At 49.1% G+C, this 71053-nt stretch overlaps 1 protein-coding gene across 7 annotated transcripts; it reads left to right on the top strand.

The window, feature by feature from the left end:
• Positions 1-18864: 18864 nt before the first annotated feature.
• CD46 (CD46 molecule) lies at positions 18865-60717 on the top strand. 7 transcript variants are annotated; one of them, XM_056125004.1, is made up of 13 exons: positions 18865-19031; positions 20292-20477; positions 21262-21364; positions 25821-25906; positions 32808-33005; positions 34311-34493; positions 37096-37143; positions 45806-45853; positions 49064-49111; positions 52811-52858; positions 54757-54792; positions 56959-57019; positions 60490-60717. In XM_056125004.1, exons 1-13 carry the CDS (start codon positions 18941-18943, stop codon positions 60563-60565), a joined length of 1212 nt encoding a protein of 403 aa, XP_055980979.1. In that variant the 5' UTR covers positions 18865-18940; the 3' UTR covers positions 60566-60717. The 7 variants fall into 7 exon arrangements, with proteins under 7 accessions (XP_055980979.1, XP_055980988.1, XP_055980996.1 ...); XM_056125013.1 differs by lacking the exon at positions 60490-60717 and adding an exon at positions 59240-59457; XM_056125021.1 differs by lacking the exon at positions 37096-37143.
• Positions 60718-71053: the final 10336 nt, after the last annotated feature.

Below are 71053 nucleotides of genomic sequence, written 5' to 3'. Positions count from 1 at the left end.
TACTTTCAATGCACGTACGCTAGCATCAGATGCATCCATCGAGGACCTGATGGTACAAGCGTGAATGATCAAGTACGACATCATTGGTCTGACCGAGACAAGAAGGCACAAATCTCACCATGCCGTTTTCGACACTGGAGAAGAATTGTTCCTTGGAACATGCGATAAAAGAGGTGTCGGAGGCATCAGTGTCCTTGTCAACACAAACTTGGCCAAGAGCATTGATTCATTTGAATGCCTAACAACCTGAATCGGACGTTTACATTTGAATAGATGTGGCTCACTGCCTGCAGTTTCTATCTTCGTTGTCTACGCACCAACATCTCATTATGATGAAAGAGAAATCGAGAAGTTCTACATGGAGCTGGCCGAAAAATCGAACATGTAAAACATCCAGTTTCTACGATATTTTTATTGTCAATTTGCACAGTTAATTACGAATCAAAGCCCTGTTAGTTCGAAGTGCACATTATTTTCTTGATTTTTTTGGTTTACTTTTACCTAGTAAGTTTTCTTTTCAGATTTTTTAGTATACTATTGGGCATAAATGCTTCTGATAATTTTCATTTGCCTAAAGGACTACAATGATAACTATGTGAATTTTCAAACATTGATTAGTCTGCAGTCAAGGGTGAATTCCCCTGCTGTCTGTGCTCCATTGCCTGAGCATTGGCTGTTCCATTGAGCACAGTGCCATTGTCTTTTCACCATTCGTGTGATGTGTGTGGTCTGGGCTCACGCCACCCAGAAAGGAAGAGTGGGGCAGCTCTTTTCCTTTCTTCTGGGACTGAATGGCATCATGCTGATTAGGCTTTTCAGAAACTTGCCATTTACCCACCTAAAGTTCTGGATTATGGTGCCAAGTCACTTTGGTCTGATCCTGGAATAACAACTATGTATGTTTTATACTATGTATGTTTATATTATGTATATCTAATACTTGATATAGTTTTAGGGTAATGCAATGTGTTACTCTTTCTCTCTTGGGGAACTTTCTCTTTTCATTGGCGTCCATGGGCCTGAGGACCCGGGAAAGTCCTCACTGATGAGATTGAAGGGATAGTTTTTCTGTAGGAATGACCACCAGCTTCTGTGCGTGGGGCTCTGGAGGTGTTGGGAGGAATCCCCCCCCCCAGCCCCCCATTGCGGGCTGCTCTGGGGTTTTCCTTTGGTGCAGCAGACAAGAGAGACTGGGCCATAGACTGGGTTGTGCCTGTGTTACAGGCCAGAGCCTTGGGGTCCTTCACGGCTCTGCTCACTCCAGGATCCCTTCTCTGTGGGAATTTCTCTGCCTTGTTTAGTAAGCAGCTGAACTCACAGAATTTCTCTGCCTTGTTTAGTAAGCAGCTGAACTCACACACCCAGTGTCTGGCTTTCACTTTAGTTGTGTACTTCCTGTTGTCCTAATGTCTGATGGACTGGAGGTGGTTCCTCCTGTTTCATTGAACGGATGCTTACCGACAGTTGCCTTCGGCCCAGGTACGGCCCTTCTTCCTTAGGTGACTGATGGCTCATTCATCTAAGTGTATTTGCTGAAGTGGTCCAAGTGGGAGACCACATAGTACTCTAAGGTTGCTCTTTTGTGCTGTCCCTCTCTGTTTTGGGGATCAGAGTAACATTTGCTTCATAAAAAACTGGGGAGTATTTCTGGTATTTTTTTTTCGATTTCCTGAAAAAAGAGCCTGAAAAGATTGGCAGTAGTTCTTCTTTAAAGGTTTGAAGAACTCACTTGTGAACCCACATGGGCCTGGGCTTTTGTTTGGGTGGGAGATTTTTGATTACCATTTTGTGGTAATAGTGACAGTCTCAATAGTGACAGTCTGTTCAGCTGTTCCATATCTTCTTGGTTCAGCGTTAGAAGGTTATAAAAGTGCAAATATTTATTTATTCCACCTAGATTGTCTTGTTTCATGGCTATAGACTTCCAAAGTTATCCATGATGATCTTCTGAATTTCTGTGGCATCTATTTTAATATACCCCCTTTAATTATGATTGGGTTAATTAGGGTTCTCATTATTTCTTTTTCAGTCTTCCCAGTGGTTTTTCTGTCTCCTTTATTCCACAAAGAATTGTCTTTTGGTTTCATTAATGTTTTCATTGTTTTCTGGATTTCAGTTTATTGATTTCTGCTTTATATTTAATTGTCCTTCCTCCTACCTGCGTTGGGCTCCTTTTGTTGGTCATTTTTATGTTTCTTACGCTGTGCAGTTATTTTTGTGGCCCCTTTCTTCCTTCTTGAAAAATGCTTGCGGAGCTATGAACTTTCCTCTTGACACCACCTGCTGTGTCCCACAAGTTCTGGTAGCTCGTGTTCTCATGCACATTTGTTTCTAGGAATCTTTTGATTTCTTCTCTGATGTCCATTTTGTCCCACTGGTCACTCAGTAGTGAGTTGTTTGATTTGTGTGTTTAAACTATTTCTCCATTTCTGTTTATCATTATCGTTCACTTCTATTTTCAGAGCATCGTGATCTGAGACGAGAGTGATATGATGACATCATAGTTGATATCACTCCTATCCTCTTGAGTCTTTTGAGCTGTGCTTTGTTACCTAGCAAGTGGTCTATCCTGGACAGTGTCATAAGTGTACTGGAGGAGAATATTAGGGGATGCAAATTCTGTATATATCTTCTAAACCCTCTCATCCATTTCTGCCTTCAAAGTCATTATTTCCCTGCTGAGTTTTAGTCTAGTTTTTTCATTTCATTTCATCATCCTGTTATTCGTCAATTGCCTCGAGCAGGCCCCAGTAACATCTCTTTCATCCTAGCCCTGAGATTATATTCAAGCCTCTTTAGGAGAATGAGACCCATCATTGTTACTGGTATTTGGCATATTTGGTACGCCACGGGGAGTTTGCCAGACTCTGCCCTGTGGGCAGGCTACATTCGATAGCCTGCAAGTTTGTCCAAAGTAGGAATGAGATAATAAGATGTCATAAAAAGATGTCCTGATAAGATGTCGCGCGGCCGCAGCGCGGTTCCGGGAGCTAGATTTTATAGTCTCTGAGTCTTGGCCGTTGATGGGATTTCACGGCGCCAGGGGGCCAGGTGGTGGGTGTGACCCCCGCCTACTGGAATTTGGAGGATCTGGGTGGAGGATGCTCGACTCCAATCCGAGTAGGCTGGGAGATCTCGGCCCCGGAACCTGCGTGGCTTTGTCCCTCTGCCAGTACCTTCATGTGTGCGGAGAGTGGTCTCAGCATGGTGGTGGCTAGTCTAGATATTGACAGATTAAACAGACTAAAGAGGTGACCCAGCAGTGTGGAAGCCTCCAGCTCTTACTGTGTTGCTCTCAGTGTCTTTCTTCAAGCCTATTGGAAGTTTTAAGTATTTTGCTAGTCCTTCATTTTGGTGCATAGATGCTTAAGAGTTGAGTTCTTTCCAATATGCAGATCCCTTCATCCCCTGATCATTAAAAATGACCTCTGTGTCCTAACTCTTTAAGCCTGAAGTTGATGCTGTCCCATACAAGTATGGCGACTCATACCTTTTCCTGGGGGTTGTTTGCTTGAAATGCTGTCTTCCAACCTTTAATTCCAATCTTTGATTCTGTCTTGGCCCTTACTGTTCAAATGTTTCTTGTGGGCAGCAGATACTTGAATCCAGTATTCTAATCCACCCTGGCCCTCTGTGTCTCTCAGTTGATGCATGTAAGCCATTGACATTGAGTGAGATTATTATTATGGATGTCTGTGTCATCTTTCTGTGAAGCTTGGTTGTTTGAAATTTGTCTTGTCTTAAAGTAGCCCCTTCAGTTCTGTGAGTCTATGAAATTCCTGATCCGTTGTTTACCTGTGAGTTTTTGTATTGTTCCTTCACATCTGAAAGAAGTCTGACTGGGTTTAGTGTTTTGGGGAAGGTATTCATTTCATTGAAAAAATTTAACTACATCCCACCACTCTCCTCATACCCAGAGGGTTGATATATCTGCTGTAAATCTTAAGGCAGCTCCTGTGCATGTGATTTTCTTCATTGATCTTTCTGCTTTCAGTTATCTTTGCTTTCTTCACTGCGGTATTTTTATTTGTATCTCTTCTAGCTGGTACCCTTCATGTCTCTTGAAATTGAGTACAAGCACTCTAAATCTGAAAACTTCCAGAGCTGAACTGATAGTCCAGCAGGTACGGTGCTTGTCTTGGTGCATGCAACCAATCCTGGTTTGATCCCAGGCATCCCAAAATACCCCCCAGGGCCGCCATGAGTAATTCCTGAGCACAGAACAACTTTGAAGACAACTGGATGTGGACCAAACAGCAAAATCTGTAAACTTCTCAGTGATGATTTGACTACTGCTTCTTTTTAGAATTGTCTTCCTGGGCTTCTGGGTCTCCTAATTAGTCTTAAGTTGTTCCTCTTGAATTCATCCCTGGGTTCTCTTGTCTGGTGCTCATTTCTTTTGAGTCCTTGTTTCCATGTCTGCTGTTGTCTGGAGTCTCATCGTGGAGCTCACTGATTTTTTCCTCTGCTGCTGATTTATTTATTCATCTATTTATTTATTTATTTTGCTTTTGGGGTCACACCCAGCAATGCACAGTGGTTACTACTGGCTCTGCACTCAGGAATTACTTCTGGCGCTGCTCAGGGGACCATATGGGATGCTGAGAACCGAACCTCGGTCGGCCGCATGCAAGGCAAATGCCCTCTGTGCTATCGCTCCTGCCCCTCTGCTGCTGATTTAAATATGCTGGTTAAATCCCCTGTACTGTAGAATTGCAAAGTTCAAGTAGTATTGGGTCTTTTTATTTATTTTTTTTTTGAGGGGGAGAGATTTTGTGTTTTTTTGTTTGTTTGTGGGCCACACTCAGCAGTATTCAGGATTAATCCTGGCTCTGCACTCAGGAATTATTCTTGACAGTGCTCAGGGAACCATGCAGATGCCAGGATTGAACCGGGTTCGGCTGCCGATCCTAGTATATGTAAAAGTAAGTAAAGTAAAGGTCCTCCCGTTGATCATCGATTTGCTCGAGCAGGCCCAGTAACGTCTCCATTGGAGACTTTGTTGTTACTGTGTCTGGCATATCGAATACTCTCGGTAGCTTGCCGGGCTCTCCGAGAGGGGAGGAGGAATCGAACTCGGGTCGGCCATGTTGGCTGCGTGCAAGGCAGATGCCCTACCCGCTGTGCTATCACTCCAGATGTATTTTTAATTTTCAGCACTATCTGATATTTTTAAAGTGAAAAATTAAATGTATCATTGCATATTGATAAAATCGATATGACATAGAATCTGTATTTTTCTAGGATCCAAGTCTACACCTGCTAGTCCAACTCCGACTTCAAGAGATTCTGGTACGGTAACTCATTGTCATTCTTACATTGTTAAGAACAATATAAATGATGGTCTGTTCCGTTTTTCTGTGAGGCTGTACATCTTTTGTTTAAATTTGTATGTCTTTGCCCAGGTTTTTTTTTTTTAAATTAGTTTCTGGGCTGGAGCAATGTGGTGGAATTTTAAGAACAGAAAATAATACAAACCTGCACATTTTTTATTTTTTCTCTTACAATTACTGTCTTTGCTCCATTTTTAAAAACCTGAGGTTCTGGGCTCGACCAATAGTACAACGGGTAGGTAGGGTGCTTCCTAGTTCTTGATTGTTGCTCTTTCCTTTCTTCTGAAACCGACTGGCACCATGCCACTCATGCTTTTCAGATACTTGCAGATTTGCCATTTAAGGTCCTGGGCTGTGGTTTCCTTTCATTTGGTCTCACCCTGAAAGGACAGTTCTACTCTTTAGCCCCTCATTTATGTAGGAGTTCTCCCAAGAGTGTCTCTGTACAGAGCTCTCCCTTCCTGAGATGCTGGGATGTGTCCCTCTCTGTTGTGGTGGCTCCATATTTTACGGGCTGGACCTCCGCCCCACCCATGACGAAACCACAGATACATAACCCACGTTCCGTGGCTGCTTTCTGTCCGTCTTGCCTACCTCTCATGCACTCAGAACCCCTTCTTTTCCAGAGCTGAACCTCTTCCATTTCACCCACTTTGTTTCTTGTTACCAGTTAAAGCCTTCATGCAGTGCTTGATTCTCTCTTGTGAATTTGATCATCAGTTGCCCGACTTTCTGGTTGTTTCTCCTTTTCTGAATCATGATTCTCTGTTGTCATTTTAGTCTCTAATCTTCCCCGGGTTGGGGCATTCAGGCTTATGTGGATGTGTGCATAGATGTGTGTGTACATTCACCTGGAACTGGAGTGATTGTGTGTCCTGTGGCTGTCGTGACTCCCTGTGTTGTGGCAGGACAGCCAGTTCCCGCAGCTGGCCCTGGTTACCTTCCCAGCTCAAGGTGCCAAGGTGCTAGTTTCTCAAGTCTTCAGCAGCTTGGCATTTCTTTCTTTTGCTTTGTTTCGTTTTTTTCTTTTTAAATGATTAGCTATCCTGACACATGGGAAATACATCTCCTTGTAGTTTTTCACCACATTTCCCTACTTGTGGAGTTCAGTTCATATTTTTTTATTGTTCTTGCATTTGGGGCAGGGGAGAAGTGCATTAGCAGATTCATCCTGAAACATGCCTTCTGCTTTCTGACATGTTTTGTAGTTTTAACTCTTAGGTCACATTCCTGATCCATTTATTTTGAACTGATTTTTGTGTGATGGATGCTTGTGGGTATCCAAAGTTTTAAGAACCATCAGTTGAAAACATACTCTTCCCTGATAATCTTCTTATGGAATTCATTCTCTCTTTCTCTCACCCTTCTATTCTGTTTCATTGGTCTGTGTGCTGTCTTTTATGTTGTGCTGGTCATTGTTGATTATTGTGGCTTAATAGCAAGTTTAAACAAAAAAGCAACAGCCAATCAGCCAACAGCCCCCTCTGTTTTTCTCTCCATTCCTTATGTATCCAATACCTGTGGAGTCCACGTACATGTTAGTTTGAAATTTTTATATCTGCAAAAAGGACCACTGTGTGCTGGAGAGGCAGTACAGTTATTAAAGCACTTGTCTTGTTCAATACTCTACACTCCATATAATCCCCCTGAGACTTGCCAGGGTGATACCTGCGTGCAGAGCCAGGAGTAAGCCCTGAGCACAGCAGGGTATGGCTCCCACCCACAAAGACAAACAGAAAAGCATCATCAGGATTTTCAGTGGGAGTAACATTTAATCTGTTGATACTGTGTGCATTATGTTCATTGTATCACGGTCATCCTGTTGATCGTTGAATTACTTGAGTGGGTGCCAGTAACATCCGTATTCCTCCCAGCCCTGAGATTTTTAGCAGTCTCTTCCTACTCGTCTTTTCCCAACAATTGGAGGCTCCTTCGGGGTAAGGGGAATGAGACCTGTTGTCTTTACTGTATTTGGCATATCAAATATGCCCCAGGGAGCATGACAGACTGCCCATGAGGGCGGGATACTCTCTGTAGCTTGCTTGTCTCTCAGAGAGGCATATATTTATATATTTTTCTCTATTATTTGTTGCCTACTGTCTGAACATCATCAGATATGGTGTAGTAATAGTGGGAAATGGGTAGGAAGTGTCTGGGGGAAGCAGGCAGAGGATCTGTGTTCCGGGGTCCTGTTGAGTCCAGAGTCCGAGGTCACGAAGTTCCGCATTATCTGGGTTCCATAGCACTTGATTCACGTGTGAGGTTCATCCTGAAAGCGGCCTGGAGCGTGGTGGTGGTTGGGTAGTGGAGGTCGGCTTTATGTTCATCTTAACGTATTTATTCTTCTAATGCATGAACACAAAATGCCTTTCAATATTTATGTCTTAAATTTCTGCTGTGTGTTGTTGTTTTCAATATATTCAGCACTTTACTGGTATAATTTATTATTTGAATTGTTTATGATGTATGGTATACAGAAAGATGCTAATCATTTCACTCGGTTTTGTGCTCTGCGATGTGGCTGAATGCACTCACTGGTTTAACAGGTGCGAGTATATGTATGTGTGTGTTTGTAAAATCCTTCCAGTTGTCTGTGTAACAGATTTGGGTCTCTGTGTGTATGTGTGTGTGTGTATTTCCCTTGAAGTGTCCTTATGAAACATTCTGTCATCTTGAATTTTTCTGTCTGTAGTGTTTCCCCCTCTGTGTCCCCCTCCCCCGCTCACTTGCTGTCCTAGAAATCCTAGTGTTGTGTGCAGTTGGAAATGGTGCACCACCCTTTTCAGACTGTCTTGGGGGGCAATCTGAGGTCTCTGCCGCCAGTCATGTGTCCCCAGGCTTTGCTGTTTCAACATAGGCTTCCATGGAAAATCATCTTTATGTCTTTTCTTGGCCTTATGGGGGTCACGCTCAGTGATGCTCAGGGGCTACTTCTGGCTCTGCACTCAGGAATTACTCCTGGCAGTGCTTGGGGGACCATATGGGACGCCAGGGATTTAACCCAGGTTGGCCGAGTGCAGGGCAAAACACCCTACCTACTGTAGTATCGCTCTGGCCCTATGTCATTTCTTAAAGCTGTTGTTTTCAATGTTTCATGTACTAAGAACAAATTACAAGCTGATTTTGATAAAACACTGGTGATAAAGTGTCTCCTAATTCTTTTAAAGAAATTCTATTTCTCAGCAGGAAATTAGAATGCTCATGACATTTAATATATATATTCATATCCTATGATACTAATTTTTATGAGAAAATTAACAATATATATGAGGAAATGGAGTTCTAAGAGATTTTGTTAAAAAGGTAAAAATAAAAACCTATGAATTTAGAGATTTTGGAATTTCATTTTCCCCCCATTAATTTCTTAAGTTTCTTTGTGGTTTTTCTTAAGCTCTTTTTCAAATTTTTAAATTTTTATTTAGTCACTGTGAAATTACAAAGCTATTCATGAGAGGATTTCAGGCATACAATGTTTCAACACTCATCCTTCACCAGTGTCCACTTTGCTCCAACAATGCCTCCCACCACCACCTCAGACCCTATCCGCCTCCTGCCCACCCGTCTGCTTCTACAGGATGCATTTAAAAAAAAAAGAGTTTCTGCACTGTGGTTTACAGTACTGTTACTGATGAGATGTCTCTGTTTTTTTTCCACAGGAGATGCCAGACCCAGTGACACACCAAGTAAAACCTTTGGTACTATTTAGGTTTTTAATAACCCACATTATAAGACCCTAGAGAACTACATAGAAATATCATATTTTCACTTGCATTGTTAGCACGGACTTCAGCATGTCAGATACCAAAGTCCAACAGTATTTGCAGTAAATTAAGCCGGGTGTATCTTCGGACAGCTGTAGGCAACAATCCGTTCAGACATGTGTGGAGAGTACAGTTACTCATAAGTGTTCGAAGTCGGGGTCAAAAAAAACCCTAAGAACAGAGAGAGAGAGAAAGAGAGAGAGAGAGAGAGAGAGAGAGAGAGAGAGAGAGAGAGAGAGAGAGAGAGAAAGAGACAGAGAGACAGAGAGAGGGAGCGAGAAGGAAAGTGCCCTAGATAGAGACAGGCTGCGGGCTGGGGGAGAGAAGGGGAAGCTAGACAAACTGGGTACCTTGGTGGTGGGAAATGTGCACAGGTGGAGCAAAGGGTATTAGAATATTGTATGAACGAAATCCGACCATGAACAGCTTTGTAACTGTGTCTCACAGTGATTCAGTAAAATAATAATGATTTTTTTTAAAAGAAAAGGCAGCACCCTTTAAAAAGGGGTCTGAGTTGGTATCTCAAAAGCTAGTGCACACGTTTAATGTGGGAGGCCCAGTGTGATGCCCACCTGGTCTGCCAAGCACTGCCAGGTAGGACTCCCCCTCAACATACATAGATGAATATATACTATCCGAGATGAAGCGAGCCTACTTTATGTACTGTCACACTCACTTGCTTCGACTGTGATACTGTTGTTTTCTGTGGCGTTTTTTAAAATTTAGGCAGTGAAATTTACAGTGTTGATGACAGCAGGGTTTCATGCTCAGAGTCCAGTGCGACCCCCCAGCAGAGTTGGCTTCCCCCAGCACTATCCAGGATGACCCCACCCCCACGCCCCCGCCCCCCCAGGGATGCGCTTCCTGCTTGAGGCCAGTTCTAGTTTCTGTGGCCTTTGGGAGTTTGCTCCCGATCGGGTTTCTTTTTAATTGTTATTATTCATCCACTGATTCCGCCATAAGTAGGAGATCATGCCGCTGTGTTCTCTCTAGTGTGGGTTGGGCTTGTTTTTCTGTAGCAGCTCATGCTCCCACTCAGGTCAGCTCTGCAGCCCTCTCTGCACAGGCGAAGGGAGCAGGCGGGAAGGGCGGTGCCCTGACTCTCTGGGCTCTCCCAACAAGCCTGTCCTTTCATTCGGGTGGGTTAGTGCCCACAAGCTTTGCATGCAGGTGGGACCCATCTGCCTTCACTGTGCTTGCTGGGCACAGACCGGGCATCAGGAACTCTGTGACGCCTGGGATACCCACACGCACACTCATGTTAGTGCCAGGAAGAGCAGAGTGAGATGGGGCTTTCTGTTGGCCTTTGACTTGGACTTCTGATGCAGATGACAGTAGCTTAGAAGCAGAAGCCCTGCCACAAACGTTTCTGAGAGTTAAGATTTTTGTAGGTTTTCTTTGTTCTCTGAGTAGTGGTACCTGATTGGGTCTCTGTGCAGAATTTTTACCCATGTGCTCTGATGTTTCATTGACATTTTTATAATCTCCTTGGGAATGATGCTAGGTTTTCTCAGGGAGCAGGTAGATGCACTAGGGTATTTTTGAGGCTGATAGGATATTTTCGTGGCTAACCTATAAATGGAAGCTCTGGAGAAGAGTAATAGAACTGAACCGATGACGTAGGCCACAACTCTGCTCCTGGAGAAAAGGGATGACTAAAATTCCAGGAAAATCACTGAAAATAAAGGAACGAGGAAGCAAACTGACTGAACAGAACAACACAGTTTCAAAACAGTTGCCAAACCTCACCTCAGCGCAGGGTGTTGTAGCTGTGGCACAGGGGTTCTGAGAAGAGTTTGCCAGGGAGTTCTGCACCTGGCCTGTTGAGAAGGTTCTGGCTCCAGGTGGCCCGGGACCCTCACACTCACTCTGCAGCTGTCTGGGGCACTGTGTGTCCTGCTGGACATTTAGATGAGCGCATCACCATGAAAAAGCACCTGCTGTCCCTACATGCTCAGTTTCTTCAGACTGTTTTCATCTCCTCAGGTTCAGGTGTCATTGTGGTGGTGACTTTCAGTACAAGTAAGTATTCTGACTTTGACACCATTTAAACCAAAAATGCCTTTGCGGGCTGGGAGGGGAGTTGTGCAGGTAGACAGGCCTGGCACAGGTGAGACCCCTGGCACTGCAAGCCCCTGAGCAGTATTGGCCTCTGAGCACTGCCGGATATGCCTGTGTACATTTTTCATTTTTGGGTTTGGGGTCCTGACGGATAAGCGCTTCCTCCTGGCTCTGAGCTCAGAAACCATTCTTAGTTGGACTCGGGATCATATAGGGTGCCTGGCTCAGCCGTGTGGAAGGAGAGTGTCCAACCCTCTATAGTGCTTCTCTGACCCAACCCCTGTAGGTTTTATAAATGCTCTGTGGACCTGGAGAAGGTGTGCAGTGTCTTGGGGTGGCAGTTTTGCAAGTGGAGGGTTACGGTCCTGGCGCCCCACATACACTGAGCACAATCCTACAAACCCGCAATCTCTGATCCCGGCACTGAATAATTTTCAAACACTGCACCGTATTCTGTGTAATCCCACAAAATTGGGTGCAACCCTTCGTGAACACCACAGCAGGAAGTATGGCCCCTGGACAGTGAGCAACATACCCATGACCCAGGAGCCTTAACTGAGAGTGTGACCCTGGACGTTCATGACCCGTGAACGGTAACTCAGAGTGTCACCATGGACAATCGCAGACCTGTGCGCTGTAACTCAGCTGTGACTCAGAGTGTGATCATGTGACCACACTGCCTGCAGCAACCCCAAGGAACAGGCTCTCCGGGAGCTTCGTGCCTGAGTGTGCAAGCGTCCATTCCTTGGTGTCACGGCACCAGCAGCAGCCCAGCAGGGGAAGGGGCCAGAGCCACAGCAGAGCAAGTGAGGCGCCCGCTTTCACACAGCCGACCCAGGTTCTATCCCCGGCACTGGGCACGGCACCCTGAGACCCGACGGAGTGATCTCTGAGCACAGAGCCAGGAGTAAGCCCTGAGCACTGCTGGGTGTGGCCCCAAAACGAACAAAGTGAAGGGACGGGACAGATGGGCAACTTAAAAATATCATCGTTCCAGGGAAGTGGGGAAGCAGGTGGGTGAATGAGGAGGAGGACCCGGGATAGCATAAGGACACTGGGCATTCTGGTGATGCGGAGATCTGGGAACCGTGTGCAGAGACCGAACCATTCGAGTCAGCTCTAGTAGAAGCATGTCACCCAGGTGATAGCCCAGCCTGGGGGAGGCCCCGAGTTCGGTCCCTGGCTCAGCACGTCCCTGGAGCAGCGCCATGTCGAGCGGCGCATCATCCTGTAATGTTCTGTCGATCCCGTGGCCCCTCTGGCAGGAACGCCGCTCAGACAGGCAGACACTGGCTTCACGTGGCAGTGCCCCTGCGCTGTATCGTCTAGTCTGGTTTACTCTCTGTCCACTTAGTCACCAGCCCTGAAGAGGGGGTGACTGCCCATGGGACTCCGTCTACCGCATATGCTCTGGCTGTTTGCTGGATTGAGAATAAGGAGGGGTCTCTCTGGTCGAGGGGTCTGGGCTGGAATCTAGGGGGTGAGGAATCCCGATGGAATGCAGAGCTCCTTGAGCTTAAATAACAATTACCTTTTATTTCTTCAGCTCTATTTTGAATCTCTATGACCACTTTCCAGATTTACAAGTCAGATTTAAATTTCCGATTTCTTATAGTCGTTGGTGTTATGCTGGCCAGCCTTGGTGTGTACAAGTATCTTCAGAGCGGGAAGAAGAGGTAAATTCCTGAAGCATGCTTCTTCTAACCTCCTGCTCCGTCTCACTCCTGACTGCTCTGTGGCTGGGCCTGTCGCTATGATGTGTCGTGTCTGTGCAGACTGTGTTCATATGCATTTCTGTTCTCAATAGTATATCATGACAAGGTAATTCGCGGTGTTGCTTCAGCTAATTCTCTCTGCCAGAGAAATTCCTGTGGGACTTGAAGTTTCATTCTATGGGAAATCTCAGGCCGTTCTTGACACCCCTGCCTGTCCTGCCAGGCACACTCAGTTCTCTGCTAGACTAGAGGCCAAGACCAAAGTAAAGTCCAGAGGCTGTGATAGGTGCACCCACTGAAGCTTTCTGGTGAGAGCTTTCATTTGTCCTTACACTTCTCTAGTTTTAGAAGCTGCATTTGTGTCTCACTCACACAGCCCATTTGGTCGCTTTTGTCTTTGGTTCCCTTGGTTCTTGGATCTCCCTCTATGCTTTTTTTTTGGGGGGGGGGTCACACCCGGCAATGCACAGGGGTTACTCCTGGTTCTGCTCTCAGGAATTACTCCTGGCGGTATTACTCCTGCTCGAGGGACCATATGCGATGCTGGGAATCGAACCCAGGGTTGGCTGCGTGCAAGGCAAACGCCCTACCTGCTGTGCTCTCGCTCCAGCCCCTCCCTCTTTGCTCTTTTAATTCACTTGATTGCAGTAAGAGAGATGGAGCTCAGTGGGAGGGATGGGAACAAGTTTACCGACCCCTCCAGTCACCCTGGGTTCATGTCCAGACCGTGAGAGAGACTTGGAAAGGAGGAGAGCACAAGTAGAATGTCTTCTGAGGAGAATGGGATTCCCTTAGTGTAACTTGAGTTTTAGAGAAATGCCTCATGATTCAAAGAAACACGGTTGTCAGTCCTTCCAATCAGACTAGAATCAGTCCAGGGGCCTAGACTAAGATCATGAACTCGGAATTTCTCAGTTTCAGTGATTATCCCCGTTACTTTGGCAGTAACTTTGATAATAAAGCAATCAATTATCAGACATCTGAATATGCTTGATTTTATGACCATGCTGCCCATTGCTCACACAGGGTCCGAATGCCTGCACTCGGTTATGTGCACTGCTCTCCAGCCCCGCCCCCCCCCCCCCCTGTTTCGGGGGCTCTGCCCAACCAGGCACTAGTTTTCCGTCTGTTGCTTGTGCTTTCTTGTCTTACTGCCGAGGCAGTGATCCAGGACAGGGAGGACATGAGGGTCAGTTTTGATGACCAGCATGTCCCCTGCACTGTGCTTCCAGAACCCTCGCCCCACTCCCCAAGTGCGCCCTCCCACCCTGGGTCTCGCACAGACAAGGGAAGCCCCACTGGTCACAGTGTCCACTCTCCTCCTGTGGCTTTTGGGAATGTGGCAGTAGCCTCAGAGACACCCCCCCCACACACACACTCTGGACGTCTGAGTTGGCCCTCCAGGAAGAAGCCCGAGGGTGTGAGACTAACTGCACTGACAGCTGGGAAGGCTCCTGAAAGTACACCCCTTCCTCTGGAGACCGCTTTGAATCTCAAGCATCAAAAAAACAAACACACAAAGAAGCCTAGAAAGATAACAGCTGAGAGAACGTCACCTCTCTGACAGGACAGAGAAAGTCATCACAGGCCACCAGATTTGACCTCCAACACCTGCGCTTTGAAACAGAAGACACAGCTGGTAAACTGGAGGTTGGACATGTTTCCTCAGGAGGCTGAGCTGAAGGTGGCTGCAGCGGTGGTGAGGGTGGGCACCACAAGCCCTGTGCAGTCTCCCGCTCGGCAGGTGACACACGTCCCACCACCAAGAGCAGAGGCTGGGCATGAAGCTTTGAGTCACCTGCCTAGGATGGCGCAGTGTAGAGTGTGCATACACCCGAGGAGACTGAGCGTGAGACCAGGATCTTCTGTCAGGAACTTGAGGTCAGGGGCGCGAGCGCACAACAGGCTGAGGCCGAGCTCTGCGCTGCCTCGTGCATCTGACCCATTCTACCTCCCAGGTGTCTATCCCTCACTCCTGGGAAGTAGGTGAGGGCCCGGCAGAATGAATGACACTTGAGGGACTAGATTCTGACACTGCTGATCTCCTAGGGAGAAAGAGGGCGTCAGGTCCGCTCATGGCAGAGGAGCGGAGAGTCCCCAGAAGGTGCCCAGACTTGCCCCACAGAGCTGTGAGAATTAGTGTGATTGGGGCTTCATGCTTTCCTCTCTGAGCGCAGGCTCCAGGCGAGCTCACCCCTGGCCATGTGTCCGTATCTCTGGGAGATCTTCTCTCAGCCATGTTCAGGTCACCCTGGCCTCCCCTCCCCAGCCATCCTCCATCCTCACCACATGTTCCCAGTGAATCAGTGGGAATTTCACACCCACAAGTTACCTTGTGATTTAGAGGAAGTTGTTCCTCAATTCCCCGTGTTCATTATCCTCAGGCAGAAGTAAGATCAATACCCATTTCATAAGAGGTATTTCTTTAGGAAGGACCTTTTGTCAATTTGAACAAGCTCATACTGTTTACCTTAAAAAACCCCTTTCACCTCCCAGGAGGGGGGATGCATGTTGAAAGCAGACTATGGACTGAACATGTTTGCCACTCACTGCCTCTTTTGCAGACCACAACACCCAAAAGGAGAGAGAGAACAAAAGGAATGCCCTGCCACAGAGGCAGGGTGGGATGGGGGGATGGGGTGATGGGGGTGGGAGGGATATTATCCATGGTGGTGGAAAATGGGCACTGGTGAGGGATGGGTATTTGATCATTGTATAACTGAAACCCAAGCACAAAAAATTGTAAATCTACAACTGTACCTCATGGTGTTTCACTAATAAAAATTTAAAAAAAGGCAACCCTTTTTGGGCTGGAGAGATACCAGAGGGAGATGGGGCGCAGGAGTCATGCTTTGCATGAACAGGAGGTCTGAACATCACTAGAAGCAAGCCTGGAGCATCACCAGGTGGGGCTAATACACCCACAGGGCTAAGCCCAGAATGTCCTCACATTCCGCAGGTGGGTAACATTCATGACTCAACCCTTTGTCTGGCCAGCAAGCAGCACTGGAGCGCGGAGATGAGGGCAGCAGCAGCTCTCTGAAACCACAGGGCTGGGGACTACCACACCCCACCCACTTCCCCTCCACCCGTTAGGAAAATCCGGTTGACTTGTGTAACTAGTGAACGTTCTTTTCTGAACTTCATTCTGGCCTGTTTCTCTTGAGGGAATGCGTGGGTCGCAAACCGAGTTATTTTTGTCAAACAAAGCTTCAGAAAACCTGGCGGCAGAGGCAGCAGACGCCACTGTCCCAGGGCAGAAGGGTGGGTGGCATGTGCCCATGTGTGGACAGCTGCTAAGTCATGCCCTGCAGGCAGGATGGGGGCCTGGGGGCCTGAGTGAGACCAGGCCTCCTTCCTTTAGCCAGGAGACACTGCAGGAGACATGGTCTCATGGGCGTTGTTGGCACACTTTGTTTGTCAGTGTTTCCTGAGCACCTGGTTGCCAGGAGCTAGTCTAGTGTCCATCAGCCGTCAGTATGGACAGGCAGGCCCCTGCCCTGTGGAGTTGGCCCCCCCTCACCTCCTGTCTAGCCAGGTATGGCTGGTGACATCATCTGGGGCAGGGAGGGGTGAGAGGAGCAGAGGGGAGTTCAGAGGCCGGTGAGGGGTCAGCAGGGGCCCACCCAGGGTGCAGCACAGTGAGCTCATGGCTCTGCTGGGGCGTGTCTTGGGTTCTTTTACATTTCTGAGTAGTATTTAACCTGCAGCTGCTTTCTGAATGGGGAGAGAGCTACTGAACCTTCCTTGGAGAAGGGTAGCAGCAAATAGAGTTGTTGGCCTGCAGCCATGGGGTGAGGAATTGTGTCTATGGGAGGTGGCTCTGGCGGTCATCCCAGACCCTCCGGCAGGCGAAAGGCAGCCTCCCCCAGGCCTCTCTTCTGAGCCAGCTCACCTGGGTTCTCCTGGCTCACACGCACTCACTAGGTCATATTCATGCTTGCTTCGTCCACATTCACTAGATCACAGAGTAGATCACATACTCACCGATCACAGTCGCTCACACCAAGATAACAACTGCTGATGCGTGCTGACTCACTGGCTCACACTCACTGGTGCTGAGATAGGGGCACCCACGCACCCGAACCCTCACTGCCGTGGCCTGTAGGGAGAAGGCCAGGGGACTTTCCTGCTCGGCGAGACAGGCGGCCATCGCTGGTAGCAATAGATAAGATGCTTTCTTTCCTTCAGCTCCTCCACTTTCCTGCCACCCCCGCTCCCCTGACAAAGGGAGAGAAAATATAACTTAGAGCTTCCTCCTAGGACAGGGTGAGTCTTGCTCAGACTGCAAGGCTGGATGGGGAAGTGCCAGCGTCCCTAGGAGCTGGCTGCAAATGTTTTTCCTCATCTCACCGTGCAGAGAAGGTAAAGTGGTGGCTGAGCAGGAGATCTCTCGCCAACCCCCAAGTCCGGCGTCAGACTGGGTGGTCCTAAGGTAACGTCCTCCCCTTGGGTGCTACTTACAGCAAGGTGGGATTCGGGGAGGCTTTCCTAGAAGACCCCCAAATGACTCGACATACTGCTAGTCCTCAGTTTTCTGATTCCACATCAAGGAGCAGCTCACATTGTGCACATATATGTAACCACACCTTAGCAACGGGCAGGACGCCCGGACCGAATGGTGCCACAAGTTTCCCTGTTGGGGAGGGTTGGTGACAGCAGAATCTCCCAGAGCAGCCATTCTCGGCGACAGTAATGGTGAGGCCCGTCCCCCAAAGGCCTCTGCGTCGGGCGGGGTGCCAGAGGGGGAGTGCAGCAAAGAGCAGATCCGTGACATGGGCGGGTGGGGCCCGGGGGAGGACAATGGGGAGAGAAGGGTGGAGGTGGGCGTGGGGAGCTGCTGGCCCCACTGGGGTCTGTCTGGTGGGAGGGGAGGACTCCTGAGGAAGGGGAGGCTTCACCTGGATTGCTTGGGCGCTCGAGTTTGTTCCTTGACTCTCTGGGGAGCAAGGTGCGTGTTGACTTTCTTCTCCCTCTAGTGTTCTGCGGAGAGGGTGGGTATTCCCGGAGGGTGCTCAGGCAGTCTCGGGGGCCCTTCCAAGCCACGCACCGTCCAATGCCGGGGGTGGCACTGCTCAGGCACTTCAGGACCCAAAGGTCCCCAGGGTCTCTACCTACCGGGGATGCTCAGTCTGGCGGTGCCAGGGGGAGCCCAGCGAGTGGGGCACAGGTGACTCTCGTACCCTAACCCTGCGGCCCCTGCCTTGCTGCTTGCCGAAGGTGCGAGAAACTCCTGGTGGGGGCCAGGGAAAAGGCTTTAAAACCAAGGCAAGCTCATCGGAAGCCGCTCATTCCAAACGCCTGGGCCTCGCAGCCTTTCTGAGAACAGAGGGGCGGCCGCGAAAAGGCTGCAGACGCGGGCAGCAGGCCTGTGGGCGGTCCCGCAGCGCCTGGACCTGGGCCCGGGGCGCGTTCAAGGAAACGACCTCGTCCCAGGGCCGCGCGGGGCTTCCTGGAAGCGTTCGCAGCCGCTGACGTCACCGGCCCGCAACACCGGCCCCGGCCAGGGAAGCGCGCGGAGGGACCCGACGCTCTGCCCGGAGGCGGCCCCGGTGCTGCCGGGCTGGCCCCGGGGGCTCGGGCCCGAGGGGCGCCCTGGCCTGGGTGGGCACTCCCGGACGGCAGCGAGGGGGGCGCGGCGCCCGGCTCGAGCGGGGCCGGGTCGGCGGGGGACGCGGGCGGAGCCGCCTTCCGCCCCGCCTCGCCCTTCCCCTCCCGGCCGCGCCCGGCGCCGCGGACTTCCGGGCGCGGGCGCGCGCGAGCCATTGGGCGCACAGAGACAGGCCCCGCCCCGCGCGCCAATGGGCGGACAGAGACCAGCCCCGCCCGCCCGCCAATGGGCGGACAGAGAGCAGCCGGGCCGCGCCGCCAGCCAATGGGCGGACAGAGTCCAGCCCCGCCCCGCCGGCCATTGGCCGGCAGGGAGAGACAGGCCCCGCCCCGTCACCGTGGCCCCGCCCCGCCGCGCCCCGCCCCGCCCGGGTCCACCCGGACCCGGCTCTGGGCTCCGGCCGCACCGGACTCTGCGGCGTTGCTGGTGGCCGCGCGGACGCGGCTCTGCGAACCCCGAATGCCGGCGCGTGCCCGGAGCCCCGCGTGGCGTCGGCCGTGGGTCGGGGCCTTGGAGATCGCCCTGGTCCTCGCGCTGCCAGGCCTGTGCGGTACGTGCCGAGGCCCTCGGGGTCGCGGCGTGGGGGGCGGGGCCCCTCGGGGTCGGGGCCGGGGCGTGGGGGCGCCGTGGGTCGCGTGGGGCGCGGGGCTTAGCTCTGGGCCGCCCGCCCCGCCACCTCCCGCTGCCCCCGGGTGGGCAGCTGAGGGTCCCGGGCCCCCCTCCCGACTCCCGAGCCCCGAGAGCAGCTGGTCCCTGCGAACGGGGCGGGGGGGGGGGGGCCTCTGGGGAGGCGGAGCCGGCGCCGCCCCCAGCCCGGGGAGCAAAGGATGTGCGCGGGGTCGGGGGGCGCCGGCAGCCCCGGGACCGCGAGGTGGGTGCACGGAGGCTCCAGGGGACCCGGTTTCCCGGCCCGCCCCGGCCCGGCCCTGTGGGGTCAGGGGGAGGATGCTGCGCGTTGCCAGGACAACCCCAGGATGCCCGGAGTCTGGGTCCCGCACAGCCCCCAGCCTCCCCCTGCATTCACGCTGGAAGGGAGAGCTCGGCGGGCTGCAGTCGTGACCCGTGACCCAGACAGGACAGGACAGTTCCCCGGGGGCAGAGGACGCACGGTCAGTTGACACTGCTGGCGGGCAGTGGACGCGGGGCCCAGTATCCCAGGACATTCTTTCACTAGCCCTTGAGGCTTCTTCAGGTTTGATGAGCTCCACCTCCCTCTGCCCTCCCTCTGGGCCCCTGCGGCCAGAGCGTGTGCTGTGGACAGTGGGTGGAGGAGAGGAGAGAGTCTGGTGTGAGATCTGAGTGCCGGGGACAGGAGGTGCTGGCACCCTGCGGTCAGGTTGCCCGCTGCATTCACCCAGCATCCTCCTGGGAGTGTCCTCTGGGCTGTGCACTGCACTCACCCGCCCCGGTTCGTTCAGAATCGCCTGCAAGACTCATTGCCAACCCTGAGGGATCCAGCAAGTCTGGGACAGGAGTGGAGTAGTTGGCATGGATGGCACTTGATGTCTGCAACCTGTGAAATCCTTAGTAGCATGACAGTTGTGGGAGGCCCTCCCCCTGCATGCTAAGTACCTGCTAGCCTAGGGTGTCCGTGCTGGTTCTCAGGTTCCCAGGGAATGAAACTGCGGCTTGTTCCCCAGAAACCAAGGCTGGCAAATAGGGTGTTATCTCCCTCTCCACAGCAGGGGTACATACATGGAGCATTCTGGAAGATCCCTCTGTGCCTTTTCATTGATTCTCGTTGGTCCCAGCTCCTGTGAGTGGTGCAAGAGAAACGTTTGGTATTCACTGGAATCACTCTCATCTCTAGGTGCCTGCGATGCACCACCAAGATACCAGTCTATGAAGATCAAGGGGGACAGTAAATCTTCGTACAGTCCTGGGGAGAGAGTAGATTATGAGTGCCGCCCAGGGTACAAGCGCGACTTTACGCTTCCTGCCCATACTGTTTGTAATGACGATGGCACATGGGCAGCCCTCCAGGAGGCTTGTACCAGTAAGTAAACCAGGCTGCCTTTTTCTTTTCCTTTTCTTTTTTTTCCCCTTTTGGTTTGAATTTGATTTGATATTTTATTGAATCACCATGTGGTACACAATTACAAGGTTGTTATGACTTAGTTTCAATCATACAATGTTCCTGTCTCTTCACCAGTGTACATTTCCCAATTTTCTTCCTGTTACCCTCCCCATGAGTCCTCTAGTTTCTCACAACCTCATCCTGCCCCTATGCCAGGCACTTTTCTTCTCTCTCTCTCTCTCTCTCTCTCTCTCTCTCTCTCTCTTCCCCCCACCTTCTGTCTTTCTCTCTGTCACTATTTCCTTCATTCTTGCATCATTATAACTTGCAGTGTAAGTACTGAGAAGTTGTCACAAGTGGAAGGTTGGGAGGAGGGCAGTTAGAATCGAGAAGATTATGACATGATGTTAGAAAGAATCACTCTGGAAAAGAACTGAGTTCTGAGAGGAGGTAGACGGATACTCAGGTTTCGTTTTCAGTCCGTGACCTATGACTCTCTCACATGGTGCTGGTGCTTGTCTACTACTGTTTTTATCGTGAGAGTATAGGTTTTATGTAGTGTATTAGTTCAGGTTTTGAAAAAATCTCTGTGGAGTCTTTCTTGGCATGTAGATGCCTGGGTAAACGTGAACCTCACTTTTGCCCTTACAGTAATTAAGGAAAGTAATAATCCCTTAAGTATAAAGGCACAATGTGAGCTTTTGTTTTAAATTTAGATCTACTTGGAAATTTATAAAATGGTGAACTTGATATTTTCCCTTAGAAAAGGCATGTCCACATCCACCAGTGCCCAGTAATGGGGAAATATCCAGCCCACAAGGGGATCTGCTGTTTGGCTCAGAGGTTCACTATACATGCTTTGTCGGGTAAGTCACTCCATCAAAGTGGATAAGGTAATATTACAAACTCCATTTTTGGGTTTTTTTTCTTCTAACACACCCTTGAAGTTGGTTTCTTTTCTTTCTGTGTGGCAGGTTGTACTTGTAGCCAAACAACATTGGGGATGTTAGGGGGACTGAAAAGATGAGGAATGAATACAAGTCAGTCTACATGGAAAGAAAGCAAAGTGGTGTGCTGCTACATATAGCAGTAAACTTACTACAAACATTCAAATCATAGTGGTCATGGTAACTTACCCTTGACCACCAACGCTCTCATTCCATATTGGTCAGCTATCAGCTAACATTTACATTTCTCTGTTGTGATAGCAGAAAATAGAATTACCTACCAAAGTTATTTAATTGAAGGGTGGTGTTATCAGACCAGCCTTGACCCGATTTTCCTGGCCCTTGTGTTGAATGATCTCTGACTTGCAAAATATTACTGAGTCAGCTATGAGAGTAAAGCTTCTCAAAGCACAAAAAAAGATGTAAGAGTATTTAATCGTTTGTTTTCAGTCCAGCTTGCATATCTTGGCTATACTGGCTACTTGTAAAAATTGGGCTTTTTGGAGGGGAAATATAAAAACACTCCAGAAATGGCACCCTTTTTAAAAATACTGACTCTGTAGCCTGCCGCTTGCTGAGTTCAGTCTAAGAGGTGTGTATGAGATATGTGAGATCATCCTGGTTTTCTACTTAAAAAATCATTTTGCCTAGTGATAGTTTCACTTCTTGCTTTTCAATTTGGATATCTTTCGTTTCTTTACTGTCTCTCCTGTCTCCTTAATTTCTCAATTACTTCCAACGTGAAGTTGAATAGAAGTGGTAAGAGTGGGAGCTCTTGGGACTGGAGAGACAATGCAGGTAGGAAGGCCACTTGCCTTGCATGTTGTATGCTTGATTGGTTGGTTTGTGAGCGAGCCCATCCACCAGTGCTCAGGGTTACTCCCTGCTCTCTGCTTGGGGGTAAACTCTGGCTTGGTCAGGAGTCCATGCAGTAGTGTACTCGCTGTTGGATAGCTCTAGATCCTCACCTTCCAACTTCTTTAATTCTCTCATCTCTTATTCAGTTTTTTGCCCTCTTTCTTGTGTTTTCTTGACTGTCTGTAGCACTGCTTCTTTGAGGTCAGTGAACATCCTCACGACTAAGGCCTTTCAAAATGCCTTATCAGAGAGGCTAGTTAGGCTCTTAGTGCTGGTTGAGTATCAGGGCTATTATTTGTTCACTAAATGTCATGGGGTTTGCACTGTTTCCCTGTTGTCCCGTCGCAGTCTGCGGTGGAGTCTTTCTGCTTCTCTGTTCATGCCCTGCCATCTCAGCGAAGCTCTCTGGAGGGCAGGTTGGTTGGTGCCCTCTTTATTCTCGGACAGTGGTCTCCAATCCAATTTGTTGTTGGTAATTTCCTTTACCTCTTATGGGAGGTGTTTAATGTCATTGACCCTTCACCTAGCCAGATTGTGCTTTAGATTATTATGATTCTTGCTGTCGTGCTGCTGTTGTCGGATTTTCTAGGAATGGTGCTTGGAGCTAGGGGTGACTATTAGCGTGGATGGAGGTAGCCAAACTATTTCTGCGTTAGTTCAGATGAGAGCCCAAGGTGTATTCCACGTGGGACTGCGAGAAAGATATTTTCAGTAAGAGTAGTAGCAGCAGTACTATCAAGAGTTCACCTTTTCAGAAACCTCTTAGGTGGAGTCAAGTGGCTCTATAGTGAGACAAAGTTAGATGCCCACTATTCCCAGCTGGGTGGCTCCAGGTGTAAGTTTCACGGATCTTTTAGTGTGGCCAAGTGGTTCTTGCTGAGTCCAAGGTGGGAAATTTTTTTTTTTAATTTTTTTTTTTTTTTTATTGAATCACTGTGGGAAAGGTTACAAAGCTTTCAGGTTTATGTCTCAGTCATGTAAATATCAAACACATTTCCCTTTACCAATACTTATTTTTTACCATGAAGAACCCCAATAAAACCCCACCCCCCACCCCTCCCCGTCCCTGTGAGGCAGATGAATTCTAGTTAACACTCTATCTGCTTTGATTAGATTCATTGTTTCAATAAAAGATTCACCACTATTATTTAGAGTTTACCCCCCCCCCAAATCAGACATGCTGAAAAAGCATTGTGAAGTGATTTGCTTTCTACGGCTGGGTTCAAGAATTAAATGTTGGTTTTGGATTTCTGCTCTTTTACCTATTGATCCTGGAAGTATTTCTACTGAAAGTCAGATAATTAAGAAATTGGTTTCTGTGTTCTGGAGTCCTGGCCGTGCTGGAGAGCCGCTCGCGGGGGGCAACCGGTGGCCTCGGTAGGGCGTGAAGGGCGGAGCGAAACGCCCCCCTTCCCATGAGGTTTTAGTCGCCCCCACACTCCCGGCTCATACCTGCTGTCCACAAGGCTCCCATGTGGCTGCCATCTTTCTTTCCAGAGAGGAGAGGGCGATTGGGGCAACACCCTTTCCCCTCCGGCAGACTTGATGGCCTGGATCAATGCATAGTCCTTTCACTTGTCTGCTCCAAGCTGCTGGGTTCTGCATTAAGTCCTTGTGCTTCTGGGGCCGTGGCCGTGCTGGAGAGCCGCTCGCGGGGGGCAACTGGTGACCTCGGTAGGGCGTGAAGGACGGACCAGAACGCCCCCCTTCCCATGAGGTTTTAGTCGCCCCCACACTCCCGGCTCATACCTGCTGTCCACAAGGCTCCCATGTGGCCGCCATCTTTCTTTCCAGAGGGAGGAGGGCGGAAGGGAGCAACACCCTTTCCCCTCTGGGCAGAAATGATTGCCTGGATTAAAGCATAGTCCTTTCACTTTTCTGCTCCAAGCTGCTGGGTTCTGCATTAGGTCATTGTGCTTCTGGGGCTGTGGCCGTGCTGGAGAGCCGCTCGTGGGGGCAACTGGTGGCCTCGGTAGGGCATGAAGGGCGGACCGAAACGCCCCCCTTCCCATGAGGTTTTAGTCGCCCCCACACTCCCGGCTCATACCTGCTGTCCACAAGGCTCCCATGTGGCCGCCATCTTTCTTTCCAGAGAGGAGAGGGTGAATGGGGCAACACCCTTTCCCCTCCGGCAGACTTGATGGCCTGGATCAATGCATAGTCCGTTCACTTTTCTGCTCCAAGCTTCTGGGTTCTGCATTAAGCCCTTGTGCTTCTGGGGCTGTGGCCGTGCTGGAGAGCCGCTCGTGGGGGGCAACTGGTGCAAGGTGGGAAATTTTGACGTTTGTGGGAATTTTTTTTTCAGTGTTACAGGCATTATCCTGGTTTATCTTAATCATTATTTTAGTCTGCTCTGATCGGGTTTCAGCTTTGTGCTGGGCCATGTGTCATTGCTATCATTTTTTTCTTCGTGCAATTGATCTTAGAAATCATAATTTTACTTTCTTCTTTTTTTCCTAAATATTGGTGGACTCCCATTGCTCAGAGGGCACAGCAGCACTCCCTGAAATAGTTCACTGGTCCAGATGGCTCAGTGCTACAGACCAGTTTTGCTCTGGGACCTCCAGAACTACACCTAGAGGTGCTTGGGAACTTGTGGTGGTGGGGATCCAATTTGAGTTCTTGTTCATGCCAGGTAAGTATCTCTGAGCCTTGAGGTATGTCCCTGGCCCCCTGCCACTGTATGGAGGTGGTAGCAGGTTCCTGGTTGGCTCCAGAATCACTCCTCACCTGGAACTTAAGAAGATGTGTGAGCCTCAGGAGACCTCAACTAAAAGAAGGTGCTGGCAGTTGCTGGTATTTTTTAGATATCCAAGTGTGCAGGCTGGCACATCCTTCCTACATGCCTGAGGGAGCCTACGTGTAGGCTTTTTGAGGGTTTCTGGAAGTCTACCAAGTAAACTTGTTGAAGACGTGGTACCCTTTTGATAAATACATCATATATGAACAGTTGTCAGAGCAACTGTGGACCAGAAAATATTTCTGACTGTGACAGTGGGGTCTGTCCAGCAGGAGCAGGGGACTCTGACTAAACCATCAGAGAAGGTTCCAGAGCAGTATCCTGGGAGATTCCTAGAAAGATGTTCCAACCTAAAGGACTGCCAAGAGCTAGAGCTTCCCCATCCCGGCCTGGCACTTGGTCCTCTCACTGTCTGGTGCAGGAATCTGAGCCCTAGAGTGTCAGGGGACTTGCGCAGGTGCATCAGGTACAGACAGCCCGTCCCTGGGCCTGTCTCTCCAGAGCCGCAGTCTTGCTGAGAGGAGGGTGTGAGGGAAGGGGTCTCCCATTGAGTGTGATGTGACTGCGGAGGCAGCTGTGGCCATGTGCACTGATGTTATAGCCCCTGCTACAGGACCATGAGTTCTCACTTACACCAGCTCCTTACTGTGTACTTCCCTTATCTCTGTTCTCATGTATCTAGGACTATTCTTCAAACTACTGTTGAAGGAAAACATAATATGTTACTTCTCAGTTTTCTATATAGAAATAATAGTAATTTTTTCTTTCCTTACTTAGTTTCCGCTTAATTGGGTCAAAAGTTATTTACTGTGAAGTATTTGACAACACTATGAAATGGAGTGATCAGCCTCCACTATGTGAAAGTAAGTTTGGTCTCTGTTTAGATATTAGAGCAATAATCAGTACATTGTTTTTTCAGTACCCCTTTAGACTTAGGAATGTTATACCGTAGACCATGACCTTTTCTTTAGTTGGTTACTTGATGTATTCTGAGCCAATGTCTTTCTTTTTTCTTTCTGGGTCACACTTAGCGATGCAAAGGGGTTACTCCTGGTTTGTGCACTCAGGAATTACTCCTGGCTATGCTCAGGGGACCATATGGGATGCTGGAAATCGAACCCGACTCAGGCCACGAGCAAGGCAAACGCCCTACCTGCTGTGCTGTCACTCTAGCCCTATCTGAGCCAATGTCTTGTGTGTCAGAAAGGAAAGTGTGATTTAGAAATCACCATTTTGGCCCCAGTTCAGAATTTCCCCACCTGAGTACTGGGTAAGGAGGGGAAGGGCTGCTAGCCATCTGAACTTAGCTCCGCCCATCCCTGGTCCCAGGAAACTGAGGAATCACAGCAACACCAAGGTCCCTGTTTTTCACTGAGTATCGCTATTTTGCCCCCAGATCAGGATACCCCCCTGCCCATGAAGCCTGCAGCCATATAGTGGCTGCACATTCCTTCTCCTTTCCAAAAATCACCGTGAACAAACAAAAACAACCTTACTCAAGCTGCATAACCACACACAAACATGCAAGAAACAACTCTGGACTGCAAAAGTCACAATGTGAGTGCAACACAGCACACCAATGCTTTAGGGAGTGAAGGTGGTAACCCAGTGGACTCAACCAGTAAAAATGAGCTACATAACCTGATGAGGAATTTAGAGAAGAAATATTGAGATTGCTTTTGAAGACCAAAGAAATTGGCATGAACTAACAAACACAAGAGGATATGAAAGCAGAAATAAGGAAAAAAATGAATGATTCTGAGAACGGAATCAGTGAGCTCAAAGTGAAGTGCAGAAAACCTCCAGACAAAAACAGAAGATGGGGAAAAGCCTCCAAATAATTGAACAAGTGACAAGAGAACTTTGGGATCAATTCAAGAGAAACAACATAAGAATCACTGGGTCCCCAGAGGACCGGGAAGGCAACCCTGGTGATGAATCAACAGTCAAAGACATCATTACTGAGAAATTCCAAGCGGAAGAGTGCATGCACCCAGATCCAGGTGACCTGAAAAGGACCATCTTAAAGAAATGCAAGGAAAAGTACACTAAGACACACTCTAACCGTAATGATAAAACCCACAGATAGAATACCAAAAGCAGTAATATTATGGAAATGATGTACAAAGGAGCAGCTTCAAGATTTATAGCAGATTTATCAAATAAAACCCTCCAAGCCCAAAGACAGAGGTGGGATAGAGTGAAAAAAATTAAATAATGCCTCATCAAGAATACTTTACCCAGCCAGACTGTTATTCAGATTTTAAGGAACAATACACAACTTTACAGATGAACCACTCAGGAACTTCATAGTCTCAAAACATCTTTATAAGAAGATCTAAAGGGCTGCTTTAAGACAAGTCCAAGAAACACACCAAACTCCTGAGGAAAGATGGGACAGAACCCCATGACAAGTATCTCTCTCAATGTCAAAGTTTTAAGTGCACCAAATAATAGACACAGAGTGGCAGGATAGATTAGAAGATTAAAGCCAGCATTCTGCAGCCTGCAAGAAACACATTTGAATAGTCAGAGCAGACACACACTCATAGTCAAAGGTTGGAAAACAAACAACAGACCCCTCAAAAAGCCCAGTGTGACATACAAGTATCAAATGGCATAGACTTCAGGCTGAAAAAGATTCTAAGAGACAGCAAAGGTCATTTCTTAATGATTATGGGATCTGTAAATCAGGAAGAACTCATACTCCTAAACATGTGTGTACCTGAGGGACCCGCAAAATACTTAAAACAACTACTGGCAGACTTGAAGAAAGACATCAATAGCAGCACAATAGTAGTTGGAAATTTCAGCATTACTCTGTCACCTCTTGATAGATTAATTTGACTGAAGCCCAATAAGTAATACTTTCTTTGAAGAAAAACAGGAGGGAGATAAAGAAGAAAGGTGTCTGCCAAAGAGCCAGGCAGTGGGGGTAAAGATGTGTGTGTGTGTAGGGGGAGTGGAAATAAAAGCTGGGGGATATTGGTGGTAGGAAATGTGCACTGGTGGGGGTATGGGTGTTGGAACATTGTATGATTGAAACGCAACCATGAATAACTTTGTAATGGTCTATCTCACGGTGATTCAATTTAAAAAAAAATCCAAAAGATCAATGAATGCAAAAACTAGTCCTTTGAAAAAATATCACTGTATCACTGTCCTCCCATTATTCATCAATTTGCTCGAGCGGGCCCAGTAACGTCTCCATTGGAGACTTTTGTTGTTACTGTGTTTGGCATATCGAACACGTCACAGGTCACTTGCCACGCTGGCGAGATACTCTCGGTAGCTTGTTGGGCTCTCCGAGAGGGGCAGAGGAATCGAACTCGGGTCGGCCATGTTGGTTGTGTGCAAGGCAAACACCCTACCACTGTTCAAAATACTACTAGCAAGACTCAAATAGGGAGAGAGAGAACCCTAATAAACCAAATCAGAAATGAAGGAAAGATAACACAACAGACACTACAGAAATTCATAGTATCTTCAGAATCTATTTTGAGAATCCTTATTCCACAAAATAAGAGAACCTAGAAGAAATTCTTAAATGCTTGGACTGCTATAAAGGCTAAACCAAGATTATCTAAACAGACCTATTGAAAAAAGAAGAAATGAGAATGGTAATCAAAATTCTTCCCCAAGACAAAAGTCCAGGCCCCGTTGGATTCACTAGTGAATTCTTACAAATCTTTAAAGAAGACCTAGTGCCAATACTTTTCTGGCTCTTCCAGGAAACTGAAGAAAGAGAAAAACTCCCAAAAAGTTTCTATGAAGCCAGCAGCATCCTAATACCAAAATCAGAGAGGGAATTACAGGTAGATTCTTGATAAACACAGATGCAAAGATCATCAATAAAATATTAGCAAACAGGATCCAACAATTTATCAAAAATATTATATACCATGACCAAGTAGGAGTCATCTCAAGCATGCAAGGGTGGTTTAATATATGCAAGTCAATCAACATAATACACAATACCAGTGAAAGAAAAAAAATCACATTAATCTGTAAATAAAAACAGAGATAGCATTTGACAAGATTCAGCACTCATTCATTCATGATTTTAAAAAAATCAATAAAATGGCCATTGAACTAAAAGACTTCCCCAAAGATCCGGCACAAGACACGGTTGCCCATTCTTGTCACTTCTATTCAATATAGTACTGGAAGTACTTGCCATAGCAGTTAGGCGAGAAAATGATACCAGATGCATCCCGATAGGAAAGCAAGAAGTCAAGCTCTCACTATTTGCAGATTATATGATACTATATTTAGAAATTCCTAAAGACTACTAAAAAGCGTCAAGAAACAACAATAGGTTTATATAGTAAAGTGGCTGTCTGCAAAATTAATGTGTAAAATTCCAAACCTGTCCTATACACAAATAATGAGGGTAAAAAGATCTGTTCTTAAAGTCCTACTTACAACTGTGTCCCAGAAAAATCAAGTACCTTGGGTTCTGCTTAACTAAAGAGGTAAAAGACCTATACAAAAATTAAAAAAAAAAAGCTATGAATTGCTTCTTCAAGAATAAAAGAGGACATGAGAAAATGTCATGCTCATAGATTGGGAGGATTAGTATCATCAGAATGGCAACACTTCCCCAAATCATTGTACTGATTCAATGCAATCACTATAAGCATACAACCCCATGTTATTTTTCAAAGAAATTTTTCAAACATGTGGAAATTCATGTGGAAAAATGAACCACCCAGAATAGCTAAAGCAATCCTTGGGGAAAAGAAGACAGGAGACTTCACTTTCCCCATATTAAAACTGTGCTCTGAAGCAGTAATTCAAACAACATTGTGTTAGAATAAAGACAGACTGTCAGATCAAAGGAATAGACTTGAATATCCTGAGACATGCCCTCGGGTATACGATCAGTTTATCTTCAATAAAGAAACAAAAAATACTAAGTAGTGCAAGGAAACCTCGTAAACTGATGGTGTTGTGGAAACAGGCCATGACATGAGAAAAAAAGAACTTAGACGGCTTTCCATTGCCATAGACAAAATGAAATCAAAATGGATTAAAGATAAGACCTGAATCCATAAAGTACATAGAGGAAAAATGTAGGCAGAATTCTCCATGACATTGAAGCTAAAAGCATCTTCAAGGATGAAGCACCACTGACCAAGCAAGTGGAAGCAAAGATAAACAAAATTGGCCACATTAACTAAGAACCTTCTACTCCTGAAAGGAAATGATGACCAGGATTCAAAGATGACCCAGAGAATGGGAAAAATTATTTAACCAACACTCAACTGATCAGGGGTTAATATCCAGAATATATAAGGCACTTGTAGAACTTTACAAGAAACTTCTTCAAGGAAGAACTGCAAATGACCAAAAGACATAAAAAAAAACCCTAATCATCAGGGAGATGCAAAAGAACATAACATATCACCAAACACCACAGAGACTGGCAAACATTCAAAAGAATAAGAACAACCTGTGCTGTCACAGATGTGGGGAGAAAGGGGCTCTCATTCATTGCTAGTTGGAATGCTCACTGCCCCAATCATTATTTTTTGGAAAACAATATGGACGATTGAATTTCCATATAACCCAGCAATAGCACTCCTGGGAATATACCCTAAGAGGTCCAAAAACAATGCAGAAAGCTTCCCTCTTCCCCTGTGTTAATTTCAACATTTCACAATGGCCAGAATTTGGGAAAAAACACAAGTGCCTGAGATCAGATGACAGGATAAAGAAACTATTATATATCTACACAGTGGAATATCATGCAGCCACTAAGAAAAAGGAAATCATGAAATTTGCTTCTACATAGAAGGACACGGAGAGTATTATGCTACATGAAATGAGTCAGAGGGATTGGGACAGATATAGAATGATTGTATTCACAGGATATTAAAACTGTATGGGTAGTATAAGAATAGTACCCAAAGACAGTAGGAATGAGAGCTAGGAGTACTGGCCCGTGGTAGGAAGCTTGCCAGAAAGGGTGGTGGCAGGGAGAGGAGAGGACCACTATGACAATGATAGTTGGAAATGATCACTCTGCACCAGAACTGAGTTCTTAAAGAAGGTAAAGTGATATCCATGATACCCTTTTAGTAACAGTGTTACAAACCACAGTGCCTAGAAAAGAAAAAGGGTAAAAGGAAGATAGAGAAGAAAAGAGGCAGAACTAGGAGGGGGGTCCAGAAAGGAGGGAAATTGGGGATATTGGTGGCAGGAAATCTACACTGATGAAGGGATGGGTGTTAGAACTTTGCGTGAGAGAAAACTCAATAATGAACAACTTTGTAACTGTGAATCATGGTGATTCAATAAAAAAAGAAAAAATGCGAAGACCTCGCCCACAGACCAAAAAAATAAGAAATAAATAAATAACTAAGACAGGCCAGTGCTAACCATAGTATTAACAAAGCTGAAAGCATGAGATCCAAACTGCAATGACCAAACCTAAAAGGTACCTGTCAAGGAGACAGTTAGGTCGGAAGGGAAAGAGACGCTTTGGTAGAGGGAAGCTGACACGGTGATGAGACGGGTGTTGGAAAATCGTATGCCTAAAACTCAACTGCAAGTCACGTAGTAAATTATGACGCCCAAGTTTTTTAACGAAAGACAGCCACGTGCTGTCTTACCATTTCTTTCCCGACGGGAAAGGCCTCGTGCAGTCTTCATGCAGGGCAGGAGGCCCCTCGCTCCGCTGTGCCTCCAAGTCTTTTGTTCCGGGGACTTTTTATACAGGAACATAGGAGCTTTGACCTAACTTAGCTGGATTTGGGGACAGATTGGCGACTTTGAGGAAGAACAAGATGCCAGCGGATAAACGTGGTTTTGCGTTTCCTCTAAAATGTCACTTGTAAGAGTCTTAAGTTTTTCTTTTTGAAGCTAAAAGGTAACGAAAGTTTAGTAGATGTGAATAGTGAGTTTTGCTTTTAGATTCTTTCCAGATAAACTTTATCTACTGTTTCTACAGTGTAGTCTCTATCATTTCTGGCTCAGAAGAAGACATCTGGAGTCACTGTGTGTGATATTACACAGTTTGCTATCTCTGGAAAATTTAACTGTATACTTTTAAGGGTGAAAGTAACAAGAAAGAGTAAAACAATAAAAAGAAAGTCACATGATATCCAGCTATCCTGTGAATCACCAATATGGTATCCAGATACATTTGTCAACTATATCAAATTTCTAAACTCCGTTTAACTTATTTTTTATTCACATATTTATTTCTCTTTCTAAATTGTTATCATCTCTTACAGAGACAAACCTAGCCTAACCTTGCCGATGAACAAAGATACCTTCCAATGTAGATGTGTTATATTTGTTTAAAAGGTGGATTTTCCATGATGATCATTTCTACATCAATCATTTGAATTTTTGGATCACAGTTAACTTCTAGCGTCTCTCGACTAAAGGGGTATTGGGGGGCCAGAGCGATAGCACAGTGGCTAGAGCGTTTGTCTTGCACACGGCAAACCCGGGTTTGATCCCTGGCATCCCATATGGTCCCCCATGTACCGCTAGGAATAATTCCTGAGTGCAAAGCCCAGAGTATCCTCTGAGCATCGCTGGGTGTGACCCTAAATGCAAAATCACTGTCACTCCCCTCCCGTTGTTCATGGATTTTCTAGAGTAAAATAAAAATACAAAGGGTTATTGGATTCAAAATTAGCTCAGAGCTATTAAGCACTAATGTATTGGTCCAGCTCAGGGAACCCTAATGCTGCAGTGATCTTTTTACTTTAGCTCTTGCTACTTATGTCCTTTTCCCCACTTTCTAAGAGGTATTGTGTAGACCACCTGAGAAAATACCGAACGGGAAGTACTCCAACAGTCACAAGGAGGTTTTTGAATATGGTGAAGTTGTGACTTACACTTGCAACCCTTCAACCGGGCCAGATGAATACTCCCTTATTGGGACGAACAGGCGTCTTTGTTCTGCTGATGGAAATTGGACCGGCACCCCTCCTCGGTGTGAAGGTAATAGTACTTCCGTTATTTCCTCCTTCAGTTTTGACTTCTTTGGAGACACCATATGTAATCTTATAACCTAAAAGAAAACAAAGCCCCCCCCAAAAAAACAAGAATTTAAAATCTATTTTTACCTATGACACAGTTATCTATAGAAAATTACAGATACAATTCCTTGCAAAATACACACTTAACATACAGAGATGGTCTCTTGCCTAGAATTAAATCACAGAAAATTGATATTTTCAAAACTATTCATGACTGTCTGAAGTACTCAATATAAACCTTTAAATGATTATCATTTGTTAAATATTAAAGAAGTTGGTTAAAATCTAATTCAAATAAATCAATATAAATCAAATACCCAATATAAATCAGATACCCATGAAAGACTTGTAACATAAAATCTGCTAATACTAATAAAGGATACTAAAAGAAACCCTGAATGGAGATTCCAATGGATGTGATTGAAAAATTCCATAAGATAGAAATTTCACTTCTAGCTTCATCTATAAATTAAACACAACAAAATGAAAATTGATTAATTATAATTGATACACTTATACAAAGAATGAGAATATTGTCAAAAACTTTGAAAAACAATTAGAAGCTGCTCACAGCCCCCCCCCCCCCCCCCCCCCGTGTCATCATAGTATAGAATCCTCGAGGTGTGGTATTTGGAGAAAAGAGCCTTATAAAGTAATGAAGAGACAGAGATTCCAGAATGAGGTTCTTATGTGGGTCCAGAGGATTTTTGCCATGGGTATACAGATAACTGCGTAGATGTGACTTAATGATAGTATAGCAGGTAGGGTTCTTGCCTTGCACATGGAAACCCGGTATTATGCATGGCACCCCATATATATCCCCCATCCACCAAGAGTAACCCAAGTGCAGAGACTGGATAAACCCTGAGCACTGCCCAGTGAAGTTACCCCGACCCTTCCCGTGTAACTCAGCAGTCCAAAAACAGTGAAAGCATGTTTACCCAAAATGCATGGGTGCTCCTAGCAAGCAGTTCTCATAGGCCCCCATCTCCATGCCAGTAAATCATTCACAGTCTTGCTGAGGGTGGGCAGACAACTTGTGCGAATCCCTGCAGTGGAAGAACGCACCTCCTGGTCCGTGCCAAAGGGGGGATGGACCTCGGGTCCACTGCCCTGAGCATAACGGGAATACAGAATGCCCATATGTATACTTTGTGTATACTTTGTGTAACTCTCCTAGTCTTGTTCTCACTGTACTATTTTGAATGGTTTACTGTCTTGTGTTGATACCGATTTATGTTCATTCTGGACTTTTTCAACTTTTCAGTGGTTAAATGTCCGTATCCAGAGGTATCCAATGGAATGCCAAGATCAATAATTCCAAAAAAACGTAACTACAACACAACGGTTTTATTTGGCTGCCTCCCAGGTTTTGTCCTACGAGGCAGTGACACAATCAGGTGTGACGCTGACAGTCGTTGGAACCCCCCAGTACCAACATGTGTTCCAGGTATCAAGACCATTGCTTTGACTTTGCGTGTCAGTGACATTACAAGGGAGAATTTTGCTAATCAACTCAATTTTGTGTTTCTTTCACATGTATTGGACACATATACCTAAGACAGATTTATGACCTAAAAGTTATATAGGATTGTGATGTGTTGATTTTGGAAGTTTCAAAATATCAGGAATTAGCATATTAGTTTATCACATTTGCATTTCTATGGATAAAAATGGGTAGCAGCAACATTTTCCAGAATTGGAATTTTCATTAAGCAGGTTTGTTATGAAGGTTTTGATTCATACAGTGGAGAGAAGGAATGCTTCCTTAATCCCTGATCTTTAATTGACAATGCTATGTTTTCCGTTGCTCGCTGCTTTCAGTACTAAACCACCAATCCAATAAAACACCATTCAGGCTTTGGTAAATTGCTCCATACAGTTTTTTGCCACGTTTGGCAGTGCTCAGGAGTTTCTCTTGAATCAGTGCTCCGTCTTCTCTCTGGGAAGTGCTCCGGGGACTCTTCGTTGCCGGGGTTGAAACCCGGCCTCCTCCATGGTTCCTATTGAGCCACCTGCCCTAAAAAAGTCTGCCCAGCCTTGGAGCACGGCTTTCATTGGAACAGCTCTCATAGATTAGGGTCCCATTATTGACATCTCCTGAATTGACCATCCATTTCACAAAATTGACTCTAAGCAATTGTTCTCTAACCATAGGTCTTTAAATTCCTGTGGCTTACACTCATTTGTCCATCGTGAACTTGCGTATGCCAACGGTTATGGACATGCCGCCTCATGAGTTGCGATTTTTCTCTTTGTGATTCTCTGAGATGAGAATGGTTAGCTGAGATGAGTTTCTGTGCTAGTTAGTTCTCTCTCACATGGCGCAAAGCTGCCTCCCTGGGAGGGAGCAGAACCGGGTGGGATGCCTTTGAGGCACTTGGCTCAGTCCATGGGCACCAAGTTCATCCCCAAGGTCAGTCCAAGTGAGGAGGAAGGTTATGGCATCTGAATTGAATGGGCACGTTTTCTGGGTCATCCACTTTGCTCTTTCCTTCATGCTCAAGGTCATTGCTGACACCTGTATCGGCTGCCTCCAGCTCCTGGGCTGGGTTTCATTCCTGCAGTGCAGCCCGAACAGCATCTCCCTACAGTCCCTCTACACCCAGGAAGTTGTGCTGCCACCAGAAACTTCCTGTATTTCTGCGTATTCCTCCCACCCCCTCAGCCATCACTCTTTCTCTCTGCATGCCTGTCTGTTCTCAACGGAATTGATTTCATGGACCCAAAGGCCAGGGAAAGTCCTCACTTACTGAAATGAAGGGACAGTGTCTTTGGGGACGACTGCCAGCTTCTGTGCCTGAGGCTTTGGAGGTGGTGACGGAGCCTCTCCCCTTGAGGGCTGCTCTCGGGCTTCCCTTTGGTCCAGCCGACAAGAGAGAGCAGGGCACGGGCAGAGCTTGTGCCTGGCTCACGGGTGGGGGTCTCATGACTCTGCTTGCTCCAGTGTGCCCCTTTCTGTGGGGGTCCTTTCCCTAGTTCAGCACACAGATGAACTCAAGACACACCCCAGTGTCTGGCTTTCCCTTTAGTTGTTGCTTCCTATCGCCCTAACGTTTTATGGAATGAAGGTGGTTCTTCCTGTTTCTGCAGTCACGTGGCAGATGCTTTCCTGCAGTTGCAGTTAGGCTTCAAATACTTACCTTAGGTGACTGTGGGGTTGGCAGGAAGGAGAGGTGACTTTGATGGACTGATGGCGTCCAGTTGCACATGAAACATTTGATCATTGACATTTTAATCACGTTCATGTATTTGCTGAACTATTCCCGGTGGGAGACCATGTGGTGTGATCAAGTTCCTCTTGAAATGTTTTGTGCAGAAAGTTGGTTGAAAGCATGTCATAATCATATAGTTCATTCTTTACAATGTAGTGTCTGTAAGAGGACAGAATTATGAGACACTGTATAGAAAGAGGAGGAATTGTTCGGAGCATTTTTTGTAATTCAGTAACCTAAATCCCTTGTGTACTCAGGTTTTTTAAGGACTAATTGTAGAGGATTGCACCAAAGTAATCGATAGTAATTTATACATAAACCACAAACAAGTGTGTTAGTATTAAGGAACAATGTCTAAGGAATACCAAACAAACAGTTAAAAGGGAATGAGGCACTTCCCTTGCCTGTGACTAAGGCAGGTTCTCTCCCTGGTGCCCGTATGGTCAGCAGTACCATGAGTCATCACTCCTAAGCCAGAGCCAGGAATACTTGAGTAGAGCCACTCTGTTCCCAGAACCGAAATGGAAAAGGTACAAATTTTGCATTATAGCACTTTAGTGTTACGAAGAAAGTGTGTTTCCCCTGAATGACTTGTTTTTAGTTCACGTTTTGGTTTTCCATTAGGAAAACAAAGTTCTGATGAAGAATCCTCCCTGTTCATTCTTAACCTATCAATGTAGATTGATACAGGTTAAATTCTCTATACTGCAGGGGATTTCAAAGGTCAAATAGTATTTTTTATTTTGAGCACTAGCTCCTGTTTTTAAGACTAAAAATTAAGGGTGGGTTCGTCTTTGTAGATTGATAAGGCTGATAAATGGAATCTGTATTTTCTAGGTCCCAAGCCTACAGTTACTACCCCGACTCAAGCTTCAAGAGATCCCAGTTCAGTAATTCATTGTTGGACCCAGGTTTTTAAGAATTGTATAAGTGATGTCCTGTGTTTACTTTAATTTTATGAAGCTGACTATTTTTTGTTTACTATTGTACTGTCTTATCTGTTTTTTTGTAATTTTTATTTATTTCTTGGCTTTTTGGGTCACACCGAGCTATGCTCAGGGGTTACTCCTGGCTCTGCACTAAGGAATTACTTCTGGCAGTGCTCAGGGGACCATATGGGATGCTTGGAATCGAACCCAGGTTGGTGGTGTGCAAGTCCTACCTACTATACTATCATTCCACCTGTGTTTTTTTTTAAATTTCTTTTTTTTTTTTTTAAAGAAAAACTTAGATTCTGGCCTGGAGCAGGTAGAGTGCTTGCTCCGCCTGGGGCCTCCCGCCATTGTTGGATCCCTAGCTCCCTAGATGAGCAGCACCAGGAGGGAATTCTCAGCACCAGCAGTTGTGGCCCAAAAATCAAACACGTAAAACATCCAGTTTCTACAGTATTTTTATTGTCAATTTGGACAATTAATTAATGATCAAAACCCTGGTAGTATGAAGTGCACCTTATTTTCTTGATTTTTTTGTTTGTTTACTTTCACCTAGTAAGTTTTCTTTTCAGTTTTCTTTTTTCAGTTTGCTATTGGGCATGAATCCTTCTAATAATTTTCTTTTGGCTAAGTAGACTACAGTGATAACTGCGAATTTTGAAACATTTGTTAGTGAGCAGTCAAGGGTGAATTCCCCTGCTCTCTGTGCTCCATCCCCTCAGCGCTCGCTGTCCCAGTGAGCACAGTGCCGTTGTCTTTTCACCTTTCGTGGTGATGTGTGCAATCTGGGCTCACAGAGAGGAAGGGTGAGTGGGGCGGCTCTTTTCCTTTCTCCTGAGACCGAATGGCATCACGCTGCTTATGCTTCCCAGAGACTTGCCGTTTTCCCACTGAATGTCCCGGATTATGGTGGCAGGTCACTTTGGAATAACAACAATATATATTCTATACCATGTATGTTTCTGAGCCGGGTTCGATTCCTCTGCCCCTATCAGAGAGCCCAGCAAGCTACTGAGAGTATTCCGCCCACCCGGCAAAACCTGGCAAGCTACCCGTGGCGTATTCGATATGCCAAACACAGTAACAGTAAGTCTCACAATGGGACGTTACTGGGCCAACTCGAGAAAATTGACACTACTACCATGGAGCGATAGCACAGCGTTAGGGTCGCCTTGCATGCGACCGTCCCGGCCGACCCTGGTTCGATTCCTCAGCCCCTCTTGAAGAGCCTGGCAAGCTGCCGAGAGTGTCTTGCCCTCACGGCAAAGCCTGGCAAGCTAACCGTGACATATTCGAAGTGCCAAACACAGTAACAACAAGTCTCATGATGGAGACATTACTGGGCCCACTCGAGCAAATCGATGAACAATGGGAGGACAGACAAACAGACTATGTTTGTTTGTATTATGTATATCTAACACTTGGTATAGTTTTAGGGTAATGCAATGTGTTACTCTTTCTCTCTTGGGGAACTTTCTCTTTTCACTGGTGTCCATGGGCATGAGGAGCAGGGAAGCCCTCGCTGACTGGAATGAAGAGATAGTTTTCCTGTAGGGATGACCACCAGCTTCCGTGCGTGAGGCTCTGGAGGTGGTGGGAGGAATCCCCCCGCCAACCCCCATTGCGGGCTGCTCTGGGGTTTTCCTTTGGTGCAGCAGACAAGAGAGACTGGGCCATAGACTGGGTTGTGCCTGTGTTACAGGCCAGAGCCTTGGGGTCCTTCACGGCTCTGCTCACTCCAGGATCCCTTCTCTGTGGGAATTTCTCTGCCTTGTTTAGTAAGCAGCTGAACTCACAGAATTTCTCTGCCTTGTTTAGTAAGCAGCTGAACTCACACACCCAGTGTCTGGCTTTCACTTTAGTTGTGTACTTCCTGTTGCCCTAATGTCTGATGGACTGGAGGTGGTTCCTCCTGTTTCATTGAACGGATTCTTCCCTACAGCTGCCATCAGCCGGGTATGGCCCTTCTCCTTAGGTGACTGTGGGGGGTTGGCATGAAGAAGTGTCTTGGGTGGACTGATGATGTCCTATTGCACAGGAAGTGTTTGGTCACTGTTGGCTCATTTATGAGCATGTATTTGCTGAAGTGGGTCATGTGGGAGACCACACAGTACTCTAGGTTGCTCTTTCATGCCGTCCCTGTCTATTTGGGGGATCAGAGTAACATTTGCTTCATAAAAAGCTGGGAAGTATTTCTGGTTGGTTTTTTTTTTTTCCTGAAAGAGCCTGAAAAGATTGGCAGTAGTTCTTCTTTAAAGATTTGAAGAACTCACTTGTGAACCCACATGGGCCTGGGCTTTTGTTTGGGGGGAGACTTTTGATTACCATTTTGATTTCCTCAATAGTAACAGTCTGTTCAGCTGTTCCATATCTTTTTGGTTCAGTGTTAGAAGGATATAAAAGTGCAAATATTTATTTATTCCATCTAGATTGTCTTGTTTCATGGCTAAAGACTTCCAAAGTAATCCATGATGATCTTCTGAATTTCTGTGGCATCTATTTTAATATACCCCCTTTAATTACGATTGGGTTAATTAGGGTTCTCATTATTTCTTTTTCTGTCTTCCCAGTGGTTTTTCTGTCTCCTTTATTCCACAAAGAATTGTCTCTTGGTTTCATTAATGTTTTCATTGCTTTTTGGATTTCAGTTTATTAATTTCTGCTTTATGTTTAATTATGTCTTTCCTCCTACCTGCGTTGGGCTCCTTCTGTTGGTCATTTTTATGTTTCTTACGCTGTGCAGTTATTTTTGTGGCCCCTTTCTTCCTTCCTGAAAAATGCTTGCGGAGCTATGAACTTTCCTCTTGACACCACCTGCTGTGTCCCACAAGTTCTGGTAGCTCGTGTTCTCATGCTCATTTGTTTCTAGGAATCTTTTGATTTCTTCTCTGATGTCCATTTTGTCCCACTGGTCACTCAGTAGTGAGCTGTTTGATTTCTGTGTGTTTAAACTATTTCTCCATTTCTGTTTATCATTATCGTTCACTTCTATTTTCAGAGCATCGTGATCTGAGACGATAGTGATATGATGACATCATAGTTGATATTACTCCTATCCTCTTGAGTCTTTTGAGCTGTGCTTTGTTACCTAGCAAGTGGTCTATCCTGGACAGTGTCATAAGTGTACTGGAGGAGAATATTAGGGGATGCAAATTCTGTATATATCTTCTAAACCCTCTCATCCATTTCTGCCTTCAAAGTCATTATTTCCCTGCTGAGTTTTAGTCTAGTTGTTGACAGACTAACAGACTAAAGAGGTGACCCAGCAGTGTGGAAGCCTCCAGCTCTTACTGTGTTGCTCTCAGTGTCTTTCTTCAAGCCTATTGGCAGTTTTAAGTATTTTGCTAGTCCTTCATTTTGGGCTGGAGCGATAGCACAGCGGTAGGGCGTTCGCCTTACAAGCGGCCAACATGGCCGACCCGAGTTTGATTCCTCCGCCCCTCTCGGAGAGCCCGGCAAGCTACCGAGAGTATTCGATATGCCAGACACAGTAACAACAAAGTCTCCAATGGAGATGTTACTGGGCCCGCTCGAGCAAATCGACGATCAACGGGAGGGCCTTTACCTTTACCTTTACCTTTACCTTTACCATTTTGGTGCATAGATGCTTAAGAGTTGAGTTCTTCCCGATATGCAGATCCCTTCATCCCCTGATCATTAAAAATGACCACTGTATCCTAACTTTTTAAGCCTGAAGTTGATGCTGTCCCATACAAGTATGGCGACTCATACCTTTTCCTGGGGGTTGTTTGCTTGAAATGCTGTCTTCCAACCTTTAATTCCAATCTTTGATTCTGTCTTGGTCCTTACTGTTCAAATGTTTCTTGTGGGCAGCAGATACTTGAATCCAGTATTCTAATCCACCCTGGCCCTCTGTGTCTCTCAGTTGATGCGTGTAAGCCATTGACATTGAGTGAGATTATTATTATGGATGTCTGTGTCATCTTTCTGTGAAGCTTGGTTGTTTGAAATTTGTCTTGTCTTAAAGTAGCCCCTTCAGTTCTGCGAGTCTATGAAATTCCTGATCCGTTGTTTACCTGTGAGTTTTTGTATTGTTCCTTCACATCTGAAAGAAGTCTGACTGGGTTCAGTGTTTTGGGGAAGGTATTCATTTCATTGAAAAAATTTAACTACATCCCACCACTCTCCTCATACCCAGAGGGTTGATACATCTGCTGTAAATCTTAAGGCAGCTCCTGTGCGTGTGATTTTCTTCATTGATCTTTCTGCTTTCAGTTATCTTTGCTTTCTTCACTGCGGTATTTTTATTTGTATCTCTTTTAGCTGGCACCCTTCAGGTCTCTTGAACCTGAGTACAAGCACTCTTTAAATCTGAAAACTTCCGGAGCTGAACCGATAGTCCAGCAGGTAGGGTGCTTGTCTTGCATGCAACCAATCGAGCTGTGATCCCCAACATCCCGAAATACCCCCCAAGGCCGCCATGAGTAATTCCTGAGCACAGAACCAGGAGTAACCTTTGAGCACAGATGGATGTGGCCCAAAAAGCAAAAATCCTCCCATTATTTATCGATTTGCTCAAGCGGGTCCAGTAATGTCTCCATTTTGAGACTTATTGTTACTGTGTTTGACATACTGAATATATGCGGGTAAGATACTCTCGGTAGCTTGCCGAGCTCTCCGAGAGGGGCAGAGGAATTGAACCCGGCTCGGCCAGGCCTGCTGTGTGCAAGGCAAACGCCCTACTGCTGTGCTGTCGCTCCAGCCCAAAAAGCAAAATCTGTAACCTTCTCAGTGATGATTTGACTATTGTTTTTTTTTTTCTCTGAATTTCCTCCCTGGGCTTCTGGGTCCCCTAATTAGTTAAATTGTTCCTCTTAAATTCATCCCAGTTTTCTCTTGTCTGCTGCTCATTTCTTTTAAGTTCTTGTTTCCATCTTCTGTTGTCTGGAGGTTTTCTGAGTCTCATCGTGGAGCTCACTGATATTTTCCTCTGCTGTTTATGCCTTCTGTTGAGTTTTTCACTTCCCCTACCCGTATCAATTCTAAGTTCTCCTTTCTGCCTGTACCTTTCTGACTTCTGCTCTCATATCCTCTTGTGTTTAAGTGGCTGTTCTGGTGTTTCTTTGCACTCCGTAAACATCCTCAACATTTCCGAAACTTCTTATCACAGGGGTTATATATAGCTGGTTATTACTGGTTGAGTCTTCATGGCTACCATCTTCACTCTCTAAGCATGGAGGAATCTTTCCTGTTCTGAATTTATTGCCAGAGTGCAGGTTTGTGTTTCTTTGTGTTGTGCAAAAGGGAAATAGTGCGTAGTCACATTAGCAGCTGCTCACTTCACGAAGGCCCACAAGTACTCCTGTCGCTTTAGGGAGAGGTGCCCTCAAGGCCCACAGTGCTCACAGGCCATCCTTGAATATTGGTGCAGGGAGGAGAAGCTGGGCAGGACTTTCGGCACACCTGGGAGGGGCGCAGAGTGATGGTAGCATTTGGTGCTCTCAGCCGAGCTGTCCCGTGGTGACGAGAGGCTCCCTCAAGGCCCCGTGACCTCCTCCAGGACTGTTTTTTCTAAGTTAGAAAACTGACTTCCATCAACTATTATTTTTATGAGTAATTATAAAGAACCGCACCCAAGTATTCGATCGCAATTTAAACAGGAAGCAGCCCTCAGTGTGCTTATATGAAAAGTGACGTCTAAGAAGTACCAAGCGAAAAAGAGAAATCGGGACCAGAGAGACCATAAATTAGAGCCAGACATTTGCCTGGCATGTGGCTATGCAGGTCCTATCCCCATCACCTCATATGGCCCCCGAGCACCACGAGGCATCACTCCTGAGCACAGAGCCAGGAATGGCTCTTGGAAGGAGCTGGGCGTGTCCCCAAAACCAAACCTGAGAAGGTTTAAAATTTGCAGTTTGGCACTTGAGTGCTAAGAAAATGTATTTGCCCTGGTTACATAGCTGAATGCTTTTAGTTCACACTTTGGATTTCCATTGGGAAGACAGAGTCCTAATAAAGAATCTCTGCCCATTCTCAACCTTCTGATGTAATTAAATATGCAGGTTAAATCCCCTGTAAAGTTCAAGTAGTATGTGGTTTTTTGATGTTGTTGGGGGGGGGGGGACTGTTGGGATTTTTTTTCCCATTTTTTTATAATTTTATTTATTGAATCACCGCAAGAGCAGTTACAAAGCTTTCGTGTTTAAGTCTCGGTCATACAATGAAACACCCATATCACCGGTGCCCATTCTCCACCACCAAAAACCCCAGTATCCCCCCATCCCCATGATTTCCACATTACTCTCGCTCTACTTTGATCACATTCAATATTTTGACACCAGACCCACCATTATTATTTGAGATTTTACTCCAACACTCAGATCTGCTGAAAAGGCAACTGTAGACAATTTGTTTTCTATTGCTGGTTAAGAATAACATATGATGTCATGTGGCTGCAGTAGTGGCCACGCAATTTTGAAATTCCGAAATTTTAACAGTTACATCTGGCAGGATTTCTGCCAAAACCTGCTGGGTTCCGAAATTTTAACAGTTACATCTGGCAGGATTTCTGCCAAAACCTGCTGGGTTCCGAAATTTGTTCCTGAGTCTCTTGGATCATAGCCATGAAGGAGCTTGATCAGGAGCCAGAAAGGCTGTTTGTGGGCGGTGACTCGGGATCTTGTTGGGATGGGGAGCAAAGGGCCGGCTCCACCCCCATCCCGTGAAGCCCTGCATGTCTCATCACTGAAGGCCCAAACCTGACTGTCCAATGACCTCTGGAGGATGGCGGCCACCGAGCCACATAGGGGGAGCAGGCGGAAGGACATCCCTTTCCCCCCTGGAATGGCCTGACAACAGTTACCTACTTCATGATCCGGACGCGTTTCTGCCAGAAGCCACTGGGTTCCAAGATTGTTTCTGAGTCTCTGGGATCATGCTGTTAAGCAGCTTGAGCAAGAGCCAGAGAGGCCATTAGTGGGCAGAGACTCAGGGTCTTCTTGGGACGAGGAGGAAAGGGCTGAGCTCACCCCCCATCCCGTGAGGCTCAGCGTGTCTCATCACAGCGGGCCCAAACCTGACTGTCAAGTGGCCTCTGGAGAATGGTGGCCACTGGGCTGCCAGGGGGAACAGGCCAATGCACCAAACCTATTCCCACCAGGGGTGGCCCAGAGCCAGTAACCTACTGCGGGGACTGGACGCATTTCTTCCAAAAGCCGCTGGGTTCCGTGATTTGTTTCTGAGTTTCTGGGATCATGGCCATTAAATTGCTTGATCAGGAGCCAGAGAGGTCATTCTTTGGCAGCGACTCAGGGTGTCACTGGGGTTGGAGGGAAAGGGCCGGCTTCACCCCCATCCCGTGAGATCCTGCATGTCTCATCACTGTGGGCCCAATCCTGACTGCCCAATGGCCTTTGGAGGGGTGACCACTGAGCCGCCAATGGGGAACAGGTGGAGGGACAGCACCCGTTTCCCACTGGAGTGACCTGGTGACAGTAACCTGCTGTGCAGTTCAGATGCATTTTCGCCAAAAGCTGCTGGGTTTTGAGATTTATTTCTGAGTCTCTGGGATCATGGCCGTTAAGCAGCTTGATCAGGAGCCAGAGAGGCTGTTTGTGGGCAGCGAATCGGAGTCTCATTTGGACGGTGAGGAAAGGGCAAGCTTCACCCCCATCCCGTATGGCCCCACATGTCTCGTCACTGTGGGCCCAAACCTGACTGTCCAGTAGCCTCTGGAGAATGGGGGCCACCGGGCCACCAGGGGGAACAAGCCAAGGCATGAAACCTATTCCCACCTGGGGTGGCCCAGCACCTGTAACCTACTACAAGAACTGGACACGTTTCTGCCAAAAGCCGTTGGGTTTTGAAATTTGTTTCTGAGTCTCTGGGATCGTGGCCATTAAGCAGTTTGATCAGAATCAGAGAGGCCATGCCTCCAATTATATAGCTGAGCCAGAGGTGGTTTGTGGGTGGCTGTTGGGATTTTTGTTTGTTTGTTTGTTTGTTTGGGGGCCACACTCAGCAGTACTCAGTATTAATCTTGGCTCTGCACTCAGGAATTACTACTGACAGTGCGCAGGGAACTATGCAGATGCCAGTATTGACTCGGGGTTGGCTGTGTGCAAGTCAAATGCCCTAACTGCTCCTAGTATATGTATTATTAATTTTCAGCGCTACCTGATATTTTTAAAAATTTATTTATTTATTTTGAATACCCATCCCTCCACCAGTGACCGTTTCCCACCACCACGGATCCCAGTATCCCTCCCACTCCCCATCCCCCCATCCCACCCTGCCTCTGTGGCAGGGTATTCCCTTTTGTTCTCTCTCTCCTATTGGGTATTGTGGTTTGCAAAAGAGTTAAGCCTGATTTTCAGGGAGAAACGTTGGATGATTTACTTTCCATTGATCACTTTGTATATAAGGAGATGTCGCGCAGCTGCATAAGCTGCCGCACGGTTTGGAATAAAAGTCCTGGTTCCCGCATGCCTGAGCAATGCTTGTAGAGGCTCATGGTCACCGGGGTTCCATCTGGAGAAGGTGGGATGCAGCACCTACCCCATCTACTGCCTGATATTTTTAAAGTGAAAAGTAAAATTAACTCTATCATTGCATATTGATAAGACTGATAAACAGAATCTGTATTTTTCTAGGTTCCAAACCTACACCTGCTACTACAACTCCGACTTCAGGAGAGCCTGGTACAGTAGCTTATTATCATTCTTATAGTGTTAAGAGCAATATAGGGGGCTGGAGCAATAGCACAGCGGGGAGGGCGTTTGCCTTGCACGGGGCAGACCGGGTTCAATTCCCAGCATCCCATATGGTCCCCTGAATACCACCAGGAGGAATTCCTGAGCGCAGAGCGAGGAGTAACCCCTGTGCATCGCCGGGTGTGACCCAAAAAGCAAAAAAGAAAGAAAAGAAAAGGAGCAATGTAAATGATGCTCTGTTCCTTTTTCTGTGAGGCTGTACATCTTTTTTATTTTTTTTGTTTTGTTTTTGTTTTTTTATTACTGAAATACCTTGAGGTACAGTTGTAGACTTATAAACTTTTGTGCTTGGGTTTCAGTTTTACAATGATATTTGAGGCTGTACATCTTTTGTTTAAATTTGTATGTCTTTCCCCATTTTTTTAAAAAAAAACAACTTTTTTCTGGGTTGGAGCAATGTGATGGAATTGTAAGAACAGGAAGTAATACAAAGCTACAATTTTACAAAGCCACTGAAGCTTTCAACAATGCAGATTTTTTTAAATTTAATTATTTATTTTGAATACCCATCCCTCCATAGTGCCGCCACCACGGATCCCAGTCTCCCTCCCACCTCCCATCCCGCCATGCCATAGATGGCAGAGCATTCCCCTCTGTTCTCTCTCTCCTTTTGGGTATTGTGGTTTGCAGAAGAGTTAAGCCTGATTTTCAGGGAGAAACGTTGGATGATTTACTTTCCATTGATCACTTTGTATGTATAATATGTCGCATGGCTGCGCGGTTTGGAAAAAATGTCCTGGTTCCCGCATGCCCGAGCTATGCTTGTAGAGGCTCATGGTCACCAGGATTCCATCCGGGGAGGCGGGATGCAGCACCTACCCCATCTGGGACCTCCCAGTGATATTGGCTCTGTTTGGGACCTGGAGCATTCTCCGGGAGCTGTGGGGCCCTCCAGCGGTTTTCTTCTTTGTTGCTGTGTGCTGTAAGATGGTGCTGGGGGGCTAGTTGTGAACAATGCAGATTTTAGGTCTCAGAGAGTGTGTGTGGGGGGGGGGGGGAGAGAGGGAAAGAGAAAGGGAGAAAGAGGGAGAGGGCGAGAGAGGTAGGGAGAGGGAGAGTGAAAGAGTAGAAGAGAGAGGGGGGAGAGGGAGAGAAAGGGAGAGGGAGGGAAAGAGGGGGGAGGAGAGAGCGCGCAGTGGGTCAGGAAATGGCCTTGCACATGGTGACTTCACTTCAATCCCAGCACTCCATATGGTTCCACCAAACGTTGTGGGTCAAAATTCAAACACAGAAAGCACTCAGGGTCTACAATATTAAAAGCCCTGTTTGTATGAAATGTGTGTGTGTGGGGGGGGGGGGGGGTTGATGTTTTTTGTGTACTTTTACCTAGTAAATTTTTGTTCCAGATTTTTGTATTATTCTATTGGATAGAAATGCTTTCTCTAACGTTCATGCACCAAAGTAGACTTCGACAGCAAGCCTGTGACTTCAGACTTTCCCTGGGAAGCAGTCGAGGGTTCTGCTCGGTCTGCGCCATTGTCCGAGCAGGAGCTGTCCTGGTGCCAGGGGTCATTTCACTGTGTGTGTGCGCGTGGGGTTCGTTCTTCATGCCAGTGGCTCTTTCCCTTTTTGTGAAACCGAATGACAGGATGCTGGCCGTGCTGCTCAGAGACCTGCAGATTTCCTAGTTAGGGCCTGGATTGTGACTGCGTTTTACTTTGCCCAAACATGGAGCGACACAGTGTGTGTGCGCGTGTGCATGCCTGCACGTCTACCTGTATTTATTGCATAATATGCTTCCATTAGAGTAGTACAGTACATTGTTCTGACTCTCTCGGGCCTTTTGTTTTTCAAAGCAAGCTGATTTTCATGGGCCTGGAGGCAGGGAAAGTCCTAGTATACTGAAATGAAGGGGCGGTGTCTTTGGGGACGACTGCTGACTGCCGGCCCCCCTGCCTGAGGCTTTGGAGGTGGTGACGGAGCCTCTGCCCTTGAGGGCTGCTCTCGGGCTTCCCTTTGGTGCGGCCGACGAGAGAGAGCAGGGCACGGGCAGAGCTAGTGCCTGGCTCTGGGTGGGGGCCTGGGGCCCTCCATCGGCTCTGCTCACTCCAGGACCCCTTTTCTGTGGGGGCTCCTTTGCCTCGTTCAGTGCACAGCTAACTCACACCCAGTGTCTGGCTCTCACTTTAGTTCCCTGCTTCCTGAGGGGGTTCTCCCTGCGTCGTGTCATGTGCCAGGACACCCGCCCACAGTTGCTGTCGTCCCCGGTCCTGTAGCTGCCCTGCTAACTCAGGGGACGGTGGGGTGGCATGCAGGAGAGCTGGCTTTGTGGCCCAGTGATGTTCTGTTGGGCAGGAAACGTTTGACCGCCGACATTTCATTCATGTTCTCGTGTTTGCTGAGCTGGTCCATGTGGTGCTGTAGTCTTCCTCGTGAAGTGCTCCCTGCAGATCTGGCCTTAGGCGTATCACCGTTAGACAGTATGTGTCATTACAGTGTGTGTCATAGAAGATAGAATTGTGAGACAACGATAGTAAGAGGAGAAGCTCTTGGAAACATTTTGTTATAATCAGAAACCTAACTTCCTTGTACAACAGTCAACCACTTTTGTGACTAATTGCCGAGGACTGTGCCAAAGTGATCGATGGTGACTTATATGTAAAGCGGAAATCGACATGTTAGTATAAAACAACGACTAAGAAATACCAAGCAAAAACATAGGACTAGAGAGAGAGAGAGAGAGCAAATGGGAATAAGGCATTTTCCTCACATGCAGGTTCTAGCCCCATCACCTCACAAGCATCCCTCCAAGCACAGAAGAGCCAGGGGTAGCACTTGGGCAGAGCTGAATGTCTCCAAATCCAAAAAGATAAGGCATAATAACTTTGTAGTATGACACTTGAGTGTTAAGAAAATGTATTTATCCGGGATACGTATCTTTATGTTTCTAGCTCAAATTTTGGATTTCCGTTAGGAAGACAAAGTTCTAATGAAGATTTCTCTTCTGTTCATTCTTAACCTATTGATGTAAATAATTGTACAGATTAAGTTCCCTATACTGTAAAATTGCAAAGTTCATGTAGTATGTGTGTTATTAATTTTGAGCACTAGTGATATTTTTAAGACTAAAAAAGTAAAAATGATGGGTTCATCGCTGTGTATTGACCAGGGTGGTAAACGGAATCTGTGTTTTTCTAGGTCCCAAGCCTGCCGTTACTACCCTGACACCAGCTTCAAGAGATCCTGGTTCAGTAACTTTCCGTATTTATGTTGTCAAGATTACTTTTCTTTTATTTCTCTGAGGCTAGACTTTTTTTTTTCTTTTACAATTATACTGTCTTTGCTATGGTTCTTAAAAATTAGGGTTTGGGGCTGGGCCAGTCAGTGGGTTGGTAGGGTGCTTGCTTCCGTGCAGCCAGTCATGGCACCTGGTCCGATCCCTGACACCCCACGTCTCCAGATAACTGCCAGAATGTTGCCAGAGTGGATGTGGCCCCAAAATCAAACAAGCTAGACAAAATAATCATGTTGTTATTTTTGGAGAGTTAAGTAAAACAGAAACCCTGTTAGTATGAAGTGTGCCATTCTTTCTATTTTTTTGTTTTCTTTTACCTAGTAGTTTTTATTTTAGATTTTTATAGTGCACTATTGAATACAAACACTTATGACTTTCATGTGCCAAAGTAAATTACAACAGTATATCTGTGAACTTTCAGGCGTTCATTAGTGAGCAGTAAAGGGTGAATTCTCTGTCCGTGCCCTATCGCCCGGGTATCAGCTGTCCCCGTGCACTTAGTTCCCAGTGTCCTTCGCCTGCTTGTGCGCTGTGTGGTTTGGGCTTCAGGCCTGTGGCTCCTTCCTTTCTCCTGAAGCTGAATGGCATCCTGCCACTCATGCTTCTCAGAGACTTGCTGATTTGCCACTTAAGGCCCTGGGTTGCGTTTCCCTTCATTTGGTCTCACCCTGGAAGGACAGTTCTAGTCTCCAGCCCCTCGTTTATGTAAGAGTTCTCCCAAGAGTGTCTCTGCACAGAATTCTCCCTTCCTGAGATGCTGGGATGCGTCCCTCTCTTTTGTGGTGGTTCTATCTTATACAGGCTGGACTCCCCCCCAACCCCGCCCATGACGAAACCACAGATACATAACCCACGTTCCGTGGCTGCTTTCTGTCCGTCTTGCCTACCTCTCATGCACTCAGAACCCCTTCTTTTCCAGAGCTGAACCTCTTCCATTTCACCCACTTTGTGTCTTGTTACAAGTTAAAGCCTTCATGCAGTGCTTGATTCTCTCTTGTGAATTTGATCATCAGTTGCCCGACTTTCTGGTTGTTTCTCCTTTTCTGAATCATGATTCTCTGTTGTCATTTTAGACTCTAATCTTCCCCCGGGTTGGGCATTCGGGCTTATGTGGATGTGTGCATAGATGTGTGTGTACACTCACCTGGAACTGGAGTGATTGTGTGTCCTGTGGCCGTCGTGACTCCCTGTGTTGTGGCAGGACAGCCAGTCCCCGCAGCTGGCCCAGGTTACCTGCCCAGCTCAAGGTGCCAAGGTGCTAGTTTCTCAAGTCTTCAGCAGCTTGGCGTTTCTTTCTTTTGCTTTGTTTCATTTTTTCTTTTTAAATGATTAGCTATCCTGACACATGGGAAATACATCTCCTTGTAGTTTTTCATCACCTTTCCCTTGTGGAGTTCAGTTCATCTATTTTTTCCTTTTATTGTTCTTGCTTTTGGGGCAGGGGAGAAGGGCATTAGCAGATCCACCCTGAAGCATGCCCTCTGCCTTCTGACATGTTTTGTAGTTTTAACTCCTAGGTCACATTACTGATTCTTTTATCTTGAACTGATTTTTGTGTGATGGGATGCTTGTGGGTGTCCAAATTTTTAAGAACCATCAGTTGAAAAGATACTCTGCCCTGTTAATCTTCTTATGGAATGTCATCCTCTCTCTCTCCCTCTCTCCCCTTCTCTCCCTCCCTCTCCCTCTACCTCTCCCTCTCCCTCTCCCTCTTCCTCTCTCTCTCTCTCTCTCTCCCTTTCACTCTCCCTCTCTCCCTCTCCCTCTCACCCTCTCCCTCTCTTCCTTTCTCCCTCTCTTCCTCTCTCCCTCTGTGTGTGTGTGTGTGTGTGTGTGTGTGTGTGTGTGTGTGATGATTCATATCTCTGCCTTCTATTCTGTTCATTGCTCTGTGTGCTGTCTTCCATGCTGTGCTGGTCATTGTTGATTATTGTGGCTTAATAGCAGGTTTAAACAAAAAAGCATCAACCCTCTCAGCTTTCTCTCAGTTGTCTTGGCTATTTCCAGTACCTGTGGAGTCCATGCGAATGTTAGGGTGAAATATTTATATGTGCAGAAGGGACCATCGGGTGCTGGAGAGACAGAAAATGGTTAAGGCACTTGCCATGTTTGATCCCCAGACCCCCTGAGACCTGCCCAGGTGAAACCCGTGTGCAGAGCCAGGAGTAAGCCCTGAGCACAGCAGGGTGTGGTTCCCACCCACAAAGACAAAAAAGCATCACCAGGATTTTCAGAGGCAGTAACATTTAATTTGTTGATGACCATGTGTATTATATTCATCTTAACATATTTAATTTTCTAATGCATGAACACAAAATGTCTTTCAGTTTATTTACATTTTAAGTTTCTGCTTTGTGTTATTTTCAGTATATCACTTCATTTGTAAAATTCATTCTTTGGACTGTTTATGTTGTATAGTGTACAGAAACACAACTAATGATTGCACTGGGTCCTGTACCCTGCAACTTTACTTAAAACATTCACTAGTTTTAACAGGTGTGTGTGTGCGTGTGTGTGTGTATGTGATTCCTTTAATTATCCTTATGAAACATTCTCTCGTCTTGAATACGGGATTTTATAGTTTTTCTTTTCCCCTGCCTCTCCCCACCTCCCCTGACACACACACATACCCCACTTGCTATCGTAGAAATACTACTGTTGTGTCCATTTGAAACCACCCCTTTTCAGATCCTGCTTACGGGACCAATCTTAGACCTTGGCCTGTTCACATGCCCCAGACTGTGCTTTCTCAACACAGCCTTCCAAGGCAAATCATCTCTCGTCATCTTTCTGTTATTGCTTAAAGCCTTCTATTGTTTTCAGTGTTTGTGTAATAAGAAATTACTAGCTGATTTTGGCAATATGCTGGCAATAATGTGCCTATTAAGACTTTTACAAGAAACTGTTCCTGACACGATATAGATCGCTTGTTGACATTGGAATATGAATTTATACCTTAATGCTAATTTTGTGGGCTGGAGCGATAGCACAGCAGGTAGGGCGTTTGCCTTACATGCGGCCGACTTAGCCGACCCAGGTTCGATTCCTCCGCCCCTCTCGGAGAGCCCAGCAAGCTACCAAGAGTATCTCGCCTGCACAGCAAAGCCTGGCAAGCTACCTGTGACATATTTGATCTGCCAAACACAGTAACAAGTCTCACAATGGAGACGTTACTGGGCCCACTCAAGCAAATGAACAATGGGAAGACAGTGCAGTGCTAATTTTGTGGGAAAATATTAACATAATTTATATAAGGAAAATGGAGTTCTAAGAAATTTTGTTTAAAAGACAATATTCAAAATCTGTAAATTTGGAGTTCTTGGAACTTCCTCAACACACACATACACACAAGCCACACACACAAACACACATATATATCCACATGTATGTTTGGGCTGGAGCGATAGCACAGCAGGTAGGGCGTTGGCCTTGCACTTGGCCGACCCGGGGTTCGATTCCTTCGCCCCTCTCGGAGAGCCCGGCAAGCTTCCGAGAGTATCCCACCCTCATGGCAAAGCCTGGCAAGCTACCCGTGACGTAACAACAAGTCTCACAATGGAGACGTTACTTGTGTCCACTTGAGAAATCGATGAACAATGGGAGGACAGTGCTACTAATTTTCTAAGTATTTTTTTCTCTTTTCTCTCTAGGTGATGTCAGACCCAGTGATCAACCACCCGAAACGTCCGGGCATTTAGGTATTATTTAAGTTTTAATAACCCAACTTATGAGACCCGACAGTTCTCCCGTCACTTGCATTGTTAGCACAGACAGGAGTACGTCACATGCTGACGTGATAATTGTATTTGCCGTGAATCTGAGGACGAATGTAAGCAGTCGTCCATTTAGACATGTCTGGGTAGTGAAATTACTTATGAATATCCCAAGTCAGATTTCTATCGGTGAAACAGTTTTCTCAACAGGTACACTTACATGTAGTTCAAAATGTGTACAAAACAGGGACTGGCTAGATGCTTCAAGGCTGCAGTGCAGGTTTTATTGCCGGATGCCAGGTTTCGTGCCCATTACCACATGGCCAGCCAAGTAATGTGGCTATGATGATGCTATGTGTATACTATTTAAACATACACGTTATGAGTGTATGTGTGTGTATATATGTACAAACATACATACATATGTGTGATACATATCACATATATAAGTGATGGCATAGTAAATATATGTGTATGCGTGTGTATATACTGAATATACAACACTCACTCAGATGAAGGAAGTGTGTTTTATATATGCCCTATCGTATTCGGTTTATATGGGGAAATGTTTACAGTTGTTTTAAAACTTTATTATAATATAGATCATAATTATAATGTATAATGATATTGATTATAATATTGATAACAAAAGGGTTGGTTGAATAATACAGTCCAGCGCCACCCCCCCAGTAGAGTCCACTGCCCCCAGCACTATCCAGGACAGCCCCACCCCCACTCCCCCGCCCTTGCCGGGATGCGCTTCCTGCTTGAGGCCAGTTCCAGTTTCTGTGACCTTTGGGAGTTTGCTCCCGATCGGGTTTCTTTTTAATTGTTATTATTCATCCACTGATTCCGCCATAAGTAGGAGATCATGCCGCTGTGTTCTCTCTAGTGTGGGTTGGGCTTGTTTTTCTGTAGCAGCTCATGCTCCCACTCAGGTCAGCTCTGCAGCCCTCTCTGCACAGGCGAAGGGAGCAGGCGGGAAGGGCGGTGCTGTGACTCTGTGGCTTCTCCCAACTGGTCTGTCCTTTCATTCGGATGGGTTAGTGCCCACAAGCTTTGCATGCAGGTGGGACCCATCTGCCTTCACTGTGCGTGCTGGGCACAGACCCGGCATCAGGAACTCTGTGACGCCTGGGATACCCACACGCACACTCATGTTAGTGCCAGGAAGAGCAGAGTGAGATGGGGCTTTCTGTTGGCCTTTGACTTGGATTTCTGATGCAGATGACAGTAGTTTAGAAGCAGAAGCCCTGCCACAAACGTTTCTGAGAGTTAAGATTTTTGTAGGTTTTCTTTGTTCTCTGAGTAGTGGTACCTGATTGGGTCTCTGTGCAGAATTTTTACCCATGTGCTCTGATGTTTCATTGACATTTTTATAATCTCCTTGGGAATGATGCTAGGTTTTCTCAGGGAGAAGGTAGATGCACTAGGATATTTTTGAGGCTGATAGGATATTTTCGTGGCTAACCTGTAAATGGAAGCTCTGGAGAAGAGTAATAGAACTGAACCGATGACGTAGGCCACAACTCTGCTCCTGGAGAAAAGGGATGACTAAAATTCCAGGAAAATCACTGAAAATAATGGAATGAGGAAGCAAACTGACTGAACAGAACAACACAGTTTCAAAACAGTTGCCAAACCTCACCTCAGCGCAGGGTGTTGTAGCTGTGGCACAGGGGTCCTGAGAAGAGTTTGCCAGGGAGTTCTGCACCTGACCTGTTGAGAAGGTTCTGGCTCCAGGTGGCCTGGGACCCTCACACTCACTCTGCAGCTGTCTGGGTCACTGTGTGTCCTGCTGGACGTTTAGATGAGTGCATCACCATTAAAAAGCACCTGCTGTCCCTACATGCTCAATTTTTTCAAACTGCTTTCATTTTCAGGTCCTGGGGTCATTGCAGTGATTGTTTTAAGTACAGGTAAGTATCCTGACTTTGACACCATTTAAACCAAAAATGCCTTTGCGGGCTGGGAGGGGAGTTGTGCAGGTAGACAGACCTGGCACTGGTGAGACCCCTGGCACCGCATGCCCCTGAGCAGTATTGTCTCTGAGCACTGCCGCATATGCCCCTGTACATTTTTCTTGTTTTGGTTTAGGGGTCTGACGGTGATAAGTGCTTCCTCCTGGCAGTTTTGGAATTCTGAAATTTTAGCAATTAAATCTGGAGGGATTTCTGCCCAAACCTGCTGAGTTCCAAGATTTGTTTCTGAGTCTCAGGGATCATGGCCATTAAGCAGTTTGATCAGGAACCAGAGAGGCCTTGCCTCCAATTATATAACTGAGCTGGAGGTGGTTTGTGGGTGTGTCTCCCACATACCTAACTTTTGGCCATTTGCTTTCATGATGGGCTGGAGCGATAGCACAGCGGGTAGGGCGTTTGCCTTGCACGCGGCCGACCCGGGTTCAATTCCTCTGCCCCTCTCAGAGAGCCCGGCAAGCTACCGAGAGTATCCCGCCCACACGGCAGAGCCTGGCAAGCTCCCCGTGGCGTATTCGATATGCCAAACACAGTAACAACAAGTCTCACAATGGGGATGTTACTGGGCCCACTCGAGCAAATCGATGAACAACGGGAGGACAGTGCTACACTGCTACTTTCTTGGTAAACTGGCCCCAAATTGTTGAGGTCTGGCCAAAGGCACCGCAGCAATTTTGGGGTATCTGTAAGTATGAAGCTACCATCAGGCTGCTGATGCACTCACCTCACAGGTACAGATTGACCTGCTGGCAGCACCATACCCCGTCCCTAAAGGTTTTTTTAAAAGCTCTGTGGACCTGGAGAGGGTGTGCAGTGTCTTGGGGTGGCAGTGGAGGGTGACAGTCCCTGGTCCCCCACATACGCTGAGCACAATCCTGCGGGCCTGCAGTCTCTGATCCCGGCAAGAATAATTTCCAGACACACTGCAGTGTATTCTGTGTAAGCTCACAAAATTGGGTGCGACCCTTGGTGAACACCACAGCAGGAAGTATGGTCCTGGACAGTGAGCAGCAAACTCATGACTCATGGCCTAAACTGAGAGTATGACCCTGGACGTCCATGACCCGTGAGCCTTAACCGAGAGTGTGGCCCTGGACAATCGCAGACTTGTGCGCTGTAACTCAGCTGTGACTCAGAGTGTGACCAAGTGACCACACTGCCTGCAGCAACCTGAAGGAACAGGCTCTCCGGGAGCTCCGTGCCTGAGTGTGCAAGCGTCCATTCCTTGGTGTCACGGCACCAGCAGCAGCCCAGCAGGGGAAGGGGCCGGAGCCACAGCAGAGCAAGTGAGGCGCCCGCTTTCACACAGCCGACCCAGGTTCTATCCCCGGCACTGGGCACGGCACCCTGAGACCCGACGGAGTGATCTCTGAGCACAGAGCCAGGAGTAAGCCCTGAGCACTGCTGGGTGTGGCCCCAAAACGAACAAAGTGAAGGGACGGGACAGATGGGCAACTTAAAAATATCATCGTTCCAGGGAAGTGGGGAAGCAGGTGGGTGAATGAGGAGGAGGACCCGGGATAGCATAAGGACACTGGGCATTCTGGTGATGCGGAGATCTGGGAACCGTGTGCAGAGACCGAACCATTCGAATCAGCTCTAGTAGAAACATGTCACCCAGGTGATAGCCCAGCCTGGGGGAGGCCCCGAGTTCGGTCCCTGGCTCAGCACGTCCCTGGAGCAGCGCCATGTGGAGCGGCGCATCATCCTGTAATGTTCTGTCGATCCCGTGGCCCCTCTGGCAGGAACGCCGCTCAGACAGGCAGACACTGGCTTCACGTGGCAGTGCCCCTGCGCTGTATCGTCTAGTCTGGTTTACTCTCTGTCCACTTAGTCAGCAGCCCTGAAGAGGGGGTGACTGCGGGGTGACTGCCCACGGGACTCTGTCTACCGCATATGCTCTGGCTGTTTGCTGGATTGAGAATAAGGAGGGGTCTCTCTGGTCGAGGGGTCTGGGCTGGAGTCTAGGGGGTGAGGAGTCCCGATGGAATGCAGAGCTCCTTGAGCTTAAATAACAATTACCTTTTATTTCTTCAGCTCTATTTTGAATCTCTATGACCACTTTCCAGATTTACAAGTCAGATTTAAATTTCCGATTTCTTATAGTCGTTGGTGTTATGCTGGCCAGCCTTGGTGTGTACAAGTATCTTCAGAGCAGGAAGAAGAGGTAAATTCCTGAAGCATGCTTCTTCTAACCTCCTGCTCCGTCTCACTCCTGAATGCTCTGTGGCTGTGGCTTGTTGCTGTGATGTGTCATGTCTGTGTAGACTGCCTGTGTTCATGTGCATTTCTGTTCCCAATAGTATATCATGACAAGGTAATTCGCGGTGTTGCTTCAGCTAATTCTCACTGCAACAGAAATTCCTGTAGGACTTGAAGTTTCACTCTACGGGAAATCTCAGGCCGTTCTGGACGCCCCTGCCCATCCTGCCAGACATACTCAGTTCTCTGCTGGACCAGAGGCCAAGACCAAAGTAAAGTCCAGAGGCTGTGATAGGTGCACCCACTGAAGCTTTCTGGCGAGAGCTTTCATTTGTCCTTACACTTCTCTAGTTTTAGAAGCTGCATTTGTGTCTCACTCACACAGCCCATTTGGTCGCTTTTGTCTTTGGTTCCCTCGGCTCTTGGGTCTCCCTCTTTGCTCTTTTAATTCACTTGATTGAGGTAAGAGAGATGAAGCTCAGTGGGGAGGTACGGGGTAAGTTTACCGAGCCCCTCAAGTCACACTGGGTTCATGTCTAGAACGTGAGAGACTTGGAAAGGAGGGAAGCACAAGTAGCATGTCTTCTGAGGAGAATGGGATTCTTTAACTTAAGTTTCAGTGAAATGTTTAATAATTTGGGGAAAGACGTGGGCCTTTGTGGAGATTGGAATTTGGAATTTTTTTCTTTCTTTTTCTTTGTGCCCCATTAGCTTTGGCAGCAGCTTTGAAAATCAAAATAGTCCATTTAAAAACTCTTGAATATTCATGACATTATGATATATTTTCTTTTTATGTTAACCAACTTGATTGTACTTTCTAATAAAAGTACATTTTAGTACAGTGGGTAGGGTGTTTGCCTTGCTTGCAGTGAATCCAGGTTCGATCTCAGGCATCCCACATGATCTCTCAAGCACTACCAGAATTAATTCCTGCGTGCAGAGCTAGCAGGAAACCCTGGGCATCACTGGGTGTGACCCAAAAAGCAAAACAAGAAAATTAATAAAAGTAAGATTTATATTGAGAACTATAGACACTGTACTTGCCTTGCACAGTGCCAACCCAGATTCTACCCCTGGTACCCCCTATGGTGCCCAAACCCCACCAGGAATGATGCCTGAGCGCAGATCATAAGCCTTGAGCGTAGCCAGCTGTGGCCCCAGAACAAACCCCCAAAAATGTACATTTTTCTTTTCTACTATTCTTATCCTCCTTTTATATCACTTGCCTGTCTTTTTGGAGGAGGGTAGCTGTTAGACCACACTTAGCAGTCCTCGGGGTTATTTCCTGCTCAGTGCTCAGGGTCACTCCCTGTGGGCTCTGGGGGTCAAACCTGGGTCAGCTGTGTGGGGAAGCGTCCCATCAGCTGTCCTGGCCGCCTGGCCTTTTGCCTCATTTCTTGAGCACTCACAGTGCTTCCATTTCAGTCTTAAGTCTGATATAACAAAACACGTGATACATGATTCTTTGGTTCTCGCAGTGGTTTTTTTTTTATTGTGTACACTGTGAATAGCAAAGAGCATTAATGAAGCATTTTTTTACAAGTTCAAAGTTAAACAAATGACTATTTTAGAAAGTAAAGCAAAATAGCTCTCCGTGGGGCCAGAGATGATAACACAGCAGGTTGACTTGCCTTGTCGGCTGACCTGGCTTCATTCTCTGACAACCCCTAGTCCCCTGAGCCCTCCCAGGAACGACCCCCAAGCACAGAGTCAGGAGTAAGCCCCGAGTACAGGTGGATGAGGCCCCAAAAGCAAAGGGACTCTTTGCTTCTTACTTTCCTTTTTGCTTATATTGCTGTGCCAAAACACGCAAAGGGTCCTTGGAGAACTCTCTACAAGTTAATGACCTTTATGATTTTCTGGTAATCTTACCTCCAAATGAAAGATCCAGTATCACAGTGAACTAACAAAATGTGTGTGTGTCTGTGTGTGTGAAGAAGCCCTATATGTCACAGCACAGAGGCCATATATTCTTCTCAGTGAAAACAGAAGATCTCTATATTAAACACTGTGAGTTTTGGGAAGGCGATGTATCTGACCCAGTGCCACATAATTCCCAGTATTCAGAAGCATCGTTGGGGGAAAAGTTAGATTGGTACAGGCAGATAAATTAACAATCTTATTGAAGCACAAGTAGCAAATGTGTGGGAGTCTTAGGGCTGATGTTCCCCATTTTGACGATCAGGAACTTTCACAGTCAGCAATCGCCGGACGCTTAATTCAAACCAGTTTCGGCTCTCTCCGTGGGCTGCTGGACTTCAGGACAGAGTTTTTCCGACTGGCCTTTCACAGCCTGAGTTTCAGTGGTCGCACCTGCTCTGACACCGGGTTCACGAGCTGTTCTACTGGCATCCCCTTTAACCCAAGGAACTTGTGTGACCACAGTATCCAGGTGTACGCAAAAGAGGTACACAAATACCACATAATCATAAGTTTATTTTTAAATAAAAGTTGTTTTTCCATTTCACACGGCGTGTAGTCGCACCCCTCTGTTTAAGAAGCCAGGTTTCGATAGGCTGTGTGTGTTTGTGTAGAATGTCCAGCGCCAAGGAGCTCACTATCACTTTCTTTGGCCCGCCCATCATTCCTGTCAAAAAGAAAATTGTGTCCTGAGGACAGAAGATCAGCTCCTACATGGTTCCATTGTGGTGTGATACTTACCTGGTCCAGAACGGATCGATGTAAACGTGTGGGACTTAGGGTTTGGGGACACAGTGTTCTGTGGCCTCCAGCTTCAGGGATAGCAGCAGCCCAGGTGATTGTCTTTACGGCCATCGACCACAGACTTCTGAGTGCAGGAGAGCAGGCAAGCTGGCCTGAGGCCACTGTTCTCTGTGGCTTCCTCTGCGACTCTCTCTCTGGGTCCTGGTCTTGTTCCTCCTTTACTTTGCTTGACACTTACGTGTCTCTTGCCTGTGTGCTTCTGAAATTCACAGATATGGGGCCAGAGTGATGGCACAGTGCAGAGGGTGTTTGCCTTGCACGCAAACGAACCTGGGTTCCATCCCTGGCATCCCATATCCCGAGCAACACCAGGAGTCCTTCCTGAGTACAGAGTCAGGAGTAACCCCTGAGCATCGCCGGTGTGATCCCCCAAAAAAAAAAAAATTCACTGATAGTTTGTGTGCATCTGTGCTTCTGCTAGGACTTGGAAGTTTTCATAGGTGTGTGATTTCCTTTCTTCCAGTTAAATAAGTTTTCATATGTGTGTGATTGCCCCCTTCCAGGGGAGGGGGCGCTGGAACAGTAGTATAGCAAGTAAAGTCCTTGCCTTGCAGGGTTCCCCTGCACCCTCTATGGTGCCTAGCCTATGGTGCCTAATTCCTGAGTCTAGAGCCAGGAGTGACCCTTGAGTATTGGGTGTGGCCCACACATCATTATTTAAAAAAAAATAAATAAAAGTTTCTAATGCTGTCTTCTTGGCTTGCCTTCTAGAGAAACAAAGAACTCAGAAGCTTCCTTTTCTACCTACCGGAGCAAATCCAGCAGTCCAACAGAAGAGTCAAACTAAATGGCCCCAGAGCCAGAGTATCTGGTCATCTTCCATTGCTCTTCAATCCAGTTATACTACCCTTGGCCAGTCAGTGCTACCACTTTCGAGAAACATTTGGAAAGTGCCTCAAAAATTAAAGAGTGGAAGCACCAGGTGCTCTGGCAAGACCATGTCAGTGCCATTGGTGGATGGGTGGGTCAAGAAGGCTCTTTGGCTACAAACACGAGACACTTCTGCAGAAGCCTGCCGCCCCTGAAGGAGCCCTAGGCACGGGGCTAGGGACAACCTAGATAGCGGGCCATGGCAGGCCTCACCTCAGTTAGATGCTCAGGAGAAGGGCTTCTGCATGCCGGGCAGGGGGGTCTGGGAGGAAGTCAGCTATTTAAGAACATCCCAACAGATAAATCTCAGGAGTGGACACATCACAGTAGTTAAGGGTTACTGCAAGATCTTGTTACAGAAACCGAAAGTCTAGGCTAGACAGTGCTGCTGGTCAGTCATAGCTCATCAAAATTAGCAGAAAAGCCACGTCTCCTCTCCTCTGCCTCACCCCGTGGAAGCTCTGCTCCGCCTGCCCTGAGACAGGCACTTGGTGGCAGGAGGTCACCTCCTCTGCGGTCGCTCCTGAGCTACATGGATCTGACTCTGGGGAGGCGGATCTGCTTGGAACACATCCTGGTTGCAGTTAAGAAAAGGGATTTTTTTTCTTTTTGGGTCACGCCCAGCGATGCATAGGGGTTCCTCCTGGCTCTGCACTTCAGGAATTTCTCCTGGCGGTGCTAGGACTGTATGGGATGTTGGGAATCAAACCCAGGTTGGCCACGTACAAGGCAAATGCCCTCCCTGCTGTGCTATCCCTCTGGCCCCAGGAAAGGGACTTTTTTTTCCCCAGTTTATGGCATGGTAAATTTTTTGTTTTGTTTTTTAATTTTATTGAATCACCATGAGATAGTTAACAAGCTTTCATATTTGGATTACAATCACACACACAATGATCAAACACCCATCCCTCCACCAGTGCATATTCCCCACCACCAAGGAAAGGGACTTTTAAGTAAAATCTTGAACTTAGTTTGAATGAAATTAGCATCTCATGACTCAATTATTTTGAAATCTTTTGTTGAAAGATTAACTCCATCAAAAGATTCTTTCAACAACTCCCAGAATGTATCTTATACTTTTATTGCAAATTTTTTCTACAAATGTGAATATACTATTATTAGCTCTTAAACATTCAAAACTGGCAGTTGGAATTAAGGTTTACTCAATTAACAAAGAATATTATTGGGACATCTTATCCAAACTTTTTTTATGACATCTTATTGTCTCATTCCTACTTTGGACAAACTTGCAGGCTATTGAATGTAGCCTGCCCACAGGGCAGAGTCTGGCAAACTCCCCGTGGCGTACCCAATATGCCAAATACCAGTAACAATGATGGGTCTCATTCTCCTAAAGAGCCTTGAATATAATCTCAGGGCTAGGATGAAAGAGACGTTACTGGGGCCTGCTCGAGGCAATCGACGAATAACAGGATGATGAAATGAAATGAAAAATTATTGGGACATATTCTTAAAGCTAACACCGTACAATTCAGATTTCTTTTCTTACCCCTCCCTTTACAATTCAAGTTTTATAACTGCAACTTCTTGATGATTTAAAGACACTGAAGTTTTTGTATGGCATTTGTTCTCACCCTCTTGAGTAACAAGAAACCTGTCTAGGGGGCCAGAGCAGTAGTCCAGCGGGTAGGGCATTTGCCTTGCACGCTGCCAACTCGGGTTTGATCCCTGGCATCCCATAGGGGCCCCCAAGCACCGTCAAGAGTAATTTCCTGTGTGCAGAGCCAGGAGTAACCTCTGCGTATCGCTGGGTGTGGCCCAAAACCAAACAGAAAAAAAAAAAACCCGTCTAAGAAATCAGTAAGGATTCAGAGGGGGTTGCATTTCTGTGTCCAAAGCCAGAGGAATGCAGCTTTGTTCGCAAGAGGGCGTCTTTCTCAGAGAAGCCCACTCAGAACTGGAGGCCACCCCAAGTTGCCGGGGGTGCTTCTCCCCCTCCCAGAAGGATGAGGGATCTTCTGGACTGGGAATAAGGCCAGAGCCCTGCTTTGGGATGTCTCCTCAGCGGCGTCCCAGGAAGGAAGCCAGCTGCTGCTGGTGCAGGAAGGGAAGTGCCTCGGCTCTGGCCCGCCTCGCGTGCTCGCTTCCAGCAGGTTCTGCAGGAAGATGAAGTGTGGGCACGCCAGCCAAGGTTCTGACTGAGTTAGAGCTGCGGCCTCACCCCCGTTGCTCACGCCCCGTTCAGGAGCGCCGTTCTGTGGCGGATAGCACAGAGGGTTGGGCACTTGCCCTGCACTCAGCCAACCAGGCTTAGTCCCTCACCCCACCTCGGGTCCCTCGAGCACTGCTGGGTGTGGCCCAGAAAGCAAAAAAAAAATTTTTTTTCAAGTGGCCTTAGAAGGGATGCTGTGCTGTTTCTGCATCTTGTGAATCCTCAGACTGCTTTCTGCTTATTAAACTGACATCGGTAACCATTTCCACTCCCATTTTTTTTCATTTTTTTCCCTTTATTTTATTTTTTTTTAAAGTTGTAGATTTACAATTTTTTGTGCTTTGGTTTCAATTATACAATGATCAGATACCCATCCCTCCACCAGTGCCCATTTTCCACCACCATGGATAATATCCCTCCCACCCCCATCCCCCCATCCCCCCCGTCTCTGTGGCAGGGCAATCCCCTGTGTTCCCTCTCTCCTTTTGGGTGTTGTGGTCTGCAAAAGAGGCATTGTCCACTCCCATTTTTAACATATTTATCATTTATATAATTTATCATGTTTGATGTGTGTAGAATCAAGTTTTCGCAAGAAAGCTTTGTTTAAACCATGCAGGATAGCCTATTTGAGTCTGTGTCTGTTTTTTGTAAAGTGAGTATAGCTTTGTATAGAGGTTTTTCTGGATAATGTAACAATGGTAATGTATGTTTCTCATTGGGCCCATCTTCTGTGAGCACTGCCGCTCAGAGCACTGCCCATGTCCCAGGGCCTGAAGCCGCTCCAAGCACCGCTCCCGCTCACCGCATGCCCTGCCGCCTCCCTTCGGCTGGGCGGCCCTCGGGCCCCTGGCTCACGGCCACCAGAGCCGCAGGCCGCCTGTCCCGCAGACTTCTGGCTCCAGCTCCACGGCTGTGCTGGTGGGCCTGGGGTGAGCACATCTCGGCTCTGAACCAGTGTTGGGCCAGACACGAGCAGGCACTGAGGCGAGCAATGGGCATGAAGCTTGGTGTCACTCAGAACACGTGGTCTTGTTTGTGCATGTCTGTATGCATATTAGGTGTGTGAGGCTGCCGGGAGCAAGCATCTGACTTGGAACATACTGGAACTTCCCAGGGTCCCGTTCCACCCCTGACATTTCCCTTGGAATTGAGTGGAAGACGCTGTGTGAACAGTTTGAATTCATTCCGGCAGATTCTGGGAGAGCAGCCTCCCACACACATGCCTGATGGCTACTATGGCCAGTAAGCCCCGTCAACTGTCTCCGTGACTGCAGAGGACTGCTGCCTCCTTGGGTCCATGGCAGCACACAGTCCCCTTGAAGATGGGTCAGCATTCCCAGAACCTACGTTCAGGCCCACTTTGAATCTGGTATTATCCGTCTCTTGTCTGTGTCCCTCCTTGGAGATACCACCTTTCACGTCTGAGCTGTTTTGCTTTAAGAGGGGGCGGTCCAGGAGCCAGAGGACAGAGGAAGAGGCGCTCGGCTTACAGGGGCCCAGCCAGGTTCCATCCCCGCACCCCGTGGTCTCGGAGCATGGACAGGAGTTGTCCCTGACGGCCAGGCGTGACCCAGTGCCCCTGCACCCCATAAACAAAGGTGAAAAAAGGTCGGGAGCCTGTGGCAGGATGCTGCTTGCTTTTTTTGCCACGTGGGGCAGGACAGACTTCCCCGAGGGTGCTCGCTACACACACTAGTGACCCCAGAAACCACAATGAGGGCAGCCAAACCCAGTGTTCAGACTCTCCGGGGGAAACTGGGAACTCGTGCTGGCGGCCCCCTGCCCGGGTAATAGCCCAGGGGGTTGCAGCCGAGAGCCTGCAGGGAAGGGCTCCGCTTCAGAACACATGAGCTTGGCCCCTGGAGTATCCCCTACGCGGGCCTTGTGCTCAAGAAAAACCAGCTGTCCCAAAGACAGACTGTTGAAGGTGGCCCCAGAGATGGGCCCAGCAGGCCCTGGCCAAGAGCCCACAGTCGTTCCCTGGCTCCAAAACTGGCCTGTCCAAAGCATGGTGAGATCCGGCAAGCAGCCTTCCTGCTGGGGGCTCAGGGCTCAGGGCCCCAGCTGCCCTGCGCCTCCCGTAGGGGACACGGTATCTGGGACAGACACGGGAGATCAGCTCTGCTTCCCAACCAGTACCACACAGCCGGGGAGCCGGCAGGGTCAGGTGGAGGGCAGGCCACTGAGCAGAGACGCAGGGGTGGGATGAGTACCCTCACCAGGGCAGCAGTGCCTCCCACCAGGTACCCCCCAGTGAGAAGCCACCGAGGCAGAGCTCGCGGGCTCGCTGGCCCAGGGGCGAATCTGACCTCGGTCCTGGGGGACCAGGACCTCAGCCTTGTTAGATCCAAGGGTGCCACTGAGGCAAATGGCAGGCCCAGTGCCCTAGCCAGCAGGTCAAGGCTCAGAACGCAGCTGCGGCACTGGAGCTGAGAGTGGCGTCCACGGGCTAGAACCTGGGACGGCCTGGGTGGGAGAATCACAGCAGGGCGCTGGGAGGGAGGAGGTCCCCCCCCCACCACCACCACCCCGCCGAGGCCTCGGGGTTTTCGCACTGGCCAGCCCAGCCCTGGCCCGGCACTTGGGCAACACCCACTGCGCCAGGCACTCGGGCAACACCCACTGCGCCAAGCGGAATGACGCCCCCCGCAAGGCACAAGATGTGACTCCGAGAGAAGCGCTTTATTAGGTGGCGGCACCGTCGTCTCCGCACCGGGCCCGGACCCCCGGCCCCCAACCCGCAGAGCCCGCGGCGCCCGCTCTGCCCTCGCCTCGGGCGCCTCAACTGCGGCCCTTGGCCGGCAGGAGGCTGCAGGCCGCCGTCTTCCCCCTACATCATAACCGATTTCAAATGGTGCTAGACGGGAACAGACTCTGAACACCAGGAGAGATCGGTCAGCCTGTGCAAGAGCGTCCCGCGCCCGGCCCGGCGCCCCCACCCCCGCCCCCGGCCCCGCGCGCGCGCCCCCCGCGCGCCGCCCGCTGGCTCCCTGCGCCGCGATTCTTGCTCCTAAAACACTGATTTCAAATGGTGCTAGATACAGAGATGGGAAAATCTAAGCCACCATGTGAAACCAGCTTCCAGAAGAAGAGACGTCACTGGAGACGCGCACGGGCCGCGCGGCCGGGGTCCGCCTCGGCGGGGCATCCTGCGGGCGCGCCGCGGCCGGCCGCGTTCCGGGAAGACCCTCCATCCTCCGGGAGCCGCCGGGGTCCGGGCGCGGCGGCCTGAAAGAACGCGGAGCTGCCAGCACAGCCCCCTCGCCCCCCGGGGCCCGCCCCGTCCGGAACCCACCGCGGGAGACTAGGTCCCCCCTCCTCCCGGACCCCCGCCTGCTCCTGGGACGGGGCGCGCGGACCCCGGCCTGGGGCGCGGCCACTGCAGATGGTGGTGCGGCCCCGCGGCGGGCCACGTCCACACCCCAAGGTGCTGTGGCCGCCGAGTCTGGCCCGAGCGCGCGGAAGCGCATAGGGACGCGCCCAGGGCGCACGGGCTGATGGGCGCACGGCCGTGCCGCGCCGGGGGGTGGCCCCGGGGACGCCGGTTCCAGGGCTCGCGTGGGGAGGGGGGGACAAGGCCTCTAGCGGGGGGGCTTGCGGGCAGGGCGGGCGGGGGGGAGGGGGCCTCTCTGCCGCTGCCCAGAAACCTGGGGCAGGGGGCGGGGGCTCCAGACAGCAAGCCTCGCGGGGCTTGGGCATGTGGCCGACCCTGGGCACTCACCGGTGGGCACGCGCCCCGGGGCAGGTACGCTGCAGATGGCGGGGTCCGCGGGGGCTTCTCCTTCCCTGCTTTTCCGCACCTGCAGTTCTGTGCCAGACCTGCAGCAGACGGGGGAGAGAGAAGGGAAGGGAAGAGAGAGGAAGGCAGGAGCGGGGTAAGGAAAGAAAGCAGAGGAGGGAAGAGAGAAAACGGAGGGAGGGAGGGAGAACACAGGACAGAAAGGTAGAAAGTTGGGAGAAGGGGAGGTGAGAGACAGAGGAGGGGTAAGGAGAGAAGGAAGGAAGGAGAGGAAGGGAGGAAGACTAGGAGGAGGGAGGGGGAGGGCGGAGGAGGAGAAGGGAGGAGGAGAGGGGCCAAGCATCGCACTCCTGGCAGGGCACCAGGAAAGGCCTCTCCGCAGAAGGCAGCAGGGGGCGGCCAGACCCTGTGCCCAGCCAAAGGGCCCTGGCCCCACGGGGCTTCCGGGCAGGCACCCTGGGCGAGGCGGCGCCTCCTCCACCCATGCTGCGTTGTTCCTGGTCTGCTGGCAACAAGCAAGCCTGGAGCTGGGAGGCAGGCGCCCAGGCCCGCGTGGACTCCTGTAGCAGCACGACTCAGTGGTGGCTGTGGTAGCCCTCATCTGTGTACAAGGGCTGGGGGTCCCGGAGCAGCAGCCGGCTCACGCGCCCGGACCCTACTGGCTTCAGCCCAAGGACGCAGACTCATGCTCATACCCACCTGCGGGCCAGGGGACAGCAGGGCAGGACACACAGCTTGTTTGCGCCTGTGTGTCCCGGGGGCTGGGCGGTCGCACCCAGAAGCGGGAGCCTGCATAGAGGGTCCCTTCCCTCTCTCAGTCCCCAGGGCCAACCCTGTCCACCTCCCGCCATCAGGTCCTCTCCTCAGCTCCAGCCCTTACGTGGTGCCCGGCTGGCTGTGGCACTTACCTTCCTGCTTCCAGCCGAGCACGCTCCCTTCCCTGTGGGCACCCGTGCGCCCTACAGGGTCCCGGAAGCCTTCCCTGCCCCCCCCCCCCATGCTCCCACCACGCCCGAGCCTCCTCGCATGCCAGGATGCACTGTGCGGCAAGCACCCGTGTTTCCACATTTCAGAAGCTTCTCGTGAGCACGTGAAAGCCCAGAGTGGTCCCTGTATGGAGCTGCAGTGGCTCACCCAAAGGGACCCCACTGCACAGGGCCAGCGGCCAGCACGGACGGAGAAGGGGGCTGGCGCAGGTCCGGGGGGCAGATGTCATCCGAGGGGTCTGACGGGCAGCTTCCCGGCTCTGTAGTCGCCGGGGCCACAGCTAAGGTGCCCCCAACGCAGATAACCTCACGGTGCTCCTGGGACAGGTGCTGCGTGTTCTAGGAGGAGCAGGGGGCCTAACGGTAGGAGGGGGCAGACCGGGAACTCGGGGTCACCCTGCAGTGACCTGCAACCCAGGCCACCTGCTGGCCAGCCCTCCGAAGTCCACCTCTGAGACCAAAGGAGCTCTGCAGCAATGCCCCCCCCCCCCACACACACACACACACACCCCACACACACTCCGCTCCCATCCCCCTCCCGGAAGCCCAAGACAGCAAGACCAGCGGGTGGCCCTCAAGCCTCTGGGGCTGCCCAAGACTCAGTACCCCAGGCGTGCCGGCCCCAGGGACCCTCCAAGCCACAGCCAGAGGTGAGCAGAGCGGGACACCAGGGGCCCAGGAGCCAGGCCCACCCCGAGCCGAGCCGGGGGCCCAGGAGCCGGCCCACCCGAGCTCTCACAGGAGGCGCAGCCCTGGCCGCCTCCCCGCTCAAGCCCCTGCGCCCCTGCTCCTGGCCAGGGCACCCCTGCCGGCCTGAACTCAGGGCCCACAGGTGAGCGCGCCTGGGGACAGCCCCTCTCTGGGTTGGGGCTGTGCCCAGCCACTCACAGCCCATCCCCGTCGCCACGGCAACCAGCACTTGGCGGTGGCTGCGTCAGCGCCCCCAACCCCTCCCTTCCTGGAACAGTGAGTCACCGCCCCCAGCCAGAGGGGACAGCCAGGCCCCAAGAAGAGCCAAGAGCCGGGCGGTCCGGGCCGTCTTGGGCAGGGGCCCCCGAGGGCTGGGGTCAAGGGCACAGTGGCCAGAGGGCGTCCAGGCGGTTCGGGACCCCCTCGGGCCTCGCCCCAGCCATCCCTCCACCCACCTTCCTGGCTCCCCCAGGACACAGGGACATACGGGAGGGGCAGCGGGGGCTCCACTGCCCCTGACCCACTCGAGTCCCACCTCGGCCCACCCAGCACCACCCGGACCTGGTCGCAGCCACCCACCTTCACTGCGCCAGACACACCCCCAGACCCACAGCGTGTGCACACTCAGCTCAACATCCTCGCCCCACTCGCGCCCCCTCACCGCCACTGTCCTCCCTCACCCCTGCTCACTCACCCCCTGACCTCTACTAACTCTCCCCTCACCCCCACTGGCTCTCACCCCCTCACCCCCACTCGCTCTCAGCCCCTCAGCCCTGCTCACTCTCCCCCCTCACCCTGCTCACTCTCACCCCCTCACCCCCACTCACTCTCCACACCCTCCCCTTGCTCTCCCCCATACCCTTATCCCCACACTCACTCTCACCCCGACCTCACCCCACATTCACCTGCACGTCCACCCTCTCACATTCACACCCCATCTCGTTTGCCCCCTAGGAAGTCCCTGGAGGCACCGTAAGTGCTAGGCTGGCACAGGCTAAATATAACTGGGCTCCCACCCTCCAGGGAACCTTCCAGAAGACAGCCAGACCGGCGGTCCTAGCCGAGTCCCGGAGTCCTCCTCCACCGCCAGGTCCCCCCACCCTCGCTCACGGCTTCCAGGGGTCCCAGGACACCACCTCAGAGCTTGGGGAGGGAAGAGCCCAGCAGGCCCCCTGACCCCCCAAGCTCCTCCAGGGAGCAGGACCGCAGTGGCGCTGGATCGGGGGCTAGAGGGAGGAGGAGGGGCCCCCAAAACCAGGCAGGAGGGCCTGCAGGGGGCCGGCAGACATGGTGCACATGCGAAGAGGAGGCCGTGATGGGCGCTGCCCTGAGAAGGGCACCCCTTGCCCCCACGCCATGTGCCATGTCCTGCACACAGCTCATTGCCCCCAGGCCGGCGCAGGGACAACACGGGGCTGACCAGCCCCCTAGGGAGCCTCACACTGACCTGGCCAAAAGCCCACGGCAGGACCCCCAGGCGTTCCTCTGGGCCACCTGCACCCCTGCGGCTGGGCCCGGCTCCTGGAGACAGTACCCCTCCAGCTCAGGCCCCAGGACGCTCTGGAGGGGTCACATGCTTGGCAGAGCCAGCGTGGCTGTCCAGGGTGCTTCTGCCCCCACACGCTCACGCCTGCCGCCAGCCTCCGAGCCTGCCCCAAGGGTGGCGACACCTGCCCTGCGTGGACGTCCAGGGACAGGGCTGCAGCTAAGAAATGGGCGCTGACCCCGGCCCAGCCCGGCGCCCCGAGCTCTCAGGATGCAGCAGTGAACAGGGACGGGCTGGGTGGAAGGTTCCGGGAGGCGAGACCCAGTGGGGACTCCGGGGGACAGCGCTGGTGACGCGGCACGAACCACCACACGCAGATGTGGCAAGACCAGGGCTCCTTCCGTCCCGGCGCTGGCGCTCGGGAGGGCCCGAGGGTCCGAGGGCTGCGGTGGTCGCAGGCCGGGTGGGAGGTGCAGAGAGGTTCTGGGGCACGGTGGGCAGGCAGGTGGGTGGGTGGCACGGGGGCTCAGCCGACTGTCGGGACAGACCGGGAATCCGGGGGTCGGGGTGGGGGTCATAAAACTGGCCGACCCTGGCCGCTGTGGCAGGCGGGACGCGTCCCCAGCCCCGGTGCCCCGGTCCCCGGGGGTCTGGGACGCGAGACCCCCTGCAGGTGCCCGGCGGCCCCTCTGCGGACCCGCGGCCTCTCGGGGGCTGCGCTGCTGGGGGGCGACGGGGGCCCCCAAGAGGCCTGCGCGAAGCGGGGGTCCGGGCCCCCCACGCGACGCACCGTGGACGAGGACGGGGACAGGCGGGCGGCGCTGTCCCCTTACGTAACGGGCGGAGGCCGGGCCTCAGCCCCCAGCCGAGCCCCCCCGCGACTGCCCCCTCCTCTGCTGCCCCCCGCCCTGTCCCTCCCTCCCCCCGGAGTCGCGGCGGCCCCACACGTGGCGGGGCGGGCGGGCCGGGCCGCGCTCACTCACCGGCGCCCGGACCGGGCCGGACCGGGCCGGACCGTCCGCGCTGACACCGGCGGGGCGTGGCTGGCTGGAAAATTCCGTCTGGACGCGGCTCCGCAGCTGGGCTGGCACGGGTGGGCGCAGCTGTCACGGGTGGGCAGGGCGGGCAGCCCGCGCCCACGCGCGAACGCCCGCCAGCCCCTCGCTGCCCTCCCGCTGCCCTCCCCGGCCCCCGCCCGGCCCCCGCCCGGCCCCCGCCCGGTCCCCGCCGCTCCCCGCCGGGCGCGCGAGTGGGCAGCGAGGGCGGCCGCGCGGCCAATCCCCGGCCGGGCCTCACCTGCCGGCGGCCGCGCGGCCAATCGGCGCCCGCGC

Source organism: Sorex fumeus, unplaced genomic scaffold, assembly GCF_029834395.1.
Source record: "Sorex fumeus unplaced genomic scaffold, SorFum_2.1 ptg000006l, whole genome shotgun sequence".
NCBI classification, from domain to species: domain Eukaryota; kingdom Metazoa; phylum Chordata; class Mammalia; order Eulipotyphla; family Soricidae; genus Sorex; species Sorex fumeus.
Note: the sequence above shows the minus strand (reverse complement) of the source record. Positions and strands in the feature narration are given on the sequence as shown.

Bases quoted from the DNA above. Each gene is read 5' to 3' on its own strand.
- CD46 (XM_056125004.1), top strand. From the start codon at position 18,941: ATGCCGGCGCGTGCCCGGAGCCCCGCGTGGCGTCGGCCGTGGGTCGGG. The intron at 33,006-34,310 runs GTAATAGTACTT...TCAACTTTTCAG, and splicing joins CACCCCTCCTCGGTGTGAAG to TGGTTAAATGTCCGTATCCA. The intron at 52,859-54,756 runs GTATTATTTAAG...TTTCATTTTCAG, and splicing joins CGAAACGTCCGGGCATTTAG to GTCCTGGGGTCATTGCAGTG.